The sequence below is a fragment of the Myodes glareolus genome, chromosome 13 (genome assembly GCF_982192425.1).
Source record: "Myodes glareolus chromosome 13, mMyoGla1.1, whole genome shotgun sequence".
NCBI lineage: Eukaryota > Metazoa > Chordata > Mammalia > Rodentia > Cricetidae > Myodes > Myodes glareolus.
The window spans coordinates 55,704,737-55,776,825 of record NC_142038.1 but is presented as its reverse complement, the minus strand read 5'-3'; the positions used below and the strand labels follow the sequence as shown (position 1 = coordinate 55,776,825).

Genomic DNA, 72,089 nt, shown 5'->3' with positions numbered 1-72,089 from the left:
ATTATGAAAATCAACATAGTCTTCTATCTTTTATATTTTTAAAAATGTTTAATAGTCTAAAATGTATAATGTTAGATACAACTTAACTGATGTGTTCAAATGAACAAGTACTTTTCATAATATTTGGAAATTCAGCTCTCTGTGAATAATACCACTAAGAAAGGTAAAGGCATAATAAAGAGATAGGGCATAATCAATGCCCTTAATGAATTCATGGTCTCCTTCTCATAATTAAACAACACAAAAGAAGATGGTAGAAATCAATTTCAGAGTACAGATCTTCAGCTATGGGGAAATAACACTATCCTGACAGGGGAAATTAATTATCTACCAGTTATTTCTTAAATTCAATATGTAACACACCCAACAGAGAAATGAGAACAGGATATATTCATCATCCAAACTCAGGACTGGTCTACGCATAAAAAGAAAAAAAAGCATGCTTAAGGTCATCACTATAATAGAAATATGTGACATGCTAAATTTTAACCCAGTTTTATGTAAATATATATACTTTATATAGTAATGGACTCTAATTATAGAACACACTGATTTTTTTCTTATCAGTTGCTTTCTTCTCCTCCTTCTTTTGTGCTCCTGACAATATTGTGAATCTAGTGTAATCCATAAGCCTTTTAGAAACTATGCTTTAAATAGCATTTAATAGCAACTTATAATCACATTGATTCTAACATCAAAGAGTACAAATAAATAGCATTTATCTAACTGTAGCACAAATAATAAAAACCCAGAGTAGATTTTGGGATTCAATCTAAAGATCAGAAAAGCAAAGCAGCTAGCCACTGTCTCTTACGTCTATCTCAAAATGGGTAAGATTCTGCATCCACAAATCCTCCAACTCCACACCACACACTCCCCACTCCAGTGAGCTCCCATCTCTTCCCCTTTATATTCCTCTCTCCAACCAGCCATATCGCTCCTGTCTCCACTTCCCTAGTGCTGGGATTAAAGGAGTGTGATCCCAAGTCCTGGAATCACCTTTGTGTGAGCTCTGTTTCTCTTTTAAACAGATTCAATCTTGTGTAGTCCAGGGTGTTCTTGATCTCACAAATATCCATCTGCCTCTGTCTCCTGAGTCCTGAGATTAAAGGTGTGTGTCACCTCTGCCTGGCCTGTATGGTTGACTAGTGTGGATGCTTTGCTCTATGATCTTCAGACAAGCTTTATTTATTAAAACACAAATAATATACCACTATATCTAACTTAAACATCCAGAACCAATAATAGCTTTTAAAAGTTGTTTTAAAGAAACACACTAAAGAGGGTATATTTTTTTAATATTTATTTATTTATTATGTATACAATATTCTGTCTGTGTGTATGTCTGCAGGCCAGAAGAGGGCACCAGACCCCATTACAGATGGTTGTGAGCCACCATGTGGTTGCTGGGAATTGAACTCAGGACCTTTGGAAGAGCAGGCAATGCTCTTAACCTCTGAGCCATCTCTACAGCCCTAAAGAGGGTATATTTAAGTATTAAGAAATGAAGCATCGCAGGGGGTGCTGGGTTTTTGGTTTGGTTTGGTTGTTTTTGCCGTGATTGAGAACAAATCGGTTTTAGCAACATAGACTGTCCTTTTCCTCCTAGGTCAGAAGACGAGGTAACATTGTAGTAATTTGTCACATGCCTGTTGTGTGCATCATCAGGACCCCCAGATTCAGCAAACCTATAATTTCGATCACTGACACTGAATTTTTTTCTTTTCTTTTCTTCTCTTTTCTTTTATTTATTTATTTATTTATTTATTTATTTATTTATTAGACAGAGTTTCTCTGTGTAACTGGCCTAGCTGTCCCGGAACTAGCTTTTGTAGGCCAGATTGGCCTCGAACTCACAGAGATCCGTCTACCTCTGCCTCCCAAGAGCTGGGATTAAAGGTGTGTGCCACCACTGTCTGGCCAACAAGGAATTTTTATGAAAGATAGTGTGTAGAAAACAGTGACTTGTAGATGGGGGCATGAAGTCAGTTTGTAGTGTGGTAGCCATGTAAACTGCATTGACTTTTCCTCTGGGGGATCTCAGGTTTAAAACAAGGCCCTCCTCCAATTAACTTAAAGGACTTGAAGGTAAAACTCAGTGTTTCCCATAGAAAGAATTCTGCTTCAAATCTGTCACATCAGTTCCCGTCGGGGCTCCCAGCTTAGTTCTTTGTCCTACAAATTGTGAACTTGCTACTTGTTAGCCAGTGCAATCATATAATTAAATGCCTTAAACGTAAATCTGGTAAGACAGTAGTGGCCTCTGCTCTAAGTTCTCTGGCTGAGAATCTATCACACTTTTCCAACCCCCAGGATTCTCCACAACTACATGGAAGAAGTCCTTAATGCCAAAGAAGCAAGGCTTCTGTACCTTACTGAGTATCTGTGGGTGTAACTATGGTCTTGATTCTATTGTCTTTATACAAGAAATAGTGTCAATAGCTTGGCTGATAGATCTTTGAATATATCACATTAAACACTAAGATAATATGCTTTCTTATCACTAGGTGAATTTCAGAGTATTTCCGTAGCCCTCACGATGATGTTTTTAGTTACGTTTTCTTACTGTTTATGTTTTACTGAAGTTGACATTTGACATTTGATATCTCAAGGTTTGATCCTGATCTTCCTTTGATAAAAATTCAAGCCTTTTTTCTGAATTTAAAGAATCTCCTAAAAACTGATATCTAGTAGTTACGTTCATATTCTTGTGTGTAACATGTAAGTAATCTTCAGAGTATTGAATGAAAGAAATGTTTACATTTTGATGTACTCCTGTGTGAATAATCAATATAAGTTACAATATTTGCTAAAACAGCTATTTTCTCTCAGCAGAGTAGAGACATAATATTAAAATGAATGGTAGATGAAACTTACAATTTGGTATACAAGTAAAAGAATGAAAATGTTAAATAGGTGTGTCTGGGAAAATCATAATAAATTCATTTCCTCTTTACAGTTGTATGCTTGCTTCTTGTAAATCAGTTAGTTACTGATAAATTTGATTTATCAGGGACTTGATATTACATCCTTAGGACCTCGGCATATTCTGATTGTTATCTGTGATGAAAATATGTATGCAGTCTAATAAACGTTTAATGGATGTTGCATTGAGGACACAATGCTAAGAGTTTCAAATGTATCATTTTCTTTAACAATTCAGCATAGATCCATTCCCCTCTCTCCTGGAATAATTTATAACACAAAGGCTCGATCATTCTCACGGGATCATCGAGTAGCAGAATAAATTCAGTCTGGGTGTTTGGGACCCAAACCATAAAATTATGATGCTTAAGCTATAAATCAACTCTGTAAAGAAAAACAAAAGAACAAATTAGGGAAATAAGGCAATAGACAATACAACCCCAAAAGACTAAAATTCAGACATTTGATATTATATAACCAAGAAAAAATATGTCTACTTAGAATATTAGTTACTTTTTTCATGTTGTGCTAAGCCACAACAACTTATAGAAAAGGCAATTTATATCTATTATAAAAAAGGTTTACTTGAGCTCATGGTTCCAAAGCAATAAGATTCTACTATGGCGGTTTAGAGGCAAGTGCAGGCATGGAAACAAAAGAGTAAGTTGAGAGTGCACATCTTCAGATGCAAGGAAGAAGAAGGGAGATCAAACTGGAAACAGGATGAGGTTACATTTTCTCAAAGCCCACTCATAATGAAACATTCCTTCCACCAAGGCTACACCTCCGAAGCCTCCTCAAACAACATCACCAACTGGGAACCAAGTGTTTGAAAACCAGACTCTATGGGGGGCATTTCTCATTCAGACCTCTACACATAGACACAAATTGTTCTTCCATAAATGAAAGGAAGAAAGAAAGGAAGGAAGGAAGGAAGGAAGGAAGGAAGGAAGGAAGGAAGGAAGGAAGGAAGGAAGGAAGGAAGGAAGGACCCAAAGACCACCTAACAATAGCAAACATGAGACGCCTTCTTTTGAGTTATTGTTCAGGGCTGTCCAGGGGACTCCAAAAACATACAGCCTATTGCTGCTGCCTTTGATTGCCCGCAGAGGTGGAAGAAAAGTCTCTATTGCTAAAGACAGAAGGCATATCAGGATCAAGTCCTAGAAACCCCTTATCTGAAACTGACCCGAATGTTCCATCCCTGACTGACTTTCACAGCACCAGAAGGCACCATGCAAGCTTCCAAAGGAGGAAGGCAACCAACAGTCCTACCCAGTTACAATGCCTATGAACCACACCAACAGTCATCATGGAAAGATAACCCTAAGGATTTGAAAGTGGCATGCTTACCTTAGTGGTAGCCAGCAGCTCTCTAATTGGACTTACAGTCCTCTTCAGCAAGAGGGAAACAATGTCTGGTGCTGGAAACCAAGCTAACTACTCAGTGCTAGTGAAGCCATGGTTATGGGAGGAGAATCTACAACCACTAATTTACTAACCCAGAACAATCCCTACCAACAGTCTATAAAAATGTGTCCTTACACACACAGGTAAATCTAGTCTTCACATCTCATCAAAGAAACTTCTCTTTGCAACAGATAGATATCACTGTAGAAAATCACAACCAATCAAAATACAAGTTGTGAAGCCCAGTCCCAATAAAGACATCTTCAAGGCACTCCCACAGCTAAGGCTCAGGGAACACTGTGGAAGTGGGAGCAGAAAGATTCTAAGAGCCAGAAGATCAGGGAGCTTGCTATGAGATTGTGTCTTCAAGAAATATCAGATACTACACATAAATTCTCACCAAAATGACTGCCCAGATGTGAACTGCACAAGGATGACCAAGGAGCATAACAAAGCGAATGTGAGAAAGGCCAGTAGGCTTCAACTGTGCACAAAGACCCATAAGCAACAGAAGAGCTGGAAGCAGAAGTGGTCTTCCCCAGGGAAGAGCACACGGAATGGTTTTTCAGTGTCAAGCGATCAGCCTGGGTAACATACATTCATGTAACAGTATATGGACTGAGCAGGCTGTATTTAGGAAGATATATGTATATACTTTTGCTACATATATACATGCAGTAGAAATTAGTGAAAAAGAAGCCATGAATTTGAAACAGAGCCGGGAGGAATGTACAAGAGGAAAGGGAAGAGAGAAATGTTTTAATTACATTGTAATCTGAAAAAAGACTTACAGGGAGCATTTATCTGTATCAGTTACTGCTCGATTCATAGTCTCTAGTCCCTAAGCTAGCATATAGTACTCAATAGCTACTTCTGAGCTAATTATTAAAATTCAGAGTAACGGAATGTAAATATCTAAAGAGTTGGAAGGGTCATTACTAACAGATGAAAGGCATGGCACTTTCTTCCATCTATTCTACCTAGATAGCTACCTAACTGTCAGTCTGATGGTCTATGGCAATGAATTGAGCTAGAAAAGAGCTGCATATGGACCGACACTTTCACATATTGCAGATTTGCTGCCTTTATACGTCCTTGCTAATTTTCTAATTTAGATATGTCTAAGATGCTTATATATGGCAATCCATTATGATAAAAAAAAAATCTCTTATTCCTAAGAGACTAGGACTTTCGCTGGAGCTCACAGCAAAGTTAATAATATATTTTCAGGTCGCTTAAAACTGTGATCCTATTGTGTGTCCAGCCTGGTTATTTAAACTTAAGAGAACAACGCAACCATCAGTCTTATTTACTTGTATTTCCCATGTTTGCCAGCTTTTATAACCCAAGCTAATGTGAAGCTATAATTTTTTATTTTTTCTTTATTTGTTTTATTTTTATCTCTTTTTTAAAAGGAGAACAAAGTATCTTTTTTCATTAAACATACCAACCCAAATTCCCACTTCCTCCCCTCCTTCCCATTCCCTACACTTAACCCCCACCCACCCCACCATCCATCCACTCCACAGAGAGGGTAAAGCACATTGCTTTGAGGATGGCCCAAGGCCCTCCCTATTATATCTAGGCTGAGCAACGTATCCATCCAAAGAGAATAAGTTTCCAAAAAGCCAGTACAAGTAGTAGCGATAAATCCTGGTGTCACTGCCAGTGACCCCTTAGTCTGTCCCAGCCATGCACTGTCACCCACATTCAGAGGGACTGGTTTGGTCCTATGCTTGTCCCTTCCCTGTCCAGCAGAAGTTGGCAAGCTCCCATTAGCTCAGTTTCAGTGGGTGAACCCATCATGATCTTGACCTCTTGGCTCATATTCTCACTTCTCCCACTCTTCAACTGGACTTTGGGAGCTCAGACAAGAGCTCCGCTACAGGTCTCTGCCTCTGCTTCAATCAGTTGCTGGATGAAGGTTCAATGGTGAAATTTAAGATATTCATCCATCTGACTGCAGGGCACGGCCAGTTCGGGCCCTCCTCCTCTATTACATCGGGTTTTAGCAGGGGTCATCCTTGTGGATTCCTGGGAATTTCTCTAGAGCCAGGTTTCTTGCTAGACCCATAATGGCTCCCTCAATCAAGATATCATCTCTGTTCTTTCTCCATCTCGACTTTCCCATTCACTCAAGTTCTCCTCCACTCCCCCTTCTCTCCTCCTCTTCTCCTTCTACCCTCCCTTCTCCCCCTACCACTATGCTCCCAATTTTATCAGGTGATCTTTTCTGTTTCGACTTTCCAGGTGGATCTATGTATGTTTTTTTTAAGGCTCACCCTGTTACTTAGCTTCTCTAGGATCATGAATTATAAGCTCAATATCCTTTGTTTATAGCTACTATCCACTTATGAGTGAGTACATACTATATTCATCTTTTTGGATTTAGGTTACCTCATTTAGGATCGTGTTTTCTAGTTCCATCCATTTGCATGCAAATTTCAAGATGTTATTGGTTTTTGTTGTTGTTTTGTTTTGTTTTGTTTGTTGTTTGGTTTTTTGGGTTTTTTTGCTGCTGCATAGTTCTAATGTGTAAATATGTCACATTTTCTTTATCCATTCTTCAGTTGAGGGGCATCTAGGTTGTTTCCAGGTTCTGGCTATTACAAATAATGCTGCTATGAACATAGTTAAACAAATGTCTTCATAGTATGAATGAGCATCATTTGGGTATATGCCCAAGAATAGTATTGCTGGATCCTGAGGTAGGTTGATTCCCAATTTTCTGAGAAACCACCATACTGATTTCCAAAGTGGTTGTACAAGTTTGCATTCCCACCAGAAATAAATGATATCCATTACTCCACATCCTCTCCAGCATAAGATATCATTGGTGTTTTTGATCTTAGCCATTCTGACTAGTGTAAAATGGTATCTCAGCGTTGTTTTGATTTGCATTTCCCTGATGGAAAGGAACGTTGAACATTTCCTTAAGTGTCTTTCAGTCATTTGAGATTCTTCTGTTGAGAATTCTCTGTTTAGTTCTGGCCCCATTTTTTAATTGGATTATTTGATATTTTGATGTCTAATTTCTTGAGTTCTTTATTTATTTTGGAGATGAGATCTTTGTCTGATGTGGGGTTGGTGAAGATTTTTTTCCCATTCAGTAGGATGCCTTTTTGTCTTACTGACTGTGTCCTTTGCTTTACAGAAGCTTCTCAGTTTCAGGAGGTCCCATTTATTTATTATTGCTCTCAGTGTCTGTGCTACTGGGGTTATATTTAGGAAGTGGTTCCCTGTGTCAATGAGTTCAAGTGTACTTCCCACTTTCTCTTCTATCAAGTTCAGTGTGGTCAGATTTATACTGAGGTCTTTAATCCATTTGTACTTGAGTTTTGTGCATGGAGATAGATATGGATCTATTTTCATTCTTCTACATGTTGACATCCAGTTATGCCAGCACCGTTTGTTGAAGATACTTTCTTTTTTCCATTGTATAATTTTAGCTTCTCTGTCAAAACTCAAGTGCTCATAGGTGTGTGGATTAATATCTGGGACTTTAATTCAATTCCATTGGTCACCCTCTCTGTTTATATGCATAAGCAGTTCTCATTACTATAGCCCTATAATAGAGCTTGATGTCAGGGATGGTAATGCCTCCGGAAGTTTCTTTATTATACAGGATTGTTTTAGCTATCCTGGGGTTTTTGTTTTGTTTTGTTTTGTTTTGTTTTGTTTTTCTATATGAAGTTGACTATTGTTCTTTCAAGGGTCTGTGAAGAATTGTGTTGGGATTTTGATGGGGATTGCATTGAATCTACTGATTGCTTTTGGTAGGATTGCTGTTTTATTATGTTGGTCCTACCTATCCAAAAGCATGGGAGATCTTTCCATTTTCTGGTGTCTTCTTCAGTTTCTTTCTTCAAAGACTTAATGTTTTTGCTAGATCTAGATAGGTCTTTCACTTCTTTGATTAGTGTTACACCAAGATATTTTATGTTATTTGTGGCTATTGTTAAAGGTGATGTTTCTCTGATTTCTTCCTCAGCTTCTTTATCATTTGTATTTGGGGTTACTGTTTTTTTTTTTTTGAGTTGGTGTTGTATCCTACCACTTTACTGACAGTATTAATCAGCTGTAGGAGTTCCCTAGTAGAGTTTTTGAGGTCACTTATATATACTATCATATCATCTACAAATAACAAAAGTTTGACTTCTTCCTTTCCAATTTGAATTCCCTTGATCTCCTTTTGTTTTCTTATTGCTATTGCTAAAACTTTAAGAACTATGTTGAAGAGATATGGAGAGAGTGGACAGTCTTGTCTTGTTCCTGATTTTAGTGGAACTGTTTTGAGTTTCTCTCCATTTAATGTGATGTTGGCTGTCAGCTTGCTGTATATTGCTTTTATTATGTTTAGATATGTTCCTTATATCCCTGATTTCTCCAAGACCTTTATCATGAAGGGATGTTGGATTTTGTCAAAGACTTATTCAGCATCTAATGAGATAATCATATGGTTTGTTTTTCTTTATTTATATGACCGATTTCATTGATAGATTTTCATATGTTGAACCATCCTTGCATCTCTGGGATGAGGCCCACTTGTTCATGGTGGATTTTTCTGATATGTTCTTGGATTTGGTTTGTCTGTATTTTATTGAGTATTTTTGCATCCATGTTCATGAGTGAGATTAGTCTGTAATTCTCTTTCTTGGTTGAGTCTTTGTGTGGTTTGGGTATCAGGGTACTTTTCATGGTGTTCCAAATTTCCTAGATATTTTGTGTTAAGAATTTGTTGGACTTAATGTTTTCTTTGACCAATGAATCTATTTCCTCTATAGTGTCTTCAACACCTGAGATTCTCTCTTCCATCTCTTGTATTCTATTGGTTATGCTTGCCTCTGTAGTTCCTGTTCATTTACCCAGATTTTTCCATATCCAGAATTCTCTCGGTTTGTGTTTTCTTTATTGCCTCTATTTCAGTCTTCAAGTCTTGAACTATTTGCTTCACTTTTTTGATTTTTTTTTAATCTGGATTTTCTTGGGTTTCTTTGAGGGATTGATTTCTTTCAATTTTTTGTCTTTTCCTTCATTTCTTTAAGGAAGTTTTTCATTTCCTCTTTAAAGATGTCCATCATCATCTTCATAAAGTTACATTTAAAATCGTTTTCTTCTGCTTCTTCTGGGTTAGAATGATCAAGTCTTCCTGTTGTATGACCACTGGGTTCTGGTGTTACCATGTTGCTTTTTAGGTTTTTGGATGAATTCTTGCATTGGCACCTACTCATCTCTTCCTTCAATTGATGCCAACAGTGTCTTTGTGTCTTGAACCAATCTTTGTAGTATCTGTCTGCGTCTTTGGGAACTGTTCTTGGTCTGCTCTGTACTGTCAATGTCTGTGTCTCTGGGAGCCACTGAGGTCTCTTAGTCTGCACTCTTGGTCTGCTCTCCTGGTTCGCTCTCTTGGTTCACTCTGCAGTCAGTTTGTGCTCTAGAGTTCTTCTCTTGGTCCTCTCTGTGTAGTAGCAAGTTGTGTTTCAAAGTTCCACTGAGGTTTGGAAGTATAGGTGATTTGTAGCTTGCAGGGTCTGGTGGATGGGGGCCTACTGGGACAGCCTACCAGCCTGAAACTCTCCTGTTGGCTGGCTAGAGAAGCTGATACAGGTGGGGGAGGGGCCCAAGATTTTGCCCTACTATGGAGGGCCTAGAGAGTAGGGTGTCCCGCCATGTGGCTGATCACTCACCTCTTGGTCCTCTCTGTATTCTAGCAGGCTGTGTTTCAGAGTTCCACTGAGGTTGCAATAGGGTAGGTGAGTATGGGGGCAGAGCGTTACTTGTAGCTTTCAGGGTCCAGTGGAAGAGGCGGTAATGGGGCAGCCTACCTGCAGGAAATTCTGATGGCTGGCTAGAAAAGCCGAGGCAGGTGGGGGAGGGATCCGGGGTTTTCCTCCCCCCTATGGAGGGCCTAGAGAGTGGGGTGTCCTGCCCGGTGGCTAGTCACTCACCTCTTAGTCCTCTCTGTATTGGAGTAAACTGTCTTTCAGAGTTCCACCAAGGTGGCTGCTCGTAACTGTAATTTTAAATTACATAACTTTCCATGCCCCAGAACCAGAACTATGCATGTGCATCATTTTCTAAAAGCCACAGATGTAGAAGTTTAAAGCAGTCTTCTAAAAATAGATTTTCATTTATGGATATTGGTTGGGAAACAGTGACATCCGACATCCGTAGTACAGTTGTTGTCAGTGGGATCAGCAGGAGTCAGTGATTTAATCATTTGTAAAGTTTTGTTAAAGATTTCCATAACCTGTCCCAGTCGTTCCCCACATGACACGTTCCGGGCTGACCAATAAAGACAAAGTCCTGTGTTGGGGACAGACAGACAGACACATGGGGCAGATTGATAAAACAACCTTCAGCAGACACAGATTTATACGAGAGAGAGAAGACAGAGAGGCATGAAGTAGAGAACTTCAATCTGCTTCACCTGTGGTCAAATGACTCTCAGGGCAAATGACTCAAAGTTAATTGCTAATGCATAATCATTGAAAATGTCATTTCTAGGAAATATAAGTTCCCATGCCTAGTAGTACATAAATATATCATTTTCAACTTATAAAATTTTCAGGAAAATGTTTAATATAAAATTCTAAATAAATGAGACAAAATAGAAGACATTGGTGACTTTAAGTAAAGTATACACAAGAATATCTTGTGTTTCTTTGTCAATCTTTCTTTGAATTTGGAATTGTGTCACAACAAATGGCTTATCCATTCCTATGTGATATTTGCCTTTGAAATATTTGTTTAATGTTTAAATGGGAAACAGGTTTAAAAAAATTATCATTCATGTCATCATTTTGAAGCAACTCCAGATCTGTCCTGCAGACTTTTTGTTACAATCAAACAGGCTGTTGTGGAAAGTTAGCACAGTTTTGCGGATACACTTGCTATAGATTCTATTTTAAATGCCAGAATCAAGCTTTGAAAGGCAAATATTTAACAATCTAATAACCAGTTAAATAGAGATAACTATTCCTTTTTCAATAGGTAAAATTGAAGTTAACCATGGTGTAGAGAGCTGCGTGGAGCCGCACCTAAAAGATGGCGCCAGCTTCCACCTTCCGATCCCGAAAGTGAGGGCTCTCAGTGGTAAACAACACCTTATTTGGCTAAGGCCAGGATCACACGATGATCGTAAGCTACTTGCGTATAAGTGGACCTATGGACAGTGCCCACGTGGTGATCCAGGATTGGCAGCTCAAGGCTACTTAAGGGCTGGGAGGAGCTTGCCCAGAGAGAGAAACTATTGTAACAAGGTCCTGAGTAAACCTCTTGCAAGAAGAGCTCCGGTGTTGCGTCTTCCTTGCTGGTTCTAGGAGGTCGCGACACCATGGTGATTAAACTTAGGCACTTGTTCTCAAACTGTAAAACAGAGGCTCAGGCCCATGAGAAAGAATGTGATAGGCATCATTACCTGGGTTCCACCTAAGAATTCTGACATCATTTTTCTAGTGTGAATCCTGAGTATCAGTGTTTTAAACAGTTCTTTGTTGCTCCACAGCGAGCTAGTCTTAGAGTGTGACACACCTGATGTTGAAGACAAATAAATCTAGGATGTCACAAAATACAATTTACAGAAATCTAAGATGTCATTTAAAGAACCACAATACTGAATGGCAGGAAGACCATGTGATTGAATTTGGGTCAGGTGAAGGACTCAAACTATTTAGGGCAGAAGTGACTTCACTCGACCTTAGATGTACCTGGTTGGGCTGGAGAGATGGCTCAGTGGCTAAGAGCATAAGCTACTCTTCCAGAGTTCCTAAGTTCAACTCCCAGCAACCACATGGTGGCTCACAACCATCTATAATAGGATCTGCCCTCTTCTGGCCTGCAGGCATACATACAGAGCACTCATGCATAAAATATATATAAATGAATTTTAAGAATTAAAAAAGAAATAATCTTTAACTGAAGGCAATGCAGATGCAGGGGGAGGGTCTGGGATGACACTTGAGGCCATGTTAGTGCCTGAGAATCATGTTGTCACTGGGGCCATGATATTGATGTGGCCTACAGTACCACACAGGACTATGTTGATTTCCTGGTCAAGGTGTGACAAGGGGGAGGGCTCATGTCAGAGTCCATGGCCCTACCACAGCTAGGGTCTGTGCTGAGGTCTGTGGCTTCTGTGGCCATTGGGGGCCATGTGACTGCTTGAGGGGGAGACACCTCTGCCGCCACCAGGGATCATGCTGCTGCTGGACCCATGCCAATCTGAAAAAACCTATGCTGCTACCCAGGGCCATGTTAACATCCAGCCCAAGCTGCTACTGATGGCCATGTCTGAGGCTGTGGTTCTGCCACAGCTGGGATCTGTGTTGATGTCTGTTGTCCATGTTACCACAGGGACCCATGTGAGTCATGTGTCAACCCATGTGTTGAACCATGAATTGTACAAGGATCTTGCTGAGTTGTCCCAGCCCCTCACCCAGATCCCGAGATAACAGACCCCATGACCCTGGCATAAGAAAGCTGGCCCTGCCCCTAATCGGATAGCTGGCCTGTCACACTTGGGAAAGATGGTCCCACCCCTTACCTGAGAAGAGTAGTTCCAATGGCCCAGACTGACCAACTCAACAGCCACCCAGGAACACATCCAAGGCTTTGGGCTGGCACACCCCAACATCAACCCCATCAATGACCTGCTGGAGTGTAGTAAGGACCTGGTACTAAAGAACGACGGCCACAAGGCCTGCATGACTCTGAACAAGAGTGGGATGTTCAGAGGTTTCTTTGGGGGCCCCTTGTTGATAGTGTATGGGAGGCCAGAGTCTTAAACCTAATCAACTACGCATTACACAATGAGCATTTGCAAGGAAAGTTGCTTGAATAAAAGGGTATTCTGCATGACACACAGCAGCTCCCAGTGCCCACTAAGGTGAATAAAGAGGCAATGGAGAGGCAAAGACAGAGGAGCAAGATTTTTCTTTCTATTTTCTTTTTCTTTTTTTTTGTTTGTTTGCTGATTGCTTTTAATTTGAAATTGATATACTAATTTTATTTTTATTTGTTTTTTATTTTATCATTTTTATTTTTATCTTTATCTTATTTTTATTATTTCTTTTTTAGTTTTTCTTTGAGGGGACACTACTAGGGTGAGGGGTAGCAATATGAAGGTTCTGAGAGATGGGTAGGACTGGGGTACATAATGTGAAATTCCCAAAGAATCAATTAAAAAGTGTACCTGCTTTATCCTTAGCTTATTAAAATAAGCATGTTCCTGTGCCAGTCTCAAATGGTTGTATGTGCAGTGGTTAAGTAACATAGTGTAAAATGCTCAATGATTTGTTGTTTTTCAGCCTTAACAAGGTATGAAGGTCACACATATGGAGTAAAAACTGAATTTTGAATATTGAATTTGGAACTTTTCCTAGACTAGTGGTATGCTAGTATGCTTCTCTTTTGCCATCCCGAGCAGCCATTGGGGGTCACAGTTGGTGGCTACACAAGTTACAAACAGCCATACTGTACCATGTGTGCTGTTATACATAATAATAGTAGTAACCCTAAAATACTTGGGGCTACATAAAAATCACATGTGTTTCTGAGCAGGACCTACGTCCCTTCTCCGTTTAGAAATGCAGCTGGCAGAGTGGCCATCACCTCCTGCTCATCACGAGGCCAGAGAAAAGTGAGAGCAGAGGTCACTGGGCAGAGGGTCTAGACTTTACCTGCTCAGGTAGCAGGAAGAAAGAAGAAAGCATGTACCAAAGGAGGAAACAATGAAGCGATCTCCAAGCCTCACTGATGACTGCTATGTGTCTGTCATCTAGTGGACACAAAATGCTTTCACGGGCCTGATTTCTTCGTCGGAATATTGTATACTTTTCTCTCACTTATGCTTAGGTTTTTACCAACTTTTATCCCTAAAAAACAATAAAGTCTGCTCATTAAATCTCATAACAGAACTCCACAATAGAAAGAGTTTAGGACAGTGGGTGAAGGTCATATTCACTCTTTCTATAGGAATATGTACTCTCATGAAAATATTAATACTATTTTAAGGGCATATAAATGCTCCAAACAGGATTGCCTGGAATAACTATAATATAATCAATATCATTATGTTAGTTTTGAGATAAATAGTGTATAGATCAAGCACATTCGTGGTTATCTCTGAATCAACAAACATACAGCAAGTTTCACATTAAGAAATAAAAGCCACTTGGAGTCATTTAACAAAGAGTAAATTCTCTACTTCATGCTTCTTGTGTTTTCCATTCAGTATGTAGTATGATTCTGAATCTGGGCCTGCCTGACTGTTTCTGCTGAATATGTCCCTGTGTCTGTGTGTGCCTGTGTCTTCTGTCTGTGTGTGTCCGCACCTGACCTAAGGGTTTCACTCTGTCTTTGTTGTTCTGCCTATGTGTGTCTGTACCTAACAAGGGGCTTCATTCCATCTTTATTGAACGACACAGAAAGCATCACATGTGGAAGGAATGAGGGGTACTTTACAGAAATATTTTAGAGTTTTATGAGGGATTAAGTCATTGACTCTGACTGACCCAGGTAGCAAACAGTACTACAAACATCATTGCTCATCAACCAATAACTATGAATTTTTTAAAGGCTTATTTATTATGTATAGACTTCTTCCTGCATGTACACGCCAGAAGAGGGCACCAGATCTCATTATAGATGGTTGTGAGCTACCATGTAGGTACTGGGAATTGAACTCAGGACCTCTGTAAGAGCAGCCAGTGCTCTTAACCGCTGAGTCACCTCTCCAGCCCTAACTATGAATTTTTTTTAACGTTTATGGTGGCTATTCGTTTTGGAAGACTTGTTCCAACTTCTGTGTTTGCTACTTTCAGCAAAAGATATTGTTCTGGATCAGGAGAATAAAAGACTATATAACAAGATTACAACTATGCATTAGCTTGGGTTGTAAAAGTCGGTTACACAGGAAACCCAAGGAAAGTAAGAACTGTTGCTACATTGTTCTCTTCAAAGAAAGTTAAACAAAAAAAATCACATACCTGATGCCTACACTTCTGCATATACTCTTGATTACCATAAAGATGACAATTTTGACAGTCTCCAAGCATATTTAATGACTGAGCCGCAGTTGGTACATTTATATGCAATACAGGTATGGTACAACCCTAGTAAAGAATCATCAACTACATATGTCTTATTCAAACCATACCTCACTGAGGGATAATGAAATTCATGAAGAAATCCATCACTCATACACACTGAGAATCCAAATCTTCTTTCAAATAGAGCATGCCGTTCTAAGCCTTAAAGCTGCAGAGACAAGGCACCAACAATTGAAAGAAGAGACTATAACAACTACTTATCTGTTGGGTTTCTTATCAACCCACTCAATTGGTCTTAATCCAATGTTACTGCCATGTCCACCTGTTCCAGTGTTCACTAAAGCCACTATCCTACTTAGGAATATTCCCCATTCAAACGATCTTCTCCATTAAAAAGCATGATCTCCTTGTTTTTCCATAATTTGACATCATTTTAGACTGGTCCCCTTCCCCACCGTCACCAAGTAGTGGGACACTACTACACAGTCAATGCTGTTTGGCTGCAGTTCTGCTCAGATGCACACCATCTCTGCATTTTTTTTCAATCATAATAAGAAAATACCTGATGCATCGTATGAAGAGAAAAGACTTACGAGGAAAAAAGGTTTGCAATGGCTTCCATATCGGGTAAGCTCTGATGCTTTGAATCCTTGGTAGTCAGTACATCTTGTCTGGTGACCCAGGGTCTGCTAACTAAAGTTTCCACAACTTTCCAATGGCAATACAATGAGGACAATTTTAAAACAAACTGGAGATATTCAATATATAAACTATAGCCATGTCTTACCCAAGTTACTGAAACAATGGTTGCTGGCACTCTTTTGTCTCTCCTCTACAGTATTTTCCTTTCATCTGCAATCCAATTTATCTTCATAGATCATGGGTCAGATAGCATCTGTTCCCTTTTTAAAAGATGTGAATAGGCTTTGTTTTCCATAGCATAAAGCTTGAACACTCTAGTATTGATCAAATTATTATGCCTTATATTTTAAAGCCTATGTAGTTGAAATAGCTTCAAATTCTTCTTCTCCCCATTCCATACAAAGAAAAGCAGACTTTCAGCTCTCAGGTATCTTTCTATGTACTTCTTTTAAACAAAGTCATAAGGAATTTAGGACAAGGACATTCAGATACTATAGTCAATTATCAGTTTATATATGAATAGTTAGAGGTTAACAATAGGCCAATCAATTACTTATTGCATATTTACACACTGATTGAACATTCAGAAAGGAAATAACCTCTATCTGCTTATAAGAAGTAAGCAAAGAAAATAAGAGGTGAGCATACATTCTAAAATTTGTGCTCTTCTAGTGTCCAAAACTTGAACAAATCACAAAATGATTATAATGTACAGCACACTTCTGACCGCAAGAGAATGAGACAAGAAGCAATAGATGAGGGGATTGAAGAAAATCATACAAATGTCAGAGGGGAAATTTTCTGACTTCTCTCTGAGTTCAGTGGTTGAGTCTGTGAAATCAACTGAAAGTAAGCAAACTAACAAGGAAAGGGACTTGCTCTGTGTGTGGAGAAGTGAGCATCTCAAACTTCAGACATCTGCAAACTTTGCACCCTCTTCATAAGGAAGAAGAAAGATGACATGTGTAGAGTTCGGGGGGGGCATTAAATGAGTTTTAAGAACATAGGCAGTACTTTGGAAATTGTTATGGCAGTTTCTCAGAAAACTGGGAATCAATCTACCTCAAGACCCACCTGTACAAGTCTTGGGTATATACCCAAAGGACACTCAATCAAACCACAAGGACACTTGCTCAACTATGTTCATAGCAGAGTTATTCATAATATCTAGAACCTGGAAACAACCTAGACGCCCCTCAACCACAGAATGGATAAAGAAATGTAGTACATTTATACAATAGAGTATTACTTGGCAGTAAAATAAATAAATAAATAAATAAATAAATAAAGACATCATGAAATTTGTAGGCAAATGGATAGAACTAGAAAAAAATCATCCTGAGAGAGGTGACTCAGAAAGACAAATATGGTGTGCACTCACTCATAAGAGGATACTAGCTGAAAAGTAAAGGATAACCAGGCTACAATCCACAGCCCCGGAAAAGCTAAGTAACAAGGGGAGCCCAAAGAATGAAGCATGTATGATGACCTCAGGAAAGGAAAATAGAAGAGATTTCCTGAGTGAACTGGGCGGGGGGGACATAAGAGATCAGGTTGGGCGGTTGGGGTGGGATGGATGGGGAGAATAACGAAAGAGATATCTCTATAGAGGGTCCATTTGAGGGTTAGGAAGAAACCTACTGCCAGGAAAACTCCCAGGAGTCCACAAAAATAACCCCAGTTAAGACTCCTAGCAATAGTGGAGAGGGTGCCTAAACTGGCCTTCTCCTGTCATCAGAGAGTATTCATCCAGTAACTGATGGAAGCAGATACAGAGATCCACAGCCAAGCACTGGGCCAAGCTCCAGGAATTCTATTGAAGAGAGAGAGAAAAGATCTTATGAGCCAGGGGTGTCAGGGCCATGACCGGGAACCCCCAGAGACAGCTGACCTGAGCTCCTGGGAGCTCACCGACTGGAACAACAACTAGTAAGCCTGCTGGGACAAGCCTAGGCCCTCTGCATATGGGTGACAGTTGTGTACCTTGATCTACTTCTGGGTCCCTAGCAGTGTGATCAGGACCTGTTCCTGGTGCTTGAACTGGGCTTTGGGAACCCAATCCCCAAGCTGGGTTGCATTGCCCAACCCTGATGCTGAGAGAGGAGCTTGCTTCAAGTTGTTGTGCCAGGCTGTGTTGACTCCCATGGGAGGTCTGCCTCTCTCTGAATGGCGATTGAAGAGGAGGGGATGGGGAGGAGCAATAAGAACAGTAGGGAGGGAACAGGAGGGGAGGAGTGAGAGAAAATTGTAGTCTGTATGTAAAATAAATGAAAAATTTAATTTAAATTTTTTTAATTAAAAAGAAGCTGGATGACGGTGGTGGACACCTTTAATCCCAGCACTTGGGAGGCAGAGTCAGGCAGATATCTGTGAGTTCAAGGCCAGCCTGATCTATAGAATGAGTTCCAGGACAGTCAGAGCTATTACATAGAAAAACCCTCTGGTCTTTCTCCTATAAGAGAAATAAATCTTCCTTGGTTGCTGAGATTTTGTTTTGTTTTGTTTTGTTTTGTTTTGTTTCTTAAGACATGGTTTCTCTGTAGTTTTAGAGCCTGTCCTGGAACTCCCTCTGTATACCAAGCTAGCCTCAAACTCACAGAGATCCACCGGCCTTTGCCTCCCAAGTGCTGGGATTAAAGGCGTGCACCACCACCGCCCAGCTGTTGCTGAAATTCTTATGGACAGATTTACAACATATAATTTGTTAGTCTTTCTACAGGTAAACAAAAGTGCTCAGAGGAAATGCCTTCCTTGCTGCTCACCACTGTTCCCAGTTTGCAGTACTTAGCATTCTGAAATGGAAAAGGAGAAAGAACAGCCTGAACTTCTTCATGGGTATCCACTCACTCTTCTGCCATCTCCAGGACTGTCACGCACTTGGAGTAGGTATGTGCATATAGCTATATACTAGGTTTAGTTCCTAGAGGTTTCATGTTGCAAAAAAGACAAAAATGTTCCTCTAAGGAGATGAGTCCATAGCGTATCAGTCAGAACAGGTAGCATATGGGACCCAGGGTTTCAGAATTCCATGGTGACTACTTGAATAGAGACTACAAATGCAAACATTTGCATCCCTGCAATGAGAGGTGACACCAAAATGTAGGGCCATTGCATAAGAGTGGGACAGTCATTACTTATTTCATACCTCAATTCTATAAATGTCTTGTCAATAATTTGCTGATAGTAACTGTGTGAGCTGCAATTTAGTTCTGTTCTGGTAACAGGTACATTGTTGATCTCACTTCACATGTGTGTCACAAGTCTCCATAGTGACCTACCCTTCTGACCAAGCGTTTCAGAGTTCTGTAGCCTTCTCGGGCTTGACAGTTTTGTAGAATAACTTATAGAACTCTTAAGTAAAGGGAAAAAATCTAGAAAGTTTCAAAACACACATGTTTTATTATCTTATTCTGAAGAGTCAGCATACACTGAATCCCAGTACATTAGTTATTTACCAAATAACTGTGAGGCACCACCTAACATGGATGTCCATAATTCTTACTGGACTTCTTCTGTCTTCTGCCATCACACCTTCACTCTGGGAGTGTGACTGCTCTGTCAAGAAACTTAAAGAATAAATTAAAATGACAGAGTCGTGAAACAGCTTACCTGAGCTAATGGGAGCCCACCAGCTCTGACCTGACAGCAAGGGAACCAGGATAGGACCAAACTAGGCCCTCAGAGTGTGGGTGACAGTTGTATGGCTGGGGCAGACTCAGGGCCACTGGCAAGGATTTATCCCCACTGCTTGTTCTGGCTTTTTGAAACCCATTCTCTTTGGAGTAATACCTTGCTCAGCCTAGATAAAGTGGGGAGTCTTGATTCTGCTTCAAAGCAATGTGCTAGAGTTTGTTATTTTGCCCTTCTCCCTCCTTCCCATTCTACCTCACTCTCCCTTCACTAAAGATCCCTACATTTCTCCCATTTCTCAGAGCAGATCCCTTGTATCCTGTTCATCTTTAGCCTCCTCCCACCTTTCTCTCTTTTGGTCTCCCTAAATATCAGTCCTCCCATTTACCAGCTCAGATCACCTGTACCCTGCTGTTCCCTTTCTGTTGTTCCCAAACCATTGGCAATGGCCCTATCTTGCTTTCCTGGTTTCTGCAGTTGCTCCAGGCAAGTGCACATATCTGAAATTTTGGAGCCAGAAGCTTCGATGTGAGAGAACATGTGATGTTCATCATGTGGGATCTGGGTAACTTCACTCAATGTTATCCATTTTCCTGCAAAATCCATCATTTCATTTTCTTTACAACTAAGTAGTATTCTACAGTGTTTATGTATCACATTTTCACTATCCATTTGTGTCATTTCTATTTCCTAGCTATTATGAAAAGAACCTCCGAAATGGATGCACTGGACCTTAAGGGAGTTCAAACAGAATAACTGTCTCATGTTCCAGTTTTTCCCAGCATGTATGAATGACTTCTCAGTGCTGGGAATTATGCCTTATTCACTTCTCATTTTACAAGTATCAGATTTTCAGCTTGTTAGAGATACTTGGAGTGCGTGTGATTAAAAAATAAATGGTCTTACATCCAAGGACCACCTAGCCAGTACCAGTTTGAAAATTACATTTGATTTTCTGTTTATCTTAATCTCCTTTCCAACTCACGTTATTAAATTATGTATGTTAAGAAAAAGGGAAGGGCAATTCACTTGATCTAAATGGCCATATATAAAGATATGCAGCTTGTCTGTTTTTTCTCCCAGAGACTATCACAAAAACCTGAGTCCACAAATGCCCTTGACAAGTTCATTATGAGTCTTGGAATCCAAAATTATTTATCTGAAACTAATCAAAAGTCTACAATCGAATAAATCTAGGGAGATTATGAGTGTCTCAGTTTTCTGGGTTTCATATAAATGAGTTTTGAGCATGACCAGTAAATGTCTAGCTTGTTGACAAAACACGCTAAGTGAAGACAAAGAGATTTCCAAAGGATTCCATGAACGGATATAACACAAAAAAAAAAGTTCTAGAAAGCTTTACCAACTGTATAGGGTGATGGTTCTTTGTGCGCGTGTACAGAAGGGCGCTCTGTGCTCAGATGACCAAGAAATGGCTTTGGAAGAAAGAGGGCAGCTCTGGTCCCTATAACAGGGTTCTTGTATTAGCTTTTGGAAGGTAGGCTTTTTTGTTTTCCTTTCTTTTACTTTATTTTGCACCCAGACTCATCAGAACAACTGCAAGGTGGTGTAATTATTTTAATTGTGTGACTGCTATAAAACCATTAAAGCAATTTTAATTTTTACCAGTAAATAGGTTTTATTGCAAAGGTAGATTGTTGCTTATAGCTATTCGATGTAATGGGTACTTAGAAGAGTATTTCAGTCTGGATTATTATGACTCCTTTCTCTACTGTATGCCCAGCCAAGTGTTAAAAATTTTGCCCACAGGATAGCAAAAAACATGCTAATAGGAGCAGTTAAAGATATGAATAATATCAACATCTTTTTATTATCTTCCAGGTGCCATTGGAACTGCCTAGAAAATTAAATGGTAATGATGCAGTTACAGTTATTTGCTAATTGAAGTGTTTCCTGGGGAAGAACAGAGATATTTATTTCCAGACCTTAAAGGCTTCTGTACTTCATTACTGGGTGTGAAAAATAAAGCAAGCAGCTACAGAATTTTCCAGCTGGTGACTGATAATGCCAAGGTCCTCCAAGCATTCAGCACACACAGCTAACTTTTTATCCAAGTATAGATAGGCATAGCTCCCAGGCAGTTTCACAAGGACAGCCTAGTATTATTGTTTTTCTTTTTTCATCTTTCTTCTTGCTCTTTGTTTCTCCTGTTCCTCCTCTCTGTCTCTCTGTTTTTATCTTGTAATTCTGCCTTCTCTCTAGAGTCCCGGGCACACCTTCATCTGCTCTCCACAAGTGAGGTCCAGCAAGAGAGAATTGGACCCACCCACTGATCATAAATCTGCAGGCGTGGAAGTGTGACTGCCTGACAGAGTTCTTTATCTTGCTTCCTGTTTATTCGTATGTCTAAAGAAAGCATTAAAAATGATTTTCCTCATCATTTTGCTTCCTAATAGTTTCCCCTCATGTCTTTCTGCAAATCCCTTGCCCTTTAGTGTTTTTTTTTTCATGTGGAATTCCTTTAAGGCCTGAAATGCCTAGGCTGACATATCATGCTTGTGTGGACTTAGCCTTCCTTCATGCCCACTCATCTATTTCAGGCATCTGAGTTTTTTTAGAAAAACAGATCCATTGGGGTTATTTTTTATTTTGTGCCTCAATTCTGTAAGGAATAAGTCAGTGATGGGAAGATGAAAAAATAGGCTCTGTTTGACTCACAATGGTGAGAGCAGACTTTGATGGTCTCAGCTTAGCACCACAAAGCCCGCAACTCAATATCTGAGCATACAGGAGAATCTGACACACAGAGTCTGAGGAATCAAATTCCTTCATCACGAGTAGGTAGTACAGGGTGGAAGACAATAGGTTGCTGCTTTCTGTAACCTTCAGGCTCCAGGGGATGTGGTAGAAGTTGGCTGTTTTCTGTAATTCCACAAATAACAAAGGGTGTTACATATATATATATATATATATATATATATATATATATATATATAGCCTTGGCACTGGATTATAGTCTTGATTTGGGAGTGAGGAATTTCCTTTATTCCGAACCCTTTATACAAAAACATAATAAGAGGTATCCTTTACTGTCAGACTGTTTCCTACTGGTGGGGGGCAGGGCATTGTTTGGAAGTTTACATGTCTGGAGTGATGCTAGTAATGTGGGAATCCCCTCTATATGTTGTGAATATGTTTTATAACCATTGTTTAATAAAGAAGCTAATTTGGCCCATGGCAGGACAGAATAGAGTTAAGCAGGAAAACTAAACTGAATGCAGGGAGAAAGAAGGTGGAGTCAGGGAGATGCCATGTAACTGCTGAAGGAGAAAGATGCCAGAACCTTACCAGTAGGCGACCAACTCATGCTGATGCAGAGATTAATAAAAATGGATTAATTTAAGATGTAAGAGCTAGCTAGAAATATACCTGAGCCATTGGTCAAACAGTGTGGCAATTAATATAATTTCTGTGTGATTATTTGGGAAACAAAGACTCAGTCTCTGCTTACAAATGGCACCTAAGCAGTCTCTACTTACATTCTAGCATTGCTTTTTTATGTGAACTCCTTTTCTTTATTTGATAACAAGAAAATCTGTAAGGATGAAATTTTAAAACCTATAAAAGACCCAAGAAGGATATATTACCTGAGTAAACAGGTAAGTGAAGAGCAAGCAACTTCCTAAATTATAGAACTGACAGAAACAGCTGACTTCCTAGACAGTCACCCAAGGATCCTCTGCAGTGCTGAGACTCTCATCTTTAGCCTACTCCTAGACATCTGACAGGCTTTTTGAGAACTGGGAAATTTTGAAGGACTGTCTCACCTTGTCTTGGCAAAGTTTGGCATCTTATTCCTTTGTGTCCTCCTTGTTCAGTTTGGACAGCATACTGTCAGCAGTTGAGGCAAAGGCAGTTTCTAGCCCAATGATAGTTTTTCCATAAAGGAAGCAAAACCATATGGAGGTTCTTCGATGCCCATCACCCTTTTATGAAGTAGATTGGTACTGCCAGTAGCAGACATGTCTCATGTCTTCTGTTATTAAAACATTTTCAATTTCGTATTCTGTAGGTCACTGAAGTGTTTGTTTAATCTATTTAAAATATATGTTTGACCTTGAAATATACCTAATATCACTATAAGTTTGTTATAGATGACTAACTACTAACCTGTCTTTCTGTATTATCCTAAATAGATATCAAGGACTAAAACTTTACACTACATTTTTAAATGAACTGCATAGGAACAATATCTTAAACAAGAATAGAAACCTTTCCATACCAATGTGAAATATTTTAAATTATTAGTTGCTTTTTAGTTTAAAGTGGGTCTATCTACCCTTTTTTTCTATCATTTCTATATCTATCTTTCTTATATACCATCTTTTTCTTTTCAGAAAGAGATCTCTCAATCTATCCACCCTTGCTTAGTTTCCTCCCTTAGCAAAACCAGTTACCTCCAAACAGATAAATATCCATAAACTACCAAATGACAAAGAGCCACCCACCCCAACTCTTGGTAATGTGGCTGTTGTATTCCTAAAATTACTTTTCATTGTCTGGGGCAAAAAAAAAATATTTAGGGAACTCTGAGAAAATTGAGATAATTGTCAAGTCCTGGGAAAACTAACTGTAACATTTATTGTGAAGCCTCTGTGTAATGAAAAAGTATGGGCTTCTCTGAAGTCTTTGCTGGAGCAATCTGTGAGACTGGATCATCTCAGCTAGCAGCTTTGAAGTCATTCTGGATGTAGATTTTTTTAATAATCTTTAATGGGGAATTTTGGGAGGCTGGGTAACCTGGACTACTTGTCTTCAATAGTATCTGGTCCTCTTTTCTAAAAACACACAAACTTTTTTTAAAATATACAAACTTTTAAAGGTAAACTATGTATATGCATTAAGATAAGTGTATGAAATGTGTGTTGTAAAAAAGTCAACTAAAGATGATTTTTTGTTCCATGTTTCTGCAAGTAAAAGGCATTTGTCAACTTTATAAGTTCATTTTTACTACATAACCAAACCGTATTGTCATTATGTCATAAGGACTCTGTACCCAACAACATTTGCCATGCCTCATTAAGTTCCCAAGCTGTTCTCATATTAGAGAAATCACTATATGAATCACCTGTCGTTCAGGGTTTTTGTTTGTTTGTTTTGTTTTGTTTTGTTTTAATGTCTGTAGTCAAGATTCTCAGGAGGTCTCCACCAATCATACAGGATCCAGATTCCCTGTGTGTTTAATTGCTAACATAATTCTCTTGACATGAATGAATCAAAAAAAAAATGATCTGGTTGAGTAAAGATGAGACCACATTATGTCTAGAATTGCTTTCACTTCATCCCACGTGTTAATGACCAAGTGTTGATGATGATTCACTCTACAAGTAACTTTTGTAAAAGTTTAAAAGACAGGGTAAAAATGAGGATAATATGAGGAAAGGGATAAGTAGAATGGGTGGGAGGGAATCAAGGCCCATTCAAAGGAGGAGGATTGAGGATTGTCTACTCTCTGAATCTTTGGGTTCCACCTCAAAACAGTTTGGATTTGTGATTAGAGAAGCATCATTGTTCCAGGGGGAGGGCACAAATCTTTGACAGCTGTCATAAGGTCTCTGATTTTAGAGTATCATGGTACCCAAAGATTCCAGTTGATCCTAAAGGATAACAAGTTTGTCTGAAATTTCTTTAAGGTTTTCTGAGAAGTGGAGAAAGAAAGGCAAATTGATGCACAGACCCCCCTCAGCCTAACTGTTTCAGTCCTGTGTCCTGAAAATTGGATAGCCCAAAAACTAGGTAAACAACATTGGTGTCGAGGATAAACTGCAAGACATGGAGGGAAAGTTGGAGCTAATGGTTGACAGCAGAGTTAGGTTTGAATTAGGAGAGATGGTTGAGTTTTTGCCTAGAGCAAGGAAGTTAGGTCCCTGGAAATATTGAGAATCAGAAAGCAAGTCCGGAAAGTTGAAAGTGGGAAGGGTAGTGAAATGGACAATTTTAGAAGAACACTATCTAATCTTACGGAGCAAAGGTGGTGATGATGATATCACATTAGTAAAGCTGAATGGAACCAATGGAATAGGGAAGTGGTAGCCTATGAACATGTACAGGGCCCTTGTGAAATAGGATTATTCTTGACTAATAAGGTCCCTTGAGCAGATAATTGGAGGATCACATTTAACAAGGCCAGGGAATCTTTCTAAGTACTAGTCCATTGCTCTCCCTCAGAGGTTGCCCAGACTGCTTTTAGGGTGTAGGGGCACAGACAACTCTGCTTCCAAGCTTGCAAAGGGGGCTATGCAGAAGAGGAAAAAGGTAGAGATCCTCAGAAGATGAAGATTCTAAGGGGGTATGAAAAATTTAGCAGATGTTAAAGATCCAGAACATATGACAGCCACACTGATAACAATGTGAATTTTTGGAACATACTGTTTAAGGTAGGTAGCATCTGAAATACTATTGTAATAACTTGTTACTACTATTATTATTCTCATTGAGAGTTTAGTTAAGAAAATTGTTGGGGTGGTATCGTCCTCTTCAGAGGAAAAGAACCTCCGAGAAAACTATCTGAAGAACCCTTAACAGGGTTCTTTTTCTCATAGGTGTTAGCAAGCCTGGTGAATTATTTGTACTGGAGTTCTATAAATGGAGAAGAGAACTGTAATGACATGTTCGCTACATCTGACTCCTGTATAATGAAAAGATGCCCACAAACTTTTTAAGAGAAATCAGTTAAAGTTAGCTTCTAATGGTCAATTTAGAATAGCTATAGAATCCCAATAGATCCTTCTTTTTACAGGATTGTCCTTTGATATTCCAAGGACACCATTGTATCCTGACTAATGCCTCCAAACCTTGGAGTTTGCTGACCTCATACCTGGTATTAGCACCTAAGAAGATAGGCTTTGCACCATAACCAATCACTAGAACTCTACCAGAACATGCCCTGCCTGGCCCTGACCCACATGCTCCTCCCAAACCAAGCCTAGCTTCTCCATCCAGCCAGATGTTTACATTCTACTCCAAGGGCTAGCCTAATGATACTACCTGACCCTCCCATCCATACCCTCTCCATAACCTACCAGATCTTGTCTAGATCCCACATCCACACCCTGCTCAGTCTGTCCACACTTGACTGCATCATGCAGCTAGCATCTAGGCTTTTGACAGGATCTGTCCTGCCTGCCCTTTCACCTACAGACTGCTCCTACACTGTATCAAACCTTCCATTCAGCCACATCCTGCATATCCTTCTCTAGGGTCTAGACTTAGGACTCTCTGATTCTCTCCTCCGTACACCCTATCCAACCTCCAGAACCTACACACCAGGCTTAGGACAGGATGCACATCTTCTCACCAACCCAGTATCCCTGTCATTTGACTTCACTCTATTCAAGTCATTTCTAACCTCTGGATCCAGTCACCTGCACATCCCCTTTGTGCCTCAACCTGTTCTGTTCAAATCAGACATAAACAAAATAAGTCTACATTGGCTAGATCCCATGGCAAATATGCAAACAGTATGAAAGCTCAAGCCAGCAGCTCCCCTCTATCAGCCCTGAGATAAGATTTGGGAATTAGAATTACTTAAATAAATATCAGAACACAATTTTTTTTGAAAAAAAATATTATAAATTGTGTTAAAGAATTCAAGGAGTATAAAGAAGACAGAAAAAACAGCTCAATAAAATTAAGGAGAAGAAACACTAAGGAAAAAGCCTAGGTGAAGCCTAAGAGAACAAAAACATAAGGCAGATAGACGTGGTGAAGACAATCCGAGTCATTAGAACAAAATTCAATAAAGAGATAGAAACAGAGAAGAACACTCAAGATGAAATGAAAATGAAATTGAAAACCCCAGACTATCAGGACTTGAAGACAGAATAAAGGATCTAGACCAAATAAGAAAGGAACAAAAAAAAAAAAAAACACAGGAGAGGAGCATACAAAAAAAAATGTGGGATAGCATGAGAAGACCAAATTTCGTGGTGTGGGAGGTCCTTCAGTCTATGTGTTGCTTTTATTGGTTAATGAATAAAGAAACTGGCTTGGCCTATAGCATGGGAGAAAGAAGAGTGGAGTTGAATAGAAGCCATGCAGCCACACTGGAGACAGAAAATGGGAACTTTACCCAGTAAGCCACAGCCACATGGTGATATACAGATTAATAAAAATGGGTTACATTGGTATGTAAGAGTTAGCCAATAAGGAGGTGGAGCTAATGGGCCAAGCAGTGATTTAATTAATATAGTTCCTGTGTTATTATTTCAGGTCTAAGCTAGCCAAGTGGCTGCAAAAAAACTAGCAGCCTTCCACTACAAATTGGAACCCAATGTGGCAAACTAAAATCCACTTAAAAACCTGAGAGAGCTTAAAAAGAAATTCTAGACACAAAGATACAGAGTTTAATACAGCTTCTTACTGTCTTCTGGCAGCATGCTGCAGCTCCTTTAAGAGAACTTTTCCTGACTCAGCTGTAGAAGAAAAAAAGCCACACCATTTTGAAATGACAGCTTTCTGGGCCAGTCGTGCTGTCAGTGTGACCTCTGGGTCTTTCATGAGATGGAGCATTTGAATGAGGTTTGGGAGCAACATGCTATGGCTTGCTTGGTGGAAACATGGACTGGCTGTGTGCCTAGAGATGGGGCATTGTGCATGGCTCTCAGAAGCAGTGAGCAGCCCTGCTATGCTGGGCTTGGTGAGGCAAGCTGGCACTGCCATATTTGCCCTAGCAAAGGAAAAGCTTAAGTTCATAAAAAGGGCTTAGCATTTTAAGAAACACTTCTGGTCAGAAAATAATTACAAATATGCATTAAAGACAAATCCAAATGGAAAAGACCTCTAAATGGGTCACAGTGTTGGATAAATGAATGTAGGCTTGGGAGAATAAAGAAAAGGAGTATAGAGAGTTATAAAAAAAAAAAAGTAAATGGCTTTTTAAAAAAAAAAGTCTTTAAAGAGGCAAAATACAGAGAGTCATAGATTAAGAGGAATTAAGAAAATTAAGCCATGTAAAGATGGATTATACACAGTCAGTCTGGATTATGTATATTATTGTGTTTTCTTTGAATTTTTTGACTGTGAAAGAGCTAAGTACAGAGATACATTTCATTGTATTGACTGCTAAACTAAAACAGCATGTGTGTTATAAAGATATCTTGATTTCAGAATTTGGGTCTAAGGATATATCACTTTGGAAAAGGGGTTCTTCTATTGTTTTCACAGAGAACCTGTGGATTCATTCCAGGCTAAAATGGTTTGATGGACCACAATCCCCTGAGATGTTGCTGTGAACACCCCTGAAAAAATTACTTTGCCCAATAAATAGCAGGAAGAATTTTGGACAGAACTATTCCCAAATTTCCAAATATGGTTTATAAATGTTTGTTTACATTTAAAGGGGTATATGCTATAGAGATTTGCATTGGTATGAATCTCGGTTTATTGATACAAACTTAAGGTCAATTTTGTTATTTGTTTATTTCTGCTCTTGATTAAGATATTATGTTTGTGCAGCTCATTTAAAAAATGCAATGTATAATTAAGAAATACAGATTAATAGATAATCATCCATAATAGTCAAGCTTGTAATCATGGTAGTTAGATTTTCTAGATGTACAGAGAAGTATTTCAGATAGACAGGTTTTCTTCAAACCTTTCAAAGACTACAGAATATGGCATTTAAAATGTTTTAAGAAGTTAGGACTTTTTATGACAGAGAAATGTCTGCTCCTGGCAGCACCACTTACTTCAAGAAGAAGATGGGCATTGAAGAGGCTCCTTTTGGAGTTTGCTAGCCATTTGGGCAAAAAACTGCTCTTGCCTGGACTGCTTAACTGGACATGCAAGACCCACAGAGAAATGACTGCTGAATTTGTCTAAAGGTGAGACACTCCTTCAGGGTTCCTGCTTCATGAAAGTGTCTGTTAGACATTCTGCAGGACATAGAAAAAGTGGCTGGTAAACTACCAATATAGGCTGAACTGTCTTTGAAATTTCCTGCTTTGTGGAAAGTCTTCTGGATACTATGGGCCTGTGGGCTGAAGATGAATGCCCCAATGGTACAGAAGAACTTTGGGTGACTATCCAGGAAGTGAGATGTTTCTGTCAATTCTAGAGTTTGGAAGTTGCTTACAATGTACTTCCTGTTTACTTAGGCAATATTATATCCTTCTGGAGTCTTTGATGGAGTTGAAGAATAGATATAGTTTTCCTTAGTTGTGATAAACAATAAAGTAGATATAAATACTGTAACTGTAATTCTTGCTTGATAACTGTTTTGTTATATGTAACTTTACTATGTTAAAGTTAAAGCCTTCCTTTGTGTTTAAACAGAGAAGGGGAAATGGTGTGGGAGGTCCTTCTGTCTATGTGTTGCTTTTATTAATTAATGAATAAAGAATTTCTTTGAGCCAATGACAGGGAAGAACAGAGCTAAGAGGGAAAACTAAACTGAACGCTGGGAGGAAGAAGGGTGGAGTCAGAGAGACACCATGTAGCCCCGCCAGAGACAGATGCTGGAAATTTAGCAGGTAAGCCACAATCATGTGGGGATACACAGACTAATAGAAATGGATTAAATTTATATGTAAGAGTTAGCCAATAAGAAATTAGAGCTAATGGGCCAAGCAGTGATTTAATTAATATAGTTTCTGTGTGATTATTTTGGGTCTAAGCTAGCCAAGTGGCCATGAGCAAACCAGCAGCCTCCCACTACAACTTTGTAATATAGGGATAGATGAGGGAAAAGACTCACAAATCAATGTTATAGACCAGATCTTCAACATGACATAAAAGGAAATCTACCCAAAGAAAGAAAAGTCATGCCCAAATAGCCACAAGAAGCACCCAGAATACCAAATAGACAAGAGCAGAAAAGAAAATCTTGTTGGCATATCATAATTAAAAAACTAAGCATACAAAATAAGCAATTGTATTGAAAACTTCAAAAGAAAAAAAAATCATGTACAAGGAAAACCAGAGCAGAAATTAATGAAATAGAAGCAAAGAAAACAATGCAATTTAAGAATCTAGGAGCTGGTATTTTCAGAGAAGATAAATAAAATTAATGACCTTTAACCTAACTAAGCAAAAGAAAGAGTCAGAAATAAACATGTAAACATTACAATAGACAGAAATTCAGAATATAAAGGAATATTTTACAGGCCAGTATTCTATTAAGGTTAAAAACCTAAAAGAAATGGATGAAATTCTAGATTGAACCAAACCACCAGAACTGTAGTGTTGTAAAGTACTTCGAAGTTCATCTATAAACTGTTGGCCAGAAACTATTGGCAAATGAGAATTTCTAATGAGTATATTTCTTGATGTAATTGACTAAGGTCATTAATACTGCTGTGGTGAGGCTACAAACCGCCTAGACTAGTTGTCCACAACCTTCCCAATATTGCAACCCTTAAAGACAGTTCCTCATGTTGTGGTGATCCTGTTTCTCAAATATAAAATTATTTTTGTTGTGACTTCATAACTGGTATTTTGCTATGAATCGCAATATAAATAACTGTTTCCTGATGGTCTTAGGAGATCCTGGTTAAAGGGTCATTCTACCCCTAAAGGGTCATGATTCACAGGTTGAGAATCACTGGACTAAATGGTTTTTAATCAGCTCCTATGGGTAGTTTTATTTATTATAATATAAATCAGAAATACAAATATATGTATAGTCATATGGCAGTTAATGATCAATCAATATTTAATAACTTGCATCTGTTGCTCCATCCAATAAATACAACGAATAAGAGCACCCAGTTTTTTCAGAAAAAAACTACTTTTTTGAAATTTTTTGAAAATATTTCTATTTTTCCTTGCATAATTTCTGCCTTTGAAACATTTTTTACAATCTTATTAGTAAATTGAGCTTTTTATACTTTGTGTTTGAAGCCAATACTCCCACCATAGTTACTGTACTAGTGAGTGTTAGGATACCATTAATTAATAATCCTAAAATCTTTTACTCATAGTTTTCAGTACTATCAATAATTTCCCCATTAGAGCATTTATATTTCCTAAAGATTATTCTTCTCTGGGTTTTTACAAAAGCCAATACAAAAGAGAGTTGTTTGATATCTTAGATGTAGAGTTGAAGATGTTATCAATATATTTAATAAAATGACAAGATGTATATTAAATATGGTATAGAGTGTCAGTGTAACAAGAAGTTTGGTCATGGGGAAAAAGAATTAGAAGGAACATGCAGGTGCATGTGGTTGAAATTCACGAAAGTTTCCCTCTTTAGCTAATAGGTTGTTGTTTCTCGGTGCCAGTTCACTGTATGACTTTCCCAGGCTGCTGAAATCCAGAAAAAGCCTGCAGGAGAAGGCAGGGATGTAGTGCCCAGCCTCCAAGTTATGAGGGGAACAGGACCCAGGCATCAGTTAGGTCCTTGAAGGAGTTTCTATAAAACCACAAGTTTGGATAAAATTGCCTTTTGTGATTTTTTTTTGTTTAGGAGTCAGGAGGAAAAATTTAGAGGAACCATTTTCAAATTAAAAGTATAGGTTGCTTTGGCAAGTTGTTCCTGAGCACTTAATCTTTTCTCTCCTTTTTGTTTCTATATTTGATATTTGTGCAAAAAATGAAATCATTCAATTATGAATTGTTCTTGAGTTATGGAGAATGTATGAGAGACATGGGTTTTCCAAACTTTGCAAAAAGGGACAACTGCTTTCGACACATGCGCAGGACCATTGTCTGGTGTGGTTTCGACGCATGCGCAGGACCATTGTCTAGTGTGGTTTTGACACATGCACAGGGCTGTTGTCTGCTGCTATTTCTGATGAGCTCTTCATAGCAAAGAAGAGATCTGTGGACAGCTTGAGCAGGTTTATGTGCTTTGTCAACACGGGAAAAAAAAGATCTGGAAAGTTATAAATACAGACATTAAAAAGTTTAAATGACTAAAGAACATTTTATATTTAGCCTGTATCTACGATAATATTAATTTTTGCAGAACTTTAGGAGTCGGTAATTCTTGTTACCAAGAGTAGACTGATAACTTATGCAAGCTCCATTGATTTACTGGAGGTTTAGCATCAGTGTGTCAGACTTTGAAGTTTTCCTGTTGTCTTTAAGTTTCATCTTTTATACACCTTAAATAACTTTCTGAGATGCTCACAACTGGCATGTTTTTCCTTTCCATCCATTTTAACCTTCAAACATAAATCCTTCTTTATTTTAAAAAAATATATATTTCCGGGGCTGGAGAGATGGCTCAGAGGTTAAGAGCATTGACTGTTCTTCCAAAAGTCCTGAATTCAATTCCCAGCAACCACATGGTGGCTCACAACCATCTGTAATGAGAGCTTACGCAGTCTTTTGGCCTGCAGGCATGCATACAGTCAGAAAACTGTATACATAATAAACAAATAAAGTCTTTAAAAAAAATATTTCCATACTTTTATCTATTTACCTTTCTTAATACCATGAGACATAGGTGCTTAGTTATTGAGGGTAGCCACTAAGAAGATAAGTTCTTTTTTTTTATCATTAAAGCATAAAAGGATAGCAAAAAAGCCAGTTTCAGAGTCAGTAGCAACCTTATGGGAGCTTTGAGATATCTTTCTCTTTATGAATTTGCCTATCTCAGAGGAAGCCTGTTCGCTCTAGGAAAAGGCAAGGCCTAATATTTACATTTGAAGCACTTAGAGGCCTGGTCAGAATTTATATTTTCATAAGTCAATGAAATAAATAAGATAGTCATAATCTCTTTATTATTTGTATTTTTATAACTTGCTGTAGAATTTCAAAAGCCCATAAGGGTCTGTAAATCTTTGTTTCTGGAAGAAGCCCTTGAGTATGCTGTAAAATCAGGGACTTTTTTATTTTTATCTACTTACTTTATTCTCTTGTGAATCTGTGAGCCTGGTGGGGGACTCTTTGTTGTTTGCTTACTTGTTTTATTAAGCAACTGAGGACTGGAGGGTAAGTGAACTTCAATTTTGTAGGTTTTTTTAATGTAAGAGATTCAGGTAATTAAACTTTCTTTTAATGCTTTTAAGTTTGCATCATCAATAAGCAACACGCTCGCCCTTTGTATCCAAAGATATTGCAAAGCTATCATATTTTTAAGAAGAAAGCCAATTTTTTAGTTATACATGGACTGGCCAGGAAGCCTCAGGAATGGAGCTGATGGAGGCCTGCTTGCTGCTATGGCAACAGGTAGCAGGGAGGATGAAATGTCGGAAGACAGAGTCTGGGACAAGGAGGGTCCACAGGAATCAGTTGTGTCGAGTAATAAAGTTTATAAGCCTACTGGGAGATAGTTTGGAATCACTAGACAGCCCTGGGAAATCTGTTTTAACTCTTTCCTTAGAATGACCTCATTTTAGTCATTTTCTGGGCTTTAAAAACAATGTTTCTTTTTTATTACAGTTACTTTCATTTGAACTAAAGATTTTATCCTTAGGTGCTGGGTGAGGATGAAGAACTCTAATATACCCAGCACTTTGCTGGCCCCTTAGAGATCAACTTAGATCTGTCTTGCAGGAGTTCCAAAGTAGCAACAACAGGACTTCAAATAATAAAGAATTTCATAGGTATTGGTTCACCTTGCTCCTGTTTTTGTCTTCCAGTTGTTATTTTCTTCCAATATTCAATGTCTCTTCTGAAAACCATGGGCCATTATGTTCAGTAATATGTTTATCATTGAGCTAAATCATCCTTATCAATTTTAACTCCAGTGAACGTCAGCATATGGTTAGGTAAAGAGATATAACGCTCCCAAACACTTCAGAATTCCCATGTTCAAACTATCTAGTATTATTTCCTTGGGTAGATTGTCAGTAGGATCTTTCCAGGAGCCCCAGACCTACCTTGGCTTAATTGATAATCCATTTTGTTTGTTCTGAGCTCATTAGCAAGGACCCCCCTTTGGTAGATACTTTTTTAATCTGTTTTCAGAGTTTTTTGGTAAAGGTATCTAGTTTGTTTGCTGGCTTTGAAAGCATTTTTAGACTAGACATTTAGTTTCGCTTGCTTGCTTGCTTGCTTGCTTGCTTGCTTGCTTGCTTGCTTGCATTAAGAGCTCTAAATGCATTTTGGAATCTTTGTTTTTTTGAGCCTTGAAGGCAATTTGATTTCTGTTTTGTTTGTCTTGGTTTTGTCTTTGAAATATTTTTATTTGTTATCATTTGGCCTTGTCTCCTGACATTCCTGCTCCAATACGTAATTCTGCTTTTTCTGTTGTTTTTTCCTGTGACCTTAAGTTTTTAGCTCAGGATTTTATGAGCACCTGATGATAAAGATGTCAAAGACAAAAGGCTCTTGTGCCCTTCTACCGAGAAGTGTGGAGGTGTCAGCGGGAGCATTCCCGTGATGTACAAAGGCCTTGGAGGAAAATCCAGCAAACATATTCCATTCATGGGTCAGAAGGAATTTTGTTAGCTTGCCCAGGAAGAAACATATGAGGGATTTGTCACTCCATGGCATGAGCACCCTCATGTTTACATAAGTGTGCAGTATAACTTCCAGGCCCAGTGTAAGAAGATGGACTCAGGGAAACAGTTGAGAAAGCTGATCTCTAAAGCAGCAAAACAAACCATGTATTGCCTAGTGTTTTCGTTACTGTTTTATTACTGTGAAGGGACACCACAACCAAGGCAACTTATAAAAGAAAGTGTTTAATTGGAGAATTGTTTACAGTTTCAGAGAAAATTTTATTCTCAGACTGTCATGGCGGAAAGCATGGCAGCGGGCAAGCAGGTATGATGCTGAAGGAGTAGCTGAGGGCTTGTATCTGATCCCCAAGTCAGAGGAAGTGAAAAAGTGAGACCTCACGTGGCGTGGGCTTTTGACACCTCAAAGCCCACCGGCAATGACGCACTTCCTCCAACAAGGTCACACCTCCTAATCTTTCCAAAACAGCTCTACCAAGTAGGGACTAAGCACTGAAACATATAAGCCTATGAAGGCAATTCTCATACAAACCACCGCACTTTGCTAGCATAGATGTTGCAGAATATTTGCTTACAGTGTAAAAAAATGTGCCTTTGCCAAGGCACCTTCTGATTGGTTCAATTAAAGTCAGCTAGTGAGCTGAACGGCCAATAGTTATGCATGAGAGAGGATAGGCAGGATTTCTGAGGGGAGAGAGGAAGAGAAGGAAGACTCTGGGCACACGGATTTCGCCAGCAGACTCAGAGCAAGTAGTCCATGCCACACAAAGAAAAGGTAACCGAGTCACGTGTCAGAATGTAGATTTAAAAGCCTAAACGTGAGCTGAACAAGGCCAACAATAGACATTCTAATGCGGATGGGGGAAATCCCCATGAGGTCTCAACTCTACACAAAGAACTACAGGCAGCTAAGAAATGCTGAGAAGAAATAGTCTTCCCTAGGGAATCACACTAATCGGTTATCCAATTTCAAATGCTCAGCCCTGAAATCATACTGCAAGTAACATTATACAGACTAAGCAGGCTATATATATTATATGTAATACATACATATTATGCCATGCCATATAGAAAATTTAATTGAAATAGCAAATTATTTTTCTGATAAATAAGACTTTTTTAAACCATTCATATGCTAATTAGCACTCTAATTGGTTTTTATAGTGAGAAATATGTGATGGAAATCTTATTTCTCTTGAGATAGTCTGAGAATCTTATTATAAAGTTAGTTTAGAAATCATAGTCAATTAAAGACATTTATGTATTTAGAAAAGTAAACAGAGAAAGAACTTTTGTGTGGATAGCCTGTCAGGAGAAAAAAATTAGAGATGTATCATTGCAATAATTAGAAAAAGAAATTCGTGATTTTTCACATTGTCCAAATCTAGCACATACAAGAAATCAAAGGGTCCACTCTCACTGTGCATATTTATCTCATCTCCTCTATCTTCCTATAATTTTGTTTTTTCATATTTATCATATCCAAAATATCTCCTTTTCTGATCTATGTGCCACTGACAATCAAATTCATGGTCACCCATGGTTAGAGCCCTTTCATTCCTAGGCTCTATAATTACTTTTCTTCCCAGAGACCACACATAAAGGATATCCTGACTTCACTTTGAACTTCACTTCTATAATATCAAAAATATCACACCCAAACATCTTTCTCCTGGTGTGCCTACCTGCCTCCCTATCGGCACCTTTCCCTGAACACCATATTTAAAGCAGGTTCTTTATCAAGTGTCCCAGTCTAGTGTGACCGTCCAGGTCTGTGCCTCCATGAATCTCTAGGCTTCCACTACCCATGCAACTACTCACTACCTGCAACTACTCACGGGTCCCTTCTGCTATTCTCCTAAAAACCCCACCGACCAAGACTTCTCATGTACTCCTCCCGGGTCTTACAAGTGTACAACCACTGCAGCACACACACATGAACTACTACAGCAGTACACACTGATGTGCTTATACTGCAGGACACACAGGTGTATTGGGACAGCAGCACACACAGGCCTAGTAGTATACACCATCTGCAGAGGCAACAGAACAGAAGTGGAGATGGATCTACAACTACAACAGTGAACCTCAGTTTGTTGGGAAAGTAGCACAGACAGCAGCACATGAACATACAAGTATAGAAGTGCATGGGCTGTATAGAAGCAGTGCACCTGGATTTACTGGAACAGCAGCATACAGGGATGCACTACTTCTTCAGCATGTATGAACATACCAAAGCAGGAGGGCACACAGATGTACTAGTACAGCAGTGCAGGTGGATGCACTAGTATAGTGGATACACTTGGATGAATTAGTTCATCTCTACACATGGATGCCAAAGTATAGCTGTGAGCATCAATGTAGGATTCACTTGTAGAGCAGGACACGCAGGTGTAGAAATACACCCTCAAACACAGATACACACATGACAAAATGAGAGCAGCACACATTGAGATAGCAGTACCACACTGAAGCCTTGCACAAGGAATCACTAACACAGCAGACACATGTGTGTATTAGCACTGGGAAAATGGAAGTACTGCTACAGTAATGCAACTGGATCTACTAGAAGAGAAGAACACAGGATTGTACAGCACAGAGGTGCCTGTGGATCTACTAAGAAAGCAGTACACACGGACTTACTAACACACAAGAATGTTATATTTGTTGAAAATTTTTATTTTACTCGAGTTTTTAAATTATTTTTCAAATTATAATTTAATTGCATTTCTCCTTTTTCTTCCAAACCCTCATCTTTCTTTCCTTCAGATTCATGGCCTCTAGGTTGTCCAGTACCAAACAGTAAGCCATGGAAACACACATACAGGTATCATTATACTGTACAGGCATATTTCAGAATATTTATGTCCATAAATGTCTCAGTTAAGATGACTACTGCTATGATAAAACACCATGACCAACAGCAAGTTGAGAAAGAAAGAGTTTATATGGCTTACACTTTCAAACCAGTGTTCTTCATTGAAGGAAGTCAGGATGGGAACTCAAACAGGGCAGGAACCAAGAAGCAAGAACTGATACAGAGGCCATGAAGGAATATTGCTTACTTGCTTGCTCTTCATGGCTTGTTCAGCTTGCATTCCTTTAGACTCAGGACTACCATCCCAGGAATGGCACCGCCCATAATGAGCTGGATCCTCCCACTAAACTTCTTCAACCCCATCAAAGACTCCAGAAGGATATAATATTACCTAAGTAAACAGGAAGTACATTGTAAGCAACTTCCAAAACTCTAGAATTGACAGAGACATCTCACTGCTGGACAGTCATTCAAAGTTTTTCTGTACTTTTGGGGCATCCATAGTATCCAGCAAACTTTTCCATAAAGCAGGAAATTTCAAAGACAGTTCCACCTATATTGGCAGTTTGCCAGTCATTTTCTTCTATATCCTGCAGAATGTCTCACAGACTCTTTCATGAAGCAGGAACCCCAAAGGATCATCTCATCTTTAGACAAGTTTAGCTGTCATCTCTCTGCAGGTTTTACATGTTCAGTTAAGCAGTCCAGGCAAGAGCAGTTTCTTGACCAAATGGCTAGTAAACTCCATAAGGAGCTTCTTCAATGCCAATCTTCCTCTTGAAGTAACTGGTGCTGCCAGGAGCAGACATGTCTCATTGTATTAAAAGTCCTAAGTTATTAAAACATTTTAAATGCCATATTCTGAAGGTCTCTGAAAGATTTGAATAATACCTATTTAACTAAAATATATCTATATACATCTAGAAAATCTAACTAACATGACTACAAGCTTGACTGTTAAAGATGACTATCTATTAACCTATATTTCTTAATTATACATTACATTTTTTAAATGAACTACATAATCACAAGACCTTAATCAAGAGCAGAAATATACATATTACAAAATTGACCTGAAATTTGTATCAATAAACCAAGATTCATACCAATGCAAATCTCTATAGCATATGCCCCTTTAAATGTAAACAAACATTTATAAACTATATTTGGGAGTATGGGCATAGTTTTGTCCATACTACTTCCTGCTGTTTGGGGGTGCTGTTAGTTAAGTCTTTCATGGTGTATCCTGTGTGCTAGGTTCATCTCAATCAGCAGTTGGGTGAAGTAATTTTTGGGGGTGTTCTCGGCAACCTTTCAGGAGGGTGTGGTCTATCAAACCATATTTGTTTGGATGTATTCCACAGGTGCACATCTTCTGTGGAAACAAAAGAGAAACCTCTTTCTAAAGCAACTTATCCTTAGACCCAAATTCTGAAGTCATGATACCTTTATAATATACATGCTGGTTTAGCTTAGCAGCCCATACAATGAAATGTGTCTCTGTACTTAGCTCCTTCACAGTCAAAAAAATCAAAGAAAACACAACAATATGCATAATCCAGACTCTCTGTGTATTTTCCATCTTTACGCAGCTTATTTTCCTTTACTCCTTTTAATCTATGACTGTCTTAGTCTGTTCCTTTAAAGACTTTTTATAAAATGATTTACATCTTTTTAAACTCTCTATACTCTTTTTCTTCTCTCCCCCAAGCCTAAGTACATTTATCCAACACTGTGATCTATTTAGAGTTCTTTATTGTCTGAATCTGTCCTATTGTGAATCTATAATTCTTTACTGTCCAGGAGCACTTCTTAAAATGCTAAGTGCTTCTTAAAAACTTAAGTTGCACCATTAGTTTTGGGTAATACGGTACCGCCTGTTTGCCTTTGCAGTCTAAAACTTAAGCCACGCTATTGCTATGACATATACAGTAGTTCCTGTTAGCTCTGCACAGTCCAGCATGGTGGAGCTGCTTGCATCTCTGAGCCACACAGCAAGCCGTATGCAGTATGTTGCTCACAAACCCAAGTCAAATGCTCTGTGGCCGGACCTCCTGCCTGAAAGAGTCAGAGCACCGGGAGCAACCGAGAAAGCCGACATTTTAAAACCACCAGTTTTTTTTTTTTTCTGTTTCAGCTGCTAAGTCAGGAAAATCTCTCCTAAAGGAGCTGTGGCCTCCAGCAAACAGCAAAAAGTTGTGTTAAACTCTAGAATTTTTTGTCTAGAATTCCTTTTTCAAGCCCTCTCAGATTTTACGTGGAGTTAGTTGGCCATGTTGGAGCACCAATTGTTGCAGGGTGAGGGCCTGTTTGTTCGTCCTGGCCACCCGGCTAGCTTAGCCTCGAAATAAACACACAGAAATTGTATTCATTAAAACATTTCTTGGCCCATTACCTCTAGTTTCTTATTTGTTAATGTTTACATCTTAATTTAACCCATTTCTATTAATCTGTATATCGTCACGTGGCAGAGACTTACCGGGAAAGATTCTAACCGGCCTCCATCTCAGGCGGAGGATCCATGGCTTCTCCCTGACTCTGCTTTCTTCCTCCCAGCATTCAGTTCTGTTTTCCACTGCCTACCTAAATTCTGCCCTATCAAAAGGCCAAGGCAGTTTTTTTATTCATTAACCAATGAAAGCAACACATAAACAGAAGGACCTTCTATACCAGAACTACTCCAAAAAAAAAAAAATGCCACAGGGTAACTGTGTAAAAAGTGTTAAGACTTTTTAACAAGATACAATGCAGAAATTTACCTTAGGAAATATTCTGTTTTGTGTACTGCATCAGCAGACACTGCTTCGTGTGCCGCATCAGCAGCACACACTGCTTTGTGTACTGCATCAGTAGACACTGCTTCATGTGACACATCAGCACATACTCCTTTGTGTGCCACATCAGTTACCCTATTTATACGATGCAAGGAAATTTTTTTAAATATGCAGTAGCAAATGTTAAATTTTACATATGCATATTTCTCTTGATCTTCATTTAATTTTTGTTTTGCTTTATTTGGGATTTGGATTTTTGTTGTTGGCTTGGTCTGGTTTGGTCTGGTCTGGTGTGGTATGATGTGGCTTGGTTGGGTGCTACATCCACGGCTGTCACGCCAGTGTAGCAGAAATGCCGACTGGACGGACTGTTGCCGTAGGATTGGGGTTCGCGCTTCACGGAGTTATGTCCTTGGCTGTCCCTTGGCAATCAGTTGTGGTCATAATGCCACCTGAGTCGCCATTTGCACTGACTCGACCTCGCTGCCCTTGGCGCCGATATGTCTGTCTTTTCCTTATCTTTCTGTTCTGTGTGATTCTTGCATTTTGCCAACAAATCAGACTATTCCAGAAAGTTGCTAATACAAACAAGACTGCTGAGGACATTTTGAGCTCTGCCCCACCATTCATTAAAGCCTTTAAAGAAGTAGCCAGTTCTGGGAATTGAGGGGTCATCGTTAAAATAATTCCTTAATGATGTGGAGCAAAAGGAGTTAATCTTACTAGGAGAAACCTTAGAAGCCTTCTGCAGAAAAACAATTGCAGCAGTCCCCACTAGGCATCTGCCTGGGGAGATACGTGCAGTTGCAAACAGGAGGCCTATGAAGCCTTCCTTATGGCCAGAAAAAACCTAGGCTGATAACAACATCTGAGCCTGAGAGTCGGGGAGGGAGGAGAGTTGAGATTAATGGTATGAGACGAGTTTCAGAGAAGTTTGAGACCATGAAATTTCCTAGCAGAAAGTTTTCCCAGGAAGATAATGGCCTTCCCCTCTCACACTCAAGATATTCTGAGCACAAGGTCACTTAGCCCAGCCAGCCACCTGGTACAGACTGAGCAAAAGTCCTTGTACCCAAGTCAAAGCATGGAGCAAAAGTCCTTGTACCCAAGTCAAAGCATTTTCAAAGATTCTTTGTAAACTGTTTTATGCTGTTCTTTTTTCTTTTTTTTTTATGATCTGATGATGTATGTCTTTGCCAAGTTCTTCGATGTAAAAAAAAATATATAAACCTTGCACTGAAAAAAGTAAAGTCACAGCAGCATATTCCACCACATTGAATGTGTCTGTCTGTCATTTCCTCGCCGATTCCTGAATTCTCCTGAGCCTTCGCCCTGATTCTCCCACGGTCTGAGTGGCTCCCCTGAGCCGGTCCGTGGCAGTTGGGTTTGTTTTGGTGTGGTGTGGCTTGGTGTGGTTTGGTTTGGTGTGGCTTGGTTTGGTATGGTGTGGTTTGGTTTTATTGGTTTTGTTGTTGATCATCATTTCTATTTCAAAAAAAATCACCCACCCTGAGTAGTACTCTAATATCAGTAAGAAAAATACTTTGGCTTGATTTCAACATTTTACCAAACCTTTCATATTATAATTTATTATTAAAACATTTAAAGGGTTGTGTGACAAAATTTTAAAAAACTAAAGAAAATAAACTGCCTGGCTGAGGTAATAAAAGATGAGTCAACATCAAACCACAGGTTTTTGTTACTCTGTTATACAAACTATTATTATATTAATGAAAATGATTGTAAGTAAGATGTTAATCTATTCGAGAGAGGGAGGGAGAGAAAAGAGAGATGTATCATGCCATTTACTTGAAAACAGAAAGGCCAGCAGTGAAATTCTGATAAAGTCATCCTTAGAGCCAGCTGGGAGTAGTCAGACACCTCTGCAAAGTGAGCACTATGTCCCACCTTCCCAGTCACAATACTAAAAACACTGGGTGAGGTAACAAACACTCCAGCTTGGGATCCACATTAGCTTGCTTTTAGCATTTAGTAACATCTGCTGCAATGAATCTAGAGGATTGAGTAGCTTTATTATCAGGGACTTTAAGGAGCCCTTAAAAAAATTTCAGAAGGATATCGGAATTTTCAGTACTCACTGAAAAATTCTCTCCTGATACTATCCTATATGTTTTCATTCGCATCTTTATATTCTTTACTATATTTCTAAATTCCCACACCTCCACTCTAGAGAAAGGTATTTTTGTCGAGACTGGCCCCCAATATGGGGCTGACCAGTGAACCATGAAAAACGTGAGTGACCAGACGTACGGAGAAGAACATGAGGAACCTACGAAAAAATTGCACCACAGGTGGAAAGATAAATAATGAGCACTCAAAAACAAATAGTAGATATAAAAAAGGAAAGGCAGGGCATAAAACTGTAAGTATTTGTAAAAATGGAGAAGGATATCTCAGGAAAGTGGATGCTAGATTTTGGTTTCTATAAGATAACAGAAATTTTTGAAAAGGAAAAAGTGAATCTTATAGTTATTATTTTCTCAATTCACTGAGAAACATCTGATCAGCTAAAATATGTTTTGCTTTCAAAGGTTGTGTTTTAATCAATTCAGAAAAGCAGTTTAAAAAAGAAAAAGAAAAAACTAAACTAAAAAAACAATTAGGACTTTATCATTCTCCAACTTTAGTTTTTAAGGTAATTTGTGGGTATTTCTGCAAACAGTTAAATGAGACTCCAGATGCAACAATTTATACTATCAAATTCATAGTAACTGCAAATAAATAATCCTTAAGCATCTTCACTCTAGATACATGAAAATTTTCACAGAATTAACCTAGTAAATAGTTGGTTCCATTTAGACTGTTGTAGGCATTTTCGGAAAACTGTAATCTTCTGGTTTCTTCTCTGAAACAACCTTGACTTGTATATAAAATGTGATTCTGAGGATGGGGCCTATAAATATCTACAAACTTAGCTGCTTGAAGTCAATAAAAAACAACTTTAGCCCCATTTTTAGATAGACAAAAACATATTTTAAGAGATTTAATCATAAGTGCAAAATGTGATCAACAGCATTTATTTTCCTTTGTTGAGGAATTAAGCAGCGGACAACATTACTTCAGTAACACAGGGTGGGGACAGCTGCTTACTTACACATTATTTCATGCTTCTCCTTGTCCATGTTAAGTTCTTATCAATCGCACTGACACTCTCTGCAACATTGAACATGTAACATCAGTTTTAGTTTGCATGCATTCGAGGTTGGGCAACATCTGCAGGCACTGCACTTCAGTGTTTGTAAACTTGATCATACTCATAAAGAAATGAAACGTTAAATGTTGTATGAATGATCAGTGAACTATACATCACTTCATTACAAAGTCCACTTCACCACAGGAACACATCAACTTTGTTTTATTAAACTGATTAACAAGTTTCATTTGTTGAAATATTGGTTCTCCCTCTCCTTCATAACACATAAAGGCAACTTTCCTATGAGGTTTGTATTTTTCTTCAGTACTTATCCAAGCAAGTTTAAATAAAATGTAACAAAGGATGTCTCATTTTTAGCTCTGGGTTAGCTCATTTGGAGAATAAAATTTTACGCAAACACACACACACACACACACACACACACAAAGAAAGAAACATTGCAGTCATTATTAATGGTGAGTTAATAATAAGTTCCCAGGTGAACTTTAATTTTGCCCTCTCTAAGATAAGTTCTTTTAGAAATGAAAGACAGGTGAGGCTCCTTTAGGTAAATGCGGAAACAGTAATGGCTGCCATGATTGTTAGGTATCTTTAAAATGGCTCTAAAATCATCTGATGATCCAAGCGTCACAAGCATATGAAAATGAAAAGTTTCAAGTTTCTGGCACTGCAATGCTGGGGGTGCTGCAACAAGAAAGCTATTTCCTGGCGTTTTGATGTCTTACTCTTGATGTTCAAGCAGAAAGTGTCTCCTTCATTTGATGCAATAAGCTGGTCTATGAGAACTTGCAGGGATGAAGGAGATCCCGAGTTACATGTATACACACAAATGGATCCATATAATAAATATATACAGCAAACAAAAAGGTTACATACAATTTAAAACCCTTCAACCCCTGCTTACAGAGTGCCAAATGTAATCATTGGGTTTTTTTTTCAATGATGATATAATTTGCTTAAAGGAAAAAAACCCTGATACTCTACACTGCATTAAGAATTAACACACTGACCTGAATCCAGGTTAAACAAATATATAACAAATATTAAGGTCAATAAAATAGATTCAAGTCGCTGCAATTTCATTTTATATTTGATACATTTTTTTCCTTCTACCCAGGATCAATTTTACTTCAACAAGAGTGTTATACCAAAATGTAACTTTAAATTTTAAATTTAAAGTATTACTTTTATTGAGTTTTCAATTTTGGAAGGGTTTCGATCCAGTATTATTTATATAGCTATATATCTCTATTTATACCTAAGAAAAATGAGAGGTCAGTATAACCAGCATGAAGCTTTTCCACCAGTCTCAATCCCCAGCCTACTTCTTTCCACCCAGCATTTTACATTAACTTGTAATTTCAGAGCAAATTATCCAGACCACATCTTTTGGACCAGCCAATGATAGAAGCTAAATCTCAAATGCTATTCTGAAGAAGTGTGGAGTAAATAATTTTGGTAATCTGCAAGATGGCTGCATGCAGTGTATACTGTATTATAACAGCACCAAACCCTTTATAAAAACCAAATACTCCTTCCTCCTGCTTAATAGTATTTATACAGTCTCTCATTCCCTCATACTGAGTATTAATTGGAAGTACTTCATAGCCAAGGTCTGTATTGTCAATTATTGTGCGTGTTCCTTGAATATGAAGGCGATGCAGAACGGTTTCCAATGGGTAAAGTATAACGTCAGAGCAAAGGCTGGCGGCAAAGTTAGCAATAAGTTCCGGAAAATAAGCATCCAGCATATTCTGCATGGGGCTCGTACTCTCAGCTAGGTGGCTATTATAGGTCTTTCTCTTCAGAATTAGGAGAACAATCTTCTGAATGATGGAGCTGATGATGTAATGAAGAACTCCATGCAGGACTGTCGGGAAGATCAGTGAAAGCAGTGGAAGGAGGCGTTTGCTGTGAGGCACTCCCAAGCCTATTACTCTTCCAATCCCTTCTTTAATACATTCCAGGATGCCAGTATTATCTCGGATTATCTCACTCTGAAACAAAAGTGATGAAAAAGGTAATTTTATTTAAAAAAAAAAAAAAGATTTATTTCGTTTCATGTGTGTGGTTGTCCTGCCTGCATGTGTATCCATGTGCATGCACCGCCTACTGAGTCCAGAAGAGGTCATTGTATCTCCCGGAACTGCAGTGCTGAGAACTGAACTCTCTGGAAGAGCAAGTAGTCAGTGTATCTTTACCACCGAGCTCTCTCTCCAGGACCATCAACTTAACAGTTTTTAAAAATTGCCATCAAAAGAACTGTTATTAGGTCCCTTTGAGATAAATGTATTGACAAAAGAAGAAAACATCCATGATTTACTGACTTCAGCTATGAGAGTAGATTAGTACTAGATTCATCTATCAAAGACAATATCAAAAAGAGACAGCAATGAGCAGGACATGCTCCACCTACAGTCCACCTACGATGCCCTTCAGCTCCTCACTGAACCACCCAACCAGCCACTTCCCACTTCCTGTTTCAATGTCTATCCCAGTCCACAACTTGGTAAATTTAGCCTGGTTTCTAAAACCAGTACCCTGGCCTAGAGCTGGCCACCCCTGCCTGAAATGCAACCAGCCTCTAGGCTTCCACCAGTACCCACCCTACCTGCAACCACCTACAGGCCCCTTCTGTGTCATGTCCAACCTACCCCACCCAGTCATACTTTCCACATCTTTCTCCAGAGTCTAGCCCCTGGAGGTCTCCCTGACCTCCCCATCCACACTTTCTCCCCAGCTGGCCAGATCTACACACGGGTCCCACATCCAATGTCCTAGCCTGCTTTGGCCTGCCCTACCTGCACAAGAAAAATATCCCTGGGCTTTGGCCAGGACCCTCTTTACCTACTACCCTGACCCACAAGGCCATTCAATACCATATGCAACCTTTTCAACTTCCATACTCCAGACTTAGACCAGGAATCACATTCTGTACACCAGTCCAGTCCCTTCTGTCCCCAACTCCACTCTACCCAAGCCATTTCCAACCTCTAGTCCAAACCTGCCCCCTACATCCTCTCTTTTACTTCAATCTACTCTGTCCATATCAGACTCAGAACTAACAAAAGAAGCTCAATGACCAGATCTCATTGCAAAAAATTCCAATTATATGACAGATCAAGCCGGTATCTTCTCTCAAAAGCCTGCAGAAATGTTTAACAATATGAATTATCTAGATAAACCCGAGGATACAAAATTTGAAAGAACAACCATAAAATTTATCAAAGATGAAACATTAAAGCAGACAACACAAAGAAAATTCAGAATATTATAAATGATTGTTTTTTTAAAAAAAAACTGTACTCCATTAAGCTGGAGACCCTAAAAGAAATGGATTAATTTCTAGATTTAGGTAAATCACTAAAATTAAACCAGGAAGTCAACAACCTAAAACTGACCCTAACAAATCAGACTGAAATTGTAATAAAGCCTTCCAGCTAAAAACAGCCCCGGATCAGAAGGACTTGCAGCAGAATTCTACCAGACAATCAAAGAAAATTTACAGCCAGTCCTTCTTAAACTATTTAAGCAAAAACAAAAGAGAGACAGCAGTCGAAAACAACTCCTACAAAGACATCATCACTAAATACAAACACCAGGTAAAGGCAAAACAAAAAGAAAATTACAAATCAATCTCCCTGATGAACATAGGCTCAAAAAATATTCAATAAAATACCTCCTAACAGAATACATACATACACCAAAAATATTACCCACTACGACCAAGTTGGCTTTATCCCTCAAATGCAGGGATGGTTCAACATAAGCAAGTAAATAATGTACTAAACCACATAAATAGACTTACAAACAAAAATCACATGATCATCTCAAAAGATTCAGAAAAGCCTTTGAAGAAAATCCACATGCCTTCACTATAAAAGTTCTAGAGAATGTAGAGCTACAAAGAACAAACCTCAACACAATAAGTTATTTACAAGAAATGTGCAGCCAATATCTTCCTAAATTGAGAAATGCTTGAAGCAATCCCAATGAAGTCAAGAATTAGACAGGGATGTCCACTATTCCCAATCCTTTTCAATATTGTGCTTGAAGTACTAGTTGGATCAAATTGCCAGAGAGTTGAGGAGCAATAGAGGGAGAAAAGCAGAGTACAGGTGATCTAATCAGGGAAATGGAAAAGGAGGGCTCTACAGGGAAGGGGTAGGGAGGTGAATTCAGAAAAAGGTGGGAGAAGGGCAAAGAGGAATCGCTGGGCACAGGTGGTCTGGTCATGGAAACATGAAAGTGGCTATTTAGAAAGGGAGGAAAGTACACACAGAAAAAGGAGGGGGGGTAAAATAATAATAAGAACATCTGAAAATATCATAAGGAATTATACTATCAATTATATTCTTAAAAACATATAATATATTGAATCCTGAGTATAATATACATATATAGTTTAAATAAACTTTTCTCGTCTACCTCCAATAACCAAAGACCACCTAGCAGAAACCCCACACTCTTTTGAGTCATTGGCCAGAACTGCCGAAGAAACTCTCAAAACATATAGCCTATTGCTATTGCCCTAAGTTGCCCCCCAAAGCAGGAAGGTAATCCCTATTGCTGAAGACTTCATGCACTTCAGAAACAGGGCCCAGAGACCCCTGATCTGGAATTGGTTTGAATAACTCTTCCTGGAAAAGTAGCTTTCATGGTACTACAAGTAGCCATACAAACTGCCAAAGGAGGGAAGCAACCAACAGTCCAACTCAGCTATGATGCATAAGAACCACAACAACAAGCATGGCAAGATTACCTTGAAGGTGAAGTAGTGGCATACATACCTTGGTGTAAACAATAGCTCTCTAATTGGACTTAAGACCTAGCAAGAGGGAAACCATATCTAGTGCTAGAAACCTAGCCAACTACTCCATGTTATAAAGTCATGGATCCTGTAACAGAAACTATAACCACCACTTTACTAAACCAACATAATAACTAAAAACAATCCAAACATTTGTCCTTACCCAGATAAGTCAATCCTTAACAAAGAAACTACCTTTTGCATAATATGGAGACCATTACAGAAAATTTTAACAAATCAAAATACAGGAGTTGTGGATCACCATCCCACGAGATGTATACATTTACAAACCACTCCTACACCTAAGGTTCAGTGGAAATTACAGAAGGGGTGAAAGATTGTCAAAGGCAGAGGACCAGTAATTTTGCTGTAAACTTGTGACTCCTGGCAATGTCAGAAGCTACACCAATCAAGTTTAACCAACATGACTAAACACGAGCTGAACAAGGATGACACCAACAGAAGTGCCAAAGTGGATGGGAAGGAGTTCATGAGGCCTCGACCCTACACACAAAAAACAACAGAAACACTGAGAGCGGGAGAAATAGTCTTCTCCTGGGAAGAGCACACCGACTGGATCGTCAATGCCAAATGGTCAGCACTGAAAACACACATACGAGTATCATTATATAGACTGAGCAGGTTATATTTAGGAATATATGTCTATATATACACATATATGAATGTAACCACAAATAAAGGAAGTCATAAAAGGAGCAAAAGGGGATATATGGGAAAGTTTGGAGGGAAGGGAAGAGGAAAATGGTGTGATTATATTATAGTCTCAAAAATAACAGAAAAGAAAAAGAAAAGACAGCAATAAAGTAGAAAGCTATTATTGGGGGAAACTGAGATACGACAAGGGGAGTAGAAAGTCTGACTCATCTGTTTTAAGCAAACTCCTCAGAACACTCAGAATATTGCATGTGAAAAGGCAACGGAGGATGCTGAAATATCACTGATGTATGAATTTATATCCTGTCTCCTTAACTTACTGCTGTGTAACAACTGTTACTATACTTAGCATCTCCTAAACATCAGTTCAGCATTCTATAAAAATGGAAGATAGTATAACCTATCATTTATACAGTCGTTCTGTAATAGCTTCCTCCAAGATTGAAACATTCCACCCTGGGGAAAGATCCTAAAAACAGGAAGGTACACAAATCAAAATAGCTTCAGGAAGTCCCTGAAACTGACCAAATTCATTAGACCCCTTCTTGCCAGAGTAAGCAATAAAAGCTGAGAATCATTCTCAGAGGAGTAGAGTTAAGCTGCAAAGACTCTAAGACAAGCTAAATTGCAGAGAAGATTCTCAGATAACCACAAGCTGCAAAGAAGGCTCTGAGCCCAGAGCAGCTGCATGGAAGCAGCAGAAACCAGTTGAGTTGCCTGGAAGAGGCTTAGACCAGGTCATTTGGAAAGCACACTCTCCAATCTATTGAGCTGCCTGCAGGCTATGTACTGTGCTCCAGGTTCCCAGCTTCGTAAGTTGTCACCCATGCTGCTGCAGACTTTGCTGATATAGCTATCTCTGTGTCTTTTCTGCTCCTGTAAATACCCATCAAATATACTCCAGTAAGTAACTCCAATAAAACTCATTGGTTCACCAATGAGGGCTTTGGTGGTATCTGTAGTTTGGTCTGTCGTGGGCTTCCTATCTGGGGTAAGTAGATATGTGTTACATCTCTCCAATAAAAGCTTTGTCATATTAAATAAAAGAGGTCTGGTACTCAGTACATACTCAATAAATGTTTAGAACTAATATCGCCTGAAATGTCTGTCTTTTCATAATGTTTGTTAAGAATAGAATGTTTATGATACAAACAATAGAGTTCTAGAGAGTCAAAAATAGAAGAGCTAAAACATTAATATAGCTGCAGCAACAGTCACAGAAGAATGGAATATGAAGTTAAAATGGCAAACAATGGCTATATGTTTTCAGATCAGTGTATAATCTTTGGCTTCTAGTCATATGGGAAATAACTGCTTAATTTTAAGCAAAAGAACTGGTGCAATTTAAACATTAAAATAACACTGCCTGTTGTGCCTAGAGTGACAAAAGCGGACGGTGAGCATTATAAAGTTCCTGTGACTCCCCAGTGAGAGGCAGTGGGGCTGGCCTAGAAGGCAGCAATGCAAGTCAGCCAATTCAGTTGTGCTGCTAAGAGTAGAGTTATGGAAACTACTGTTGGGCTACATTTGTGTGTCATCAAAGAAACAAGGCAAAATGGCCAAGGGGCTGGAGATGCAGCTTGGCTGGTAAAGGACTTAGCTAGCACACATAAGGCCCTCAGTTAGATCTCCAGTACCACATAAACCCAGGTGTGGCCGCAAACCCCTGTAATCGCAGCACTTGGGAGATGGACACTGGAGGTTCAGAAATTCATGGCTACCCTTGACCATCTTAACGAGTTTTTTAGTCCAGCCTGGGGTACACAAAAAGTTGTCTCATGCAAGGCTGTTGGTGAGAGACACTAGAAAGGTAAGTGAAAGGAGCTGCTTTGCTGAGTCAAGGAACACTGCAGGGTTGACATTCTGAAAGGAAAGACTAAAGTTCATAAATCTTGGCATCAGTAAGATGATAAACCAGATTATAAGAAAAAGATCCAAGCTAGGCACAAACTAGAAGTCTTCACGAAACAAATATTATTTGAAACCTTGAGGCTAAAATAAGTTCACCTGACTGATTAGCCCAGTTAGCTGCCCCTAACTATGGCCCCTTTCCTATGTGATTTTTCTTCCAATGTCAGCAGCCAAAGTGATTCTAATAAAGATAAGAATCAGATTACATCACTGTTCTGCTCAAATCCACATCTCTTTAATGTAAGACTAAATGCTTACATTAGTTATTACAATGTGTATCATAATGGGGCCCCTCTTACTCCTCTAAAGTAATCAACTATTTTCTCTCGTTTATCTAGAGCCAATCCTTGCAACCATCAAATCAGGTGATACAATCTCACTTAAAGGTCTTTGCATTTGCTTTCCCTCTGCTTAGAATATTCTTCAAAATAATATTTTTCTCAGCCTTAGACCTTTGCTCAAATATCACCTTCTCATTGAGTCTTCACCTGATCTTCTTTCATAAATATTAATTGTCCCTCTCTACCCACAATACCTCATCCTCACTTTGCTCTTTTTAACACTTACAACTTTTCTCACAGATAGAGATGTGTCTTGTTTATGTCTATCCTCCCCACAGGCTTTTAAGTCTACAGAAGTGGAGGATTTTTGTCAGTATTATTTGCTAACATATTATGCAAGTCTATGACCCTCTCTGAAACAGGTTGTTTCTCAATAAATATTTGATGAATTAAGAAAAATAAATTTAAAGAAGATAGAAAGAAGAGAGAAGTCAATAAAAAACTTTGATACAACACTATTCTGAGAAGTCTGAAAATGATCTTGGGGAATCAATATGGGCCCTTATTTTAGTAAAGGGACATAACTACTGTAACTTAAACACAAACTTTCAAGTGCATACAGACAGAACTCAAGGACACTGGATAATGGACTGATCAACGGGAAGTAGTTCCCATTCAAGGATTTTAAACAGTGGTTCTTCTGGTGATTCACATATCTCCAAGAGAAAAAAAATATGTTCTCTAAGAGGTCAAGGGTTCCCTACAAGGGCACAGGAGCACAGATGATATGGTAATGAGCAAAAGAAGCGGGAAGAGTGAGGTCCCTTGGTTAGGAGAAGGGACAGTCTTAGATGCCTGCTGAGTCTCCAAAGGCATGAGAGTTAAGCAGAATCAAAGCCAAAAAAACAAAACCCCTAAAACTAGGGTTTGAATCACAATGAAGATAGCAAGATAGTACAGATAGAAAGGGGGAAACTCCCTTTGAGGGTAGCGAGGTTGCCTGAAGAAGCTGAGTCTAAAAGGAAGACTAGAATAGACAAGATTCACAGACATACAGAGCTTCCTAAGAGCTGAGAACAGATGAACAGCCAGGAGGACCCAGGACTGGGACAGGTACAAGACAAGAAGTGATGGAAGGAAATGAGGCTACCGAAAGAAAGATGTTCACCAAGGCAGAAACCTGAGAAAAGAAAGAGAAGCTTGTCAATACAGACAAAGGGAGTGGAAAGGAAAGCAGGGCACTAACAAGTGAGACACCGAGGACACAAAAGTACAGCATTAAACAGAGACAAGAAAAAACAGCACAGAGGAAAAGCTATTAGTGCAATCTAGATATCTACATAAAAATAAGAATTGAGTTATTAAATATTATTCCTATTCTATGAAAGATAAAAATTGCAATTTAAAATGATTTTTAAAAACCTGTCTAAAATCACAGTTCTAATTTAAATAGACAAATATGACTGTGGCAAGTCTGTCCCATGCTAAGACCTCTTTCCTGATACAGAATGTTGCTTAGTTATTTTGTCTAAAGTTATTATCTTTCTGATAGTTTTTCTTATCTTTAAAGTGAGACCACCTCATAGACGCCTAACTCTGCAAACTACACAGCACCACCCAAATGCAAGAGGACAGGCAAGTCTGTTTAGGTCATAAGACGTTAATTTCAGTTAACCAAAGTTAGTTCTAACAGCAACAGCAAAATCAGAGAGTAATGATGTAGTGGGGACAGCAAATTAAGAGAAAACAAAACAAAAATCAGAAAGGCAAGGCTGGCCAAACAAGCAATTTATAGAGCAGGCACCGACACAGGCGGGGAACGTATTCTTGAAGATTGGGTGCTGCAACAGAAGACAAGCTGGATAAACACTGTCATCTCAGTTTTAGCTGTAAAAGATGGTGAGGCTACAAAATTTAATTCAGTGTGCTGCAAGTGCCACCGTGTGGTCAGAAATAGTAAAACAAGCAAGCAGAATTTAAATGCTAACAGGAGACTGCTTAAGCTTTGTATTTATTTACCAACAATGTTCCATCAGAGGGATGTTTAAAAATAATGCTGTTAGTAAATTACCTATGGGTGCTACCTTATGCCCAGACAATTATTAATGAACTTGCTATGATACGCCATGAGCATTTTAAATTGTTCTTGTACCTTGAAAGAGAGTTATAGGTTCAGAACAAGTCATAGTTTGGGTTCTAGGATACCTGAATGAAGACTACAGTTGTATATGGGAAAGAGAAAAATAATTAAAACTGTGTGACCCAAATTTACAATGGAAATATTACACCAGTGGTAATGTATGATAAATACATGTATCTGTGAAATAAACATTTAAAATCAGACATGTACAGTATACTAAATATCCTAAAGGTACTTAACAAAAGTTACAAGAGCAGCTCACCTGTACTGTTTCAATCAAACTTGCTGAATAAAAAGGCATGGCCACCATATATGTTAGGCTGCAGAAATAAAACCAAACTTTATCAGTACAACAAAGTAAATTATAAAGAAATTTTAAAATCTGTGTTAATGTATTCACATAATTTACATTCAAACCCAAAATGATCTTGATAAATTTTTCTACTGTACTTTGAAACTAGTGATAGTACTCAGAATGCTGAAACACAGAGTACTTTAATGAATATAAATGAAAATTAAAAAGTAATAATAAATAAAGACAATCTGCCAAAACTACCTAGATTATTGATTATACCTTTACCAGAATGCAGGCTCATTTATGATTAACTGTGTGGACGTCAACCTGCACTTAACAAGTGAACCTTTTAGATGAAGAACTGTTCCATAGTCTGGTGTTTTACTAATATCTGAATAGAATAATTTTTGCTATTCCCCATTGTCACGTTCTATGTCTACATTTCCCATCAGCAGACTAAGCCAGCTTTTAACCGTGAACAAAGTTCCCTGTTATTATGGAAAATAAGACTGTATAGCTTTCCCAAGCTGTTTCCTCATCAATACTGTAACATTACTGCCTTGCAAGCCTGCAAAGTATAGTTATTAAAAATCATTTCAAGGTGGGATTAAGCTAACAACACCCTTAGGGCCAGGTCCTCGTAAGTACTGGCCTCCCAGACCATCGGAACATCAGCAAGTGACTATGTGCTAGACTGCCCCGCAGAGTGAGCCAGCAAGCTAGAGGAATTTCCAATTCACAATCTTAAAAAATAAAATAAAATAAACTTCTAATATGTAAAAATAGTCACTGAGCAAAATCACTTTCGACTATAATGTGACTACCGTTTTGAGTTTGTTCTTCACCACATACATTCATATCTCTGACTAAGAGCAAGACAAAGGTTTAGTATCCCTTCTATCAGAAATCCTTCATCAGATGTGTTTCAGATTTGGGGAAATTTGCATATAACTAACTAGAGATCTTGAGGATGGGAACCAAGTTTAGCTACAAAGTTATGTGTTATACTCATTTATAAACAAAGCTTGACAGTGTTTTTATGTAGTATTTTCTGTGTGGCTATATTCTGACGCCCCACCCCTAATTAAATAGGATCGGGTTAGAGAGATTCAACACTTGACATGTGTTGGTATTCAAATTCTTCAGACTTTGATGTATTTTGGATTTCAGATGTTTGGCTTAGGGATGTTCAACACATGGTAGCAATTTTTATCTACCTATCTACCTACCTACCTATCTATTTACCTCTCTATCTACCTATGTATCTACCTACCTACACATACATATCTACCTATCTATTTATCTATCTACCTATGTATCTACCTACTTACATCTATCTATCTATCTATCTATCTATCTATCTATCTATCTATCTGTTTTTAAGCTGGGTCAAGGGACTGGGGAGATTTCAGCTGGTGAAGTACTTGCCATGGAAGCATAAGGACCCAAGTTTGATACCAAGCATCCATGTATAGAGTTGGGCATAGTGGCATGCCCTTGCAATATCAGAGTTAGGTAGGTAGAAACAGGTATATCCCTGAGGCTTGCTTGCTGCCCAGCCTAATCAGTAACCCCAAACTGCACTCCAAATGATGATCCAGTACCAAATGATCATCCCTAAAAACGGATACATATAGTAACATTATGTGGATTGAGAAAGTTGTGTGCATGTAGCAACTTATCTTTAATTTTTCTTTAATTGTTATTACTTAGTGTATGTGTGTATTACTACATACACACACCAAGTAACAACAGTTAAAGAAAAAAGGCATTAAATTTGAATGAGAACAAGGCGAGACTTACATAAGAGTTGGAGAAAAAGGAAGAGAAGAAATGATATAACTATATTATAATCACACACAAAAAAAAAAACCTTAAAACAAAAACAAAAAACAAGGTTGATGGCTCCTCAGGAAACTCTAACCTCCACGTTCACACAAATGTACCCAAACACATAGACCCACCCCATCCCACCCTCAAAAATGAATAAAATAAAAATTAACTTAAACAAAAGTAAGAAGTTGAGCCATGACTTTTACCTTTCAAATGCCTAAGAATCATTTTAAACAGTATGTATATTTCAAGCCCAAAACCTTGATACTTATTCTGCGAAGGTCTATTCCTATGACTCTAGCTTCTTTTACTATATTATGAGTAAGGTTTGTTTCAGTTCTAACAAAGTTCTAATGGAACTTTCTGTTAACAATGTCATTGCAAAACTTACCATTTCAGAAGAAGGTGTTCACCTATTAGTTTAGGATTCCATTTGTGTGAAACTTCCCTAAAATGTAAAAATAAATGTAAATAAAACAAAATTATGTGTTATTTTAAACATTTTTAAGTTAATGTTTTGAGGTTTGGGGGGTTGTTGTTGTTGTTTTAATTTTTTCGAGACAGGGTTTCTCTGTATAATAGTCCTGGCTATCCTGGAACTCACTCTGTAGACCAGGCCGGCCTCGAACTCACAGAGATTCGCCTGCCTTTGCTTCCCTGAGTGCTGGGATTAAAGGTGTGCGCTACCACCACCCAATTTTAAACAGTAATAATTTCTGTTTTTGTTTTAGTCTTTAGGAAGGATCTTCCTTCTGGACATAATTCTGACATGTGTGGTGATTTAAATGGAGACAAGCGACTGTGTGTTTGTGGCAAAGGAGGCTGTGAGGAAAAGCTGTGACTGGCTGCATTATGGCTACTGCTGTATGACAGAAGACAAGGCCTAGGAGACACATCCGCAGGCATGTCTGTGAGAAAGTTTCAAGCCTGGGTGAATTCATGGGCTAGGATGCTGGACAGAATAAAAAAGAGGAAGTTAGCTGAGTACCAGCATGCACATCCTGCTTACTAATAAAACACAGGGTAGTGCTCTGTATCAGAAATGCGCACGATCGGATGTATTCCAGATGGCCTGTTTTTCTCTGGGAAGTACCATTACCTTGATAACTGGTCATGTGACTCTGGGCCTATGGAACAGGACTGTCAATTCCAAATTCCCCCTTCATCTCTCTCCTCATAGTCAACTTTCTACTTTCAGTTGTTTGCCTATGGTTCTGACACTTTTTCAGAAGCCAAACCACAAATATTATCATTGCAGATACTAAATTTTTACCACACTACTAAACTGAATGCCTACACTTTGTTAACTTTTTAAAGATCTCTGTTTGGGCAGAAGCCTCAAAAATGAAAGATCTGGTAATACCTATACTTTCCTGTGACATAAAAGTTGTAACAGATATAAAGTTAGCCCAGCATAGAAACTCAGTTCTTAAAGTAGGAGTCAAAAACTTTTAGCTAACCACATGTTCCTCACGTTTAGCAAAGCTGTACTAATAAAGGAGTTTGAGAATACACAGTTCCTTGACAGCAAACACATTAGAAAAAGTCTGCTCTCAGCCTCTTGCCTTCATTTCCCTCCCTTACAAACATATCCCAACATTGAGTACATGTGCAATACTAGTGGTTAGACTTTCAACTGACTCCCTTTCTTAACAATGCAAACTAATGTATCCTAAGGACTAACTTTAGATAAATAAACAAGAACTATCCAAAGGCTTTAACACTATCCATGAGTTCATACAGAAGAATATAGTACTTGAAACACAAAAGCGGCCATGCCAAAGAGTAGCAAACAAATTACAATCTCTCACTACTGTCTACCATATCTTTGCTGTATGCCTTGTTGCCAACTGCCATTAAGTAGGACACTATCAGTCTCTCAGAGCTTTCTACAAGGCCAGTGCTATCTTTCCTGCAACAAGTTTTGGCTGAATTTGACTCAGAAAAAACTCAGCATATTTCCCTAGCTTTATCTACTTGCTCTCTCCCAGTGTATCTATAATTGAAGTTTACAACCTTTGACTTCTAGAAACTGTGTCATGAATCTTAGCACTATTCTGTTTTGAAGGTATCACAAACTATACCCTTCAATTACTGCTCACCGCCCCCATAAGCCCACACATGGCACAGATATGTAGACGTACAAGTGGTCCAGGACTCTTCCTTTGTCACATTTCAGAACTGTGGTCTACAATTCTCCACTAATTGAATTTCACTGAGTCTCATATTCTGAATAACATTTTATGCACAATACTCAAAGCTATGTCTTTTCTTAAATAATTTCTGCAGCATTCTGATCCAATCACCTTTTAGTCATGTCCCCCTGTGGTTGTTTAAATGAGAATGGTCCCCACAGTGGGTCTGTCACTGGATGTGGGTTTTGAGGTTTCTAAAACCCTTACCATTTCCAGTTAGCTTGATCTTATGATCTCTCTCTCTCTCTCTCATCTTTCCTCTCTCTCTCTCTCTCTCTCTCTCTCTCTCTCTCTCTCCTGCAAACTTGTGCATCAGATGTAAGCTCTCAGCTACAGTGTCGTGCCTGCCCAACTGGCAAGGCTCTTGCCATGATGGCCATGGACTCTACGACCCTCTGAAGCTGAATCCCAAACTAAATGCTTTCTTTTGTAAGTTGTCTTGGTCAAGTTGTCTCTTTACAGGAATATAAAAGTAACTAAAACAACCCCTACAGGTCTGACAAAAATTTCAAACTCCATTTATTGAAAGTTACATTTCTTATCTCCTTTATTCTTACTAAATTCTCCAGCTTGGTTAGCATTCCCACTTAAAAAAAAAAAAAACTCACTCCCTGATACTCCCATTTCCAACCTAAAAGCAGCTACAGCTACACATGTAGTGTGTATTCCTAACTCAGTACTTTCTGTTCTGTTCCACAACTCAGAATGGTCCCAGTGTGGTTAACATTAACGCATAGCTTCCTACAAGCCATAGCTTCCTACATAGCCAGTCTGAAGCAATACTCTTATACTACCTCTTGGGAATATCTTTGTCAAAACACATCAAGAAACAGATAGGATGTTTGATTCCAGACCCACAGAGAATAGCCATTACAAAGACACAGTCATGGAGGGAGGAGAGGCTTTGAGTTGAATATGACCTAGATATTTGTATACACATACAAATTATCAAAGAATAAATAAAAAACATTTTAAAAGACATGCCATACTTTAGCATCTCTGCTTCTTTGCATTCCCAAGCACAAGCTACTTCTTTTTGTCACCGAGATTGTCTAAGTTCCATGAGACTGACCAGGTATACTGGCACCTTTCGTTGGAAGGAGCTCCTTTCCTGCCAGGTCAGTTCTTACTCAATTTTCAGTTCTCAATTTTCAGTTATTTTTTTAATACATACCAATAACTCCAGGTAAGTATCCTGGTAATCTGAAAGGGGCTTATTTAACAATGGCACAAATCACACCGTGCACTATAATCAGATGAGCTACTTAAAGAGGCTATAACATACTCCTGTTTGCCACTGGGCTGCCGCTGCCGGTACACAGCAGTAGGAAGGAAAGACACTAGGACATGGAAGTCCCTATCACACCCTCACTCTGGAAGGTGTAACAGAGTAGCTTGACTGTCCTCCTCCTCTGTGCTATTTCAGACACGTTTTCAGATTCGAGATATTGGCTTCCATATTTGACTATAAAACTAAGATGGAAAAAGGCCACACATGTACCTTGGTAAAGGTGTAAATTCACTAATTATGCCTTCGGCTCCAAGTGTGACTCCCTGGACAATAAATGTGCTTCCCATTCCTTTCCATAGGGCTCGTGGTCCCTAAAATCAAAACAAAAACAATAAAAATAGTTCTGTTAATGCCTAAATATGAAACATAAAACTTCTTAATGAAACTTAACATTGAAGGTTTACTGATATTTCCTAATATGTTATTACTCTAATATAAATCTTACCAAACTGTAGCTAAATCTAATAGTGGTAGATTTCTACCACTTTGTTCCTGTTCCACTGAGGCACACTCACACATAACCCATGCTGGTCTCCAATTCCTATGTAGTAGGTCAGGCTCACCTTGAACTCTTGATCCTCCTTCCTCAACCTCCCAAGTCCCAGGATCCCAAGTCATAGGCCTGTGGCATTATGGTAGCCTCAGTTGTTAATGTTTCATGGTAGCTTAGTTTAGACCCAGATGAATACTCCATTTAGTTAGGTGCTCCAAAACGACCTATTAAAAACCTCAGGTATCTCTATATTCAACAGCCTACTAGTCCAGCTGTTCCTACGACCTACAGGTATCTCAAATTGTGTATTTCCCCGACTTCATTCAACCATACCCATTAGCACCATTTCTTTTCCTTCTTTCTTGTAGTTCCTAGTTCCCTTAATAGCTCCTTCATGATACTTCTGTCCAAATCATGTATTTCTCATTTCTCCTATCTAATCAACCGAAGTTCTATAAGTTTTCTCAGACTCTTATAAATTTATGTTCTTTCCACCATTATGTTATTACTTATATACATCTAATACTACAAGAGTTCACTGTTTCTACTACAATAACAGCAGTGGTGTTATTACTATCATTATTTATCTATGAACGAGAAAATAAAATATCAATACTGTAAAATTAGATGCAGCAATATAGTACCAGGAGAAAAATGTTTTTCTTTTTCATCCTAGTCCCTTAGCAGAGGCTTTTATCTTCCAGTCTCCAGAGACAGCTCAGCATGTAACAGATATCTGTGTGCATGCAAAGACGAATAAATTTTCTGGTTTGTTCATTTTTAACAGATATATCTTGAACCATAAAAAACAACCCAGATCATTCCTTGTCAGTACACACAGAGTAGTTTCTTATCTGTAAAGGCCACCTGGTGTTTTACTACATGAATGTATCATCGTTGTTTTAGTGGTATCCTCTTGCTAGATATTATAATTACTTGGTTCATTATAATAAACGATATGAACCATATTACGAAAATTATTACCAGAATATGACATTCTTGATACATAATTCTTTTTTTTTGGGGGGGGGGGGCTCTAGACAGGGTTTCTCTGTAGCTTCAGAGCCTGTCCTGGTACTTGCTCTTGTAGACTAGGTTGGCCTCAAACTCACAGAGATCCACCTGCTTCTGCCTCCTGAGTGCTAGGATTACAGGCTTGCACCACCACCACCCGGCTTGGTACAGTATTTTTACATACATATATAAACATTTACGTAGAAAAGTTCCTAGAATTCAAATATACAAATTCCAAATTTGATGCAAACAATCCATTGGTTCGCAATGCAATAGTCACTCTAAAACATCTTCAGTGGTTCTCTTCTGGATTTTAGGATAAAGTGTGCAGGCCATGGAAGGCCCTTTATGATGCTGTTACTTCTCTGGCTCTTTTTTCATCTTCCTCTCACCCTACACCTCTGCTACAAGGTACTATTTACTGCATAATACCTCACACCCAAACTTACAACCTCTTTTCCTTTTGCCTTTGAACACCAACACATGAAATCTTTGCCCTCAGCTGTAAGAAGCAGACTTTCTGACAAGTGAACATACAAGCATGCGAGTCAGTGTCTCTTCTCAACAGCTTTCCCTCGTCATACCCTGTGACCAGCCCCAGCTGTGGCAGTCAATCTTCACTGTAAACAGGTGAGAAATACTTCACTGAGGAGGAAGACCCACCCTAAAAATTGGCAGCATCATTTCTTTACCATCAAGAACTAAAGAATGGCCAAAAAAGTTAAGTGTCTGCACTTATGTTTCTCTGCCTCCTGACTATGGACCAAATGTGGTCAACTACCTTGAGACCAGGAGACATGTTATCACAGTTTAAATTTTGAATCATAATAAACCCCTCCTTCCTTATATGTTTCTTTCAGTTATTTTGTTACAGCGATGAGAAGACTAATGATGAGTTGTGACGATGCCTCTCATCTATATGATAATCAGTACTTTATCATTCTCGTACTGGACCACAATCTTCTGCTGACATTTCTGTCTCTGTGACTAACTGTAACTCTCTTGATTGTATAAACATTACCTTGCCTGCTGCTTAATTCTTGGAATTTAACATAGTTCTTTGCAATTTTGTTGAATTAAGTAAAATTCTGGATGACTCAAAGGAGGATATTTTTTTTTTTTTTTCTGAGACAGAGTTTCTCTGAGTAGCCCTGGCTGTCCTGGAACTCACTCTGTAGACTAGGCTGGCCTCAAACTCGGAGATTCACCTGCCTCTGCTTCCCAAGTGCTGGAATTAAAGACATGTGCCACCATCACCCAGTCTCAAAAGAGAATTCTTACTTTAATGCTTAACAAGCTTGAATATATAGCTTTAATAGAATAGATTCTCACCTGCGTTTTGTTGAAGCTGTACATAATGTTGATGATTGTAAATGGGGTGAGATGGTAATGCCGAGCATGGTAATTAACCTGGAAAAATACAAAAATTAAGTTCTAAAGTCAAATAATAAGCACTTAGAATAAACCATTTCATGTTAGTATATGGCAATATAAATGCAATATGCAGACTACTACATAAAATACCTAATAATGAAGATATACAGAGGATCTTGTTGTTTGACAAGTGAGGTTTTTAAGCTCTGGAATTAAACCTAATACTCATACTCATTTTGGCCAAGCATTTTTTTAATTATGGCTTATAAAAATAGACAAATCATAAATCAGCCAAATGTGTCAAAATGATGTAATACTAGATCATAATGTAGTTGCCACCACAATCTAAATATATACAAATCAATCTTACTGTTCTGGGACATCTGCTATTCACGTAGTTATTTCTCTATGCATTTCTAGTTTTTCAGTGACAGGTATAAACAGATTAATCTGTACTGGTTTATACTGACTTAATGTTATGTGGGAAGATTATTTTGCAAAGAACTGAAATTACATAACAGGACCTGCTACTATACAGGCCAGTAACTGCTGGGAGCTCTGTGACCTCACCAGGGGCCTGACAAATTCAAAATTTTAACTCAGCACCATGTGCCTTTTTCGCGCACTAATAGCACACTATGGGTATAACAAGGGTAAATAAACTGCTGATTCTCCACCATGAACAGAAGCAGTAGTATCAGTTGTATTTCTCAGTGATATTCTTCACCATCGGTACTCACAGGAAGGAAAAGCAATCTTCATCTAAGAGTGTCCGTGGTGAAGCAGTACAAAGGGTAATTATATGAATCTGATCTATAAGTACACACCACCTTTCTAATTAATATTTTGTGTGTTACCTAAAAAGACAGCTGTCATGAAGGAAAATTCTTACATGATGCATTTCAACCTATTTAGCCACTTTTTATCACAGAGCATCACTTTTTTTCCTTTTTGAAAACACCCTGTCAAACTTTTACTTTCATACAAACTATTACTTTCACACTTGGGACATACATCTTCTTCTTGCAGTAATGATATTTGAACCTAGGGCCAAGTATATACTCAGCTACTCAACTATATACTCAAACCAAATGTGTACTTGTAAATTACCAAAGTGAGCTTGTGTGTTGTTGTTGTTATTCTTTGGTGGTGGTGTTAGTTTTTTTTGTTGGTGGTGATTGTTTTTGGTTTCTTTTGTTGTTGTTTTTGAAAAAGAAGATCCTTGGAGTTGTTTGTTTTCAACTTTTTCCCAAGTACAAATGGAAAACACCTTAGAAAGATTTAAAATGTTGTTCTGGCCAAGGAACACATAGGAACTACACTTTAAAATCCTGGTGAAGGCTAGGGCCTTCTGAAAAGGACACCAATAACTTGGGAATAGTAATAAGAATTGACAAATAGGACAGCATAAATTAAAAAGCTGTTCAGCAAAGTAAACAAAGAGCCCACAGAACGTGAGCCATCTGACAGGGAATTAACTATCCAGAATATACACAGAACTAAAAAGATTAAACACCAAAACCCCTAATAATCCAAGCAGTAAGTAAGCAAAGGAAATACTACTATTAGCCAAAAAGATTAAATACCATTATATAGCAGAGAAATGTAAATCAAAACCGTACTGAGATTCCATCTCAATCCTACTGGAAGGGCTATCACCAAGAAAACAAACAAAAGCAAATGTAGGTAACTATGTGAGGAAAAAGAACTCTCCTTCAGTGCAGTCACTGTGGGAATCTCTGCAGAGGTTCTTCATGGAAACTAAAACCAGAGCTACTGCCTCTTCAGTTGTACGCCGGGATATAGAAGATGGGCCACAGTCAGCAGACAGAGACACCTCAGCAGCCTTTCCTTGTTTCAGTAGTCACAGAAACCAGCTTATGGAATCAAACTAGACACACACACACATGCACACCCATGCACATGCACACACACACACACACATGCACACGCACACACACACACACACACACGATTATCATTATGCAACCACAAAGAAAAATACATTGTAAGAAACTAGAGATCTGACAAGTAAACCAGACTCAGATAAACAACAGACATTTTCTCATTTGTAGAATATAGGATGCTCTGTAAATTAAAGAAATAATAACAAAATAAAATACATGAAAGCAGGAAGTGCACTCTTGGGGACTAACAAAATAGACCAGAAGAAATTGGGTAGAAGGACAAGGGAAGGTAATGGGACAAGAAAAATCAAAGGACATGATATATACGTATGAAAATATCATAATTTTGTGTAATTATTTTGTATAATTAATACATTTTAATAAAATGTAAAAAAGAACTTAGGGGAATGTACATCTCATTAAGAATATACATTGATAAAAGACTTCTTGTGGGATCACTGGTGTTTTAGAATCTGAACACATAACTCAGTGAGTCAACATCTTTCAAATAACCAATCCAGGGTGATAGAAAATCATGTGTGATATGAATTCTAACGCATTTATATGCATTATAAATCAGTGTGAATTTTTGTTGTTGTTTTCTCTATGTAGCCTTGACTGTCTTAGGACTCGCTCTGTAGATCAGACTGGCCTCAAACTCAGAGATTTGCCTGCCTCTGCCTCCCAAGTGCTGGGATTAAAGGCATGCCCAGTTCAATAGGAATCTTTTAATATAATGGAGTTTTAAAAAAAAAAAAAAAAAGGTTACTTGAGGTTTCACACTGCACATAAGACACCACCACTTAGTGAATTCCAGTGTCGCATCAGAAGACACAGCATCAGAAAAGAATAAACATACTCCTGTTTTCAAGGGCACCCCGTGTAGGAGGCTAATTATTCTTGTTTCTCTTAAAACAACAGTCTACAACAGAGTGACTGGAGGAACAGATGTAAGGAGCTCGCTCCTATTATGACACACATTTGAGAAAAAAAAAAACAACATAGATTTCTGCAAAGATTATTTGTTAATATCTGATGAGTGCATTATTATTTTAATGAGATCAGTATTATATCAGTTTTAATTTCTGAAATGGCAAATCCTGGCAGAAATGACCCAAATAAGCAAAACATCTTCAGAGTCCTGATAACTTTTAAGGCTTTTGAAGAAGTTTTAAGACTAAAAAGTTGGAAAATTGAAGTATTATAGATTATGGGGCATTTCACATAGAATAATAGGTGTAAGATTTCATGTTATTTTATCAGAATTCTGTGCTTCTAGTTAGGATTAGGCTTGTCTCAGAAGTCCCAAAGCTTATATTTACCTGACACTGGCGGCGTAAAACAATGCAAGGATGGGCCAGCACATTTTCTGTGAAGAGACTGTGCAGAAATTATTTATATGTGAGTATAAATATAATGTTTTACACATATTTTATTTATAATATACATATACCCAAGGTTATTCTTATATTTTTACAATTAAAGGAATTTAATATCTATACATCCACAAATAATGCAAACAGCAAGTTCAATATAAATAAAATCTAGATCCACAAACTTGTAAATATGTATAATCTATATAGTACAAAGACGAAAATAGAGCTCCATATGAAAAAAGTTAACCATTTAACTTCCCTTTCAGAAAATATTCTATGAACAAAATTCTCACATGAAAAGTCATTTGCTTTTCAAGATCCTTATTCCAGAAATTTTTATTTTGATATACTTGGGATTTAAGTTACAGGACTTTTAATGAACATGTTAATTACTACTTTATGTATCAAATATTACTTTTGAATATGTTCCCCCCAAAATAATTAGTTGCATATTTAAGTTCTAATAGTGACATATGCATTTATATATAATATGTGTGTATATGTCTATAATTATATTATTGTATATTATCTATGTGTGTATATGATATAAATATTATAATATACACACATATTATATAAACTGGAATTAAGCTTTAAGAATAAAAATTAGGCTAAAAAAGATTAGCAAAATAGAAAATAGACTTTATCTATGCTGACACAAATATCCCTCAGTTTTTAATATGCAAATAAGGTCATTCTACTGGTTATTTAAAATGATGGCCATTTTGGTATGAAGGATAAGCAAAGTACAAGTCCAATATTTGTGAATTTTCATAATACCATAAGTAATACTGATGAATGTTATAATGACCATTATAAGCAGTAACAAAACCAAAAAAGGAGGCTGACTACCAAATGGTAAATGAAAACAAAAATGAGTTTCTATGCTGCAAAACTACCTAGGTATCATTGCAATGTTTAGAGAGCTGGCTCATCGATCACATCACTTTGAGAGGGAAGATTACATTCTATTCAATTCTGATAGAGTCATGAAAGTTACTACCATATTCATTACAAAATTACTTTCTTTCTTTCATTCTTTCTTTCTTTATACAATGAGATGACTGGTTCCTACTTCTATTAGAGAAAAATCAAGTTATGAATTCTTTCTTTTTGGTTTTTTGGTTTATTTTGGGGGGGGGGCGGTTAGACAAGGATTCTCTGTGTAGCCCTGGCTGTCCTGGAACTCACTCTGTAGAGCAGGCTAGCTTGGAGCTCAGAGATCCATCTATCTGCCACTGCTTCCCAAGTGCTGGGATTAAAGGTGTACGCCACCACTACCCAGCAAGTTATGGATTCTAAATAATCAAATCCTACAAAGTTAAGAAACCCAAAGGAAGAAATGTTAATTACTTAATATTGTAATAATTAAAGGAAAAACTCTAATTCAAAAAATTTTAGAATAAACATTACCTTGCAAGTCCAATACCAAATCCAGCAAATCTATTCAACTGCTCTAAAATACAAAGGATAAGATTACTTATAACCAATATTTAAAACCAAAATATATAACCAAAATTTTAGAGTAACATGCTATTATTCATTTAAACCTCAGAATATGATGTGGGACAGGGAGGTGGGATAGGGAGGCAATTTAAACAGTGAGTGACTGGCGGCGCTGCGGCAAGTTCCACGGAACGCAGCTCTTAACGGAGCAATTCTGTCTTTCATTCCGACGGACTGTTGCCACAAGGACTTGCAAGCTGGGACATTTCTAAGTTGTGACTATTTTAAACGATAAAACCTTGAAAGTTTAAATATTATCAAAAGTAACTCTCTGAAGAAGTGTTAAAGCCCTGTAAGGACAATGTCAAATTTGTATACAGATGAAATCTAAGCATTGTCAGCTTTAATTTCTGATTACAATCATTCCAAAATTGTCTATGGGTGGCCATGACTGATACACTAAGAAACTGACTACTTATGCTGTACAGTCATCTGCTATTACTAAGGGACAACAGTTGGATGTAAAATGCCTGAAAATCGTTACTTTGAGAGTACTGGTGCTATCCGTATAGGTTAGGTATAGCTTCTCCCTAGGCCCTTCCATTGGAAAGAGCTGACGAACCATTGTTTAATCCAGTCTAAGTGGCAGGACCCTAGGAACACATGTGCCCCCTCCTACAGCCCGGCAGGAAAGCAAACGGCTAAAAATTCCTATGCACTGCTAGAATAGAAGTCTTCCTCCTGAATAACCCCAGTAGTGACCTAGACAGGGAGTAGACATGAAATAGCAACATTAACAAGAGACAGTCTCTCTCTTCGCTGTCATTTCAAATGAAGTGATGTACTTTACCACGTGAATACTCTTATAAGAAATAGGCCATGTAAGCATGTTCCTGGGGCAACTACCTGCTTCACCCTGAAAGATGTACAGTGTAGTGATGTTTCATTTGTATTTTAATAAATAAAGCTTGCCTGAAAATCAGAGAGTAAATAGCCACACTGGTCAGCCTTTCAGACCAGGCACTGGTGACATACACCTTTAATCCCAGTAACCACATAAATTTGCCACAGAAACTGGCAGTAGTGATACACGCCTTTAATCCCCGTCCTAGAGAGGAGTATAAAATGGGAGGAGAAAACTCTCAGACACAGTCTTATTCTGAGATTCCTGGAGGCAGGATCGCCATTTTGAACTGCGGTAGAGAGGTTAAGAGCCAGTGTTTTACTTTTCTGACCTTCAGGTTGAACCCCAATTTCAGTCTCTGGGTTTTTATTAATCGTGCTACAGTACAAGCTAGAAAACTTCTTGTCATACTGAAGTACTTTCTTTTGTGTGCTTATTTATCATTCCCAAATACTAAAGCAAAGACATTTATGAAGCGTTTTAGGAAGGCTTAGTGCTGTTAATTATGTAAGGCGCTACTTGCTGCAAAGTTTTACTCAATTACTTGGTAACAACTTCAAAATAAACTGGTTGTGTTAGCAAGTTTCCCCTCACTGGAACTATCAAAATGTAATTTAAAAAAAGATTAAAAACTTTACTGCCTAAGATGGTGACTTTGCAGCAATCATCCCTGTGTTTTGAATCATTTCAGAGCTTCATTCAAAAAGAGTTTCCCAGCACTATTCTGGGACCCGTACAACACAATGAAACAAACGAGATGACAACCAAAAGCTTAACTGTCGACCCTGGATGAGCCATGGATCCTCCTTTACCACCTCATGTCCTCACTAATAATCAGGCTCTTCCAGGTCAGTCAAGCATTTCTGGACTCTGAGTAAAAACTATGAAATGAGTATCACGATCATGTACAACATGTTTAATACTTAATGATACAATTTGTTATTCCCAGAGAATAAAGTCAGCTATTACATATCAAGCATAAAACGGATTTAAAATGAATTTTAAACTTATGTGGTTCACGCAGTGTTGCAACTGAAGCTCTCTGACATTCCATAAAGAGTAATGGCTTACAAAGTCAAGTTATAATAGTGTTTCTAACTCTAAGTGGAGGTTTTAGGTCAGATGACGAGAAGGGGAAACTGCAAGGCTTTATGGATTTGGGGTCAAAATCAGAACTCTCATGCTGAAAGGGGAAGTGAAGGAAACGAATAATTATCCTACTGTGCATATTTGCATTATTATACTGTTATTCATTTTATTTAGCACTCGGAAAAATTACGTCATTCGGCAAGTCTTAACGAGGGATCAGACAAAAATAGTTAAATTTATGATTGGTAGAGCCAGGCTCCAAACCCAAATCTGCCTGTACTAAAAAACGTCTTTCCAAAACGAAAAGGTATGACTCAATTAACCAATCTGCCAGAGATCTGTGAATCAGACAAGAATAAATAGTCTAATTTATTTCTTTCCTGCTTCAGGCCACCGGTGGTAACGTTCCCGGGCCCCTGAACACTCCAACCAATGCATCCTAGGCTACGCTGATGTCACCTAGTGTGGTGATCCCGGAGCACGAATCGCGCGCACAAGAGGCTCGCTTCAGGGCAGAGGACGAAAGGAGGGCAGAGGGTGTGGTTGCGTGTGCAAGGACCTAGGCGGGCCCAGCGCGCCCTTCCGGAGTCCGCCGGCCCACCCGCCCGGCCGGGCCCCGCACCCCTCACCGCTGCTCGGGCCCGGACGCGGGCCGTCGCCGCCGCCGGGAAAAAGCTCCTCCGCGGGGCCCTCGAGCGTCGTGGGCGCGGACGGCACACCGTAGGTCGGGCTCTTTTCGCCCCAGTGCAGATTGCGGCTGCCCGGGATGTCCGGGGGAGTCGTCACCCAGTGGCCCAGGTCGGTCCCAGAGCCGAAAGAGCGTGCATGGAAGGGGCCGCCGAAAGCCGGATCGTCCCGCACGCCTCCCCGGTAGCCCAAGCCATCGAAGCCGTCGGGGCGCCGCGGATGCATCTCGGACGGGCGGACGAGGACGAGAGGGGCCGGCCCGCCGAGCCCAGGCCTCCACCGCGTCCCCGCCGCAGCCGCCGCGCGTCAGGAGACTGACAACCGGAAGTCACGACTGAAACCCGGAAGTCCCGGGAGCACACGTGACTCTGCCTCGCCTCTCTTCTTCCCAACGTGGTTGCCAGGGAGACGCCGCAGCGGTCTTAGGCTGGAAGGGAAGGATGCCTGGGGGCCTGGTCGCAGGAGATGCAGTGTGTGTTCTCTGCTTTCAGGAATGCTTCGCATGGTACAGCAGCCCCGGATGACTTCGGCCTGTTGCAGTATGCCGTCTCCCCTCACCCAGGTGCCTCTCCCTTCCCGGGGGAACCCGCATGAGGGAAAGAGTGTCACTCAGTCTCCCTTCGTCTCTCGTTGTTGGGGCCACCAGGCATTAGCAAAGTACAAGTCAAGAACACCCTCACGTGCGAATACATACTGCCCTCTACAACACAGGAATCAAGTATTTAACTTTTCTAAGACCACAAGGCAACTATAAACAATTTTTTCTGATGTATCCAAATAACTTGAGGTACTAAGATCGCAGCGTTGTCACTGAACACCACCCCCCACGAAGACGTCTATTGATTCCCGCCACTACCTGTTTTTATTAGCCTCTTGGGGTGTTGAGGCTGGGTGGTTCTCGATAGATCTGTTTGTGTTTTGCATGCCTTCTTCCTGAGCCTTCTTCCCAGCTGAACGCTGGAATCCTAGGGTGTTCAGAAGAGAACCCTGACGTAGTGCCCTCAAAAGCCATGAACCTTCGTTTAAAGGGCTAACTACCTTTTATGGCAACTTGACATTTCTTGTTTTATGTTGTGTTTTGGCAAAATGTGGTGAGTCTCGAGCTAGTATTCCTTGGGTGCTAATAGCAAATCACTACTGGGCATGGCAATAAAAGAATTTCTTTTCCTCAGCTTGCTGAAGGGAAGAAGTTTGCTGGCCCTGAGCCCTAGAGATTCCTGTGTGTTTAGTGGTTTGTTTTAAGGAGTAGAAAGACAAGGAGTTTTAATACAGAAAAGTTGCACTTCACAATTTCACATCCTTGAAAGTAGAGAGAGAATGAATTATACCTCAGGAGCTAGCTAAAGGGAAACAAAGCCATAAAAGTCATTACTTACAAATTAGAGCTGTAATGCACTATCATCTTCCTTGTTTAAAAAATTGGAAGAAAATATGTGGATATTTTTATATAGTAAATTGGAAGACTTTCTAATCCAGCATCAAACCTAAAAGTCATTTAAGTAATTGGGAAATATTGTAATTCATTTTACTGTAAATTTTAAATTTAATAAATTAAAACCAGTTGTAATCAACATTAAAAAATAAATAACAAACTGGAAAATGACATTTTAGGATGGCTTAGACAATGGAGCATAACTCTACAAAGAGCTTTTGCCAATGAATGGCAATAAATCAGTATAAATATAAGCAAAGAATATGAAGAAGCTATTTTAAAAGGTGAGTAATCATATAAACTATGTCTTCCAGCAATGAATCATTTTACATAAACAGTCACCTTTCCTCAGTTAAAATGGCAATCTTGGCTAAGTATGGTGACTGAGACCTATAATCCTGGCACTTACGAGATTGGACAAGAGGAATGCCAGAAGTTCCTAACCAGCCTGAATTACAGGTTGAAACCCAGTCTGAGACAAAACCAAAACAATAATGTCAGTCTTTATACAAAAAATGTGCATTGTTGTTACAAGTGAGAAGAAGTATCTTTCACATAAAGAGTGATTATAAAAATATAACAACTTTTTAGGGAGAGCAGTTTAGTAGTGTATTGCCTTTTAAACTCTTAAATTTTAGGAAGTAAATATAACATTTGTGCCCTATACAAGCTTTGAGCTTATATAGTACACATGTGCTTATGACATACTTACTGACATTAAGAAAAGCTTCAGGGCTCCAAGTAACAAATCATTATCTTACTAATCATTAAAAACCTAAATAATTACTAATCAACTAACCATTAAGTGAATATCAATTCAGATCATTAATTAAAACATATGTCATCTCTTGAGACAGATACTGTTTGGGTTTGGTGTGTGCGTGATTTTTTTTTTGCATGCATGCATGTGTTGTGGGCATGTTCATGTGTGTGAATGTAAGTGCACATTCATATAGAGGTCCAAAGTTAACATTAGCGGTCTTAATTGATTTCTGCTTTATTTATTAAAGTATTGCCCCTTATTAAAGAGGAGCTTGCCAATTGCAGATATTCTAACTAGCCATCTTGCCCCAGTGCTGTGGGATAATCCTTCTATACACTATGAATATGTTTTATTCTCACTGGTTAATAAAAAAG

At 38.7% G+C, this 72,089-nt stretch overlaps 1 protein-coding gene across 1 annotated transcript; it reads right to left on the bottom strand.

The window, feature by feature from the left end:
• Positions 1 to 43,646: 43,646 nt before the first annotated feature.
• Positions 43,647 to 69,847, bottom strand: Slc25a46 (solute carrier family 25 member 46). The gene is made up of 8 exons (XM_048442575.3): positions 69,463 to 69,847; positions 66,808 to 66,850; positions 65,341 to 65,398; positions 62,070 to 62,147; positions 59,441 to 59,541; positions 56,136 to 56,192; positions 53,879 to 53,936; positions 43,647 to 45,796 (listed from the first exon to the last, which is right to left on the bottom strand). Exons 1-8 carry the CDS (start codon positions 69,743 to 69,745, stop codon positions 45,218 to 45,220), a joined length of 1,257 nt encoding a protein of 418 aa, XP_048298532.2. The 5' UTR covers positions 69,746 to 69,847; the 3' UTR covers positions 43,647 to 45,217.
• Between the last annotated feature and the right edge of the window lie 2,242 nt (positions 69,848 to 72,089).

What these genes read in the sequence shown, in the direction of transcription:
- Slc25a46 (XM_048442575.3), bottom strand. Translation starts at nt 69,745, where the DNA reads ATGCATCCGCGGCGCCCCGACGGCTTCGATGGCTTGGGCTACCGGGGA. An exon ending in ACAGCTTCAACAAAACGCAG is followed by an intron (nt 59,542 to 62,069) that starts GTGAGAATCTAT and finishes TTTTGATTTTAG; the next exon opens with GGACCACGAGCCCTATGGAA. An exon ending in GAATTTACACCTTTACCAAG is followed by an intron (nt 56,193 to 59,440) that starts GTACATGTGTGG and finishes TTTACATTTTAG; the next exon opens with GGAAGTTTCACACAAATGGA.